The 60,948-nt window shown below is 40.5% G+C and overlaps 1 protein-coding gene across 1 annotated transcript; it reads left to right on the forward strand.

Annotated features, from left to right (window-relative positions):
- Nucleotides 1–906: 906 nt before the first annotated feature.
- On the forward strand, nt 907–60,530 carry MYO15B (myosin XVB). The gene is made up of 42 exons (XM_087885158.1): nt 907–915; nt 1,923–1,997; nt 3,555–3,612; nt 7,635–7,765; nt 8,306–8,401; nt 10,453–10,688; nt 11,450–11,628; nt 13,600–13,672; nt 14,329–14,526; nt 14,628–14,722; nt 15,294–15,391; nt 15,823–15,904; nt 17,036–17,122; nt 17,524–17,618; nt 18,917–19,444; nt 20,797–20,893; nt 22,025–22,126; nt 23,184–23,337; nt 23,694–23,778; nt 24,401–24,590; nt 24,702–24,817; nt 26,524–26,583; nt 27,104–27,179; nt 28,979–29,097; nt 30,559–30,677; nt 32,296–32,437; nt 33,010–33,121; nt 33,899–34,103; nt 39,124–39,187; nt 40,585–40,657; nt 42,199–42,275; nt 43,148–43,224; nt 44,742–44,872; nt 45,156–45,250; nt 47,247–47,324; nt 48,213–48,309; nt 50,445–50,593; nt 51,272–51,393; nt 53,711–53,841; nt 55,426–55,559; nt 58,319–58,459; nt 60,079–60,530. The coding sequence occupies exons 2-42, from the start codon at nt 1,995–1,997 to the stop codon at nt 60,136–60,138; spliced, it is 4,965 nt and encodes a 1,654-aa protein (XP_087741284.1). The 5' UTR covers nt 907–915; nt 1,923–1,994; the 3' UTR covers nt 60,139–60,530.
- Nucleotides 60,531–60,948: the final 418 nt, after the last annotated feature.

Here is a 60,948-nt window from a genome sequence, read left to right on the forward strand (position 1 = left end):
CATTAAACTAGACATACCCAGTTCCAGCAACCATTCTTCATATGTTTTAGCCTCCATTCCCCTAATCATCTTTGTTGCTCTTCTCTGCACTCTTTCTAGAATCTCCACATCAGAGGTGGGTTTCAGCAGGTTCTGACCAGTTCTGGAGAACCAGTAGCGGAAATTTTGAGTAGTTCGGAGAACCGGTAGTAAAAATTCTGACTGGCCCCACCCCCATCTATTCTCTGCCTCCCAAGTCCCAGCTGATCAGGAGGAAATGGGGATTTTGCAGTAACCTTCCCCTGGATTGGGGAGGGAATGGAGGTTTTACAGTATCCTTCTCCTGCCACGCCCACCATGCCACACCCACCAAGCCATGCCACGCCCACCAAGCCACACCCACAGAATCGGTAGTAAAAAAGTTTGAAACCCACCACTGCTCCACATCTTTTTTACATCGTGGCAACCAAAACTGCTTTTTTAAATTTTATAATTAAATAAAATCCAATAATTTACCCGAGAAAGTACCAGGAAAATGTCCACTGCAGGCCCAGCTTGTTATGGATTTCTAACTCCTGTTCCTAGCTTAGGTGTGTGTCCTGCACATATTCTTCCTTCTTATACTGGCTCCCTGTGATTCTGTGTTAGGAACAAAGCAAGGTTATACCTTTGCTTCATCAGCCCTGCTCTCTGTGTTTAGTGTATGACATGGGAGATTTTATGGGAGGCTTACCACAATAAAAGGTCTCAAAGTTCACTATCAGAGTTGCAGATCCTCCCTGTTCTTTTTCCTCCTGTCAGTACTATGTTGGAAGGACTTTAGCACTCTTTTAGTCTTAACTAGGCAGCTAGTTGTATCTGTTAACTGCCACTGAAAAACCGGGCTGTGGGGAAGAAGAGGAAAAATACCCAATATATCACTTAACAGCAAAACTGGTAAGTACCTTTGGGGAAGATTGGTTTATAGACAGAAAAGACAAAGCCAGGGAGGAGCTGGTTATTGTAGTTCAATCTGTCACACTTTGGAGGAAAAAGAAACGTGATGCGTCTTTTCCAGAACTAGTTAAAATATTTTCAGTTACCCTCTTCAGGGGTTTGAATATTAAGAGGAGGAAGGTGAAATGAATACCTTTTCTGAGTCAAACTGGCAGTTGCAATTACACACTTCATATATAATATTATGTTAATTCACTTACTAGTTAATAAACAGAGCTTGGGATTGAATGGGAGTGAGCAAAATATTCTCTTTCTCTCTCTCTCTCTCTCTCTCCCTCCCTCCCTCTCCCTCTCCCTCTCCCTCTCCCTCCCTCCCTCTCTCTCCCTCTCTCTCCCTCTCTCTCTGAATGTATATATATACCGGTATAGATTTATTTCTATTTTGAGCATTTAAAACTTCTGGGAGTTTCATATTCTATAGCTAATGGTATCTCATATTCCTATTACACTTTCCCTCTGCCCTCTTTCCTTGAGGAAGAAATCAAAATCTTTTTTAAACTGGGTGCGTGCTTTTAATGGATAAAGATGTTGCTATGAACATTTATTTGCATGGTAACTAACATTCTGTGGATAATGGGTGGTGGATATACGGTATATATATAGCATCGTCACAACAGTACTAAAGTACAGTGCACACATTGTTAATTGTGAAAGTAAAAATTTGGAAGACAAGCCAGAGGTGAGGGAAGAGAGAAAACATAACTTTCCATAAAGTGTATGGAAAGTCTATGGGATTTCCATAAGGTCATTTTGTTTATTTTTTCTATTGCTTCTTCACGTAAGATGGAAATTGGAGTAAATGTATATGCTGCAATATAAATCTATATAATTTACAAGAAACAAAGAATTTAGTTCTCTTTTTCACAGTGCTAAGATTTTTTTTTTTGAAAGAATCTAGCTTGATCATGCATACTGTTTTGTTTTGTTTTTAACTATCCTTGTTCCAGAGGTCTGAGGACCGAAAACAGAGAAACAAGTCACTGGTCAAAGGTACTGAAGATAGCAGGAGTTGCCTGGAAATGGTAGGTTAAATTGATAAAGTACTGGGTGTCGTCCAGCAACACCCAAAACTGTACATGCATACATTTATTATTGTGCATTGCTGGATCATGTGTGGAAGTGGGAACATTTTCTCTCTCTCTCTCTGTATGTGAATTTTGAATTTCCAAGTATGATGGCATAGTATGCAAAGACATTTATTTATTTGACTTGTATGGCCATCCATTAAAAATACAATTCAAGGTGGCTCATAACAATTATTCAATTGTTATGAGGGTCTTCTAGTCCAACCCCCTGCTCAAGCAGGAAACCCTATACCATTTCAGACAAACCGTTGTCCAATCTCTTCTCTAAAAAACTCCAGTTTTGGAGCACCCACAACTTCTGGAGGTAAATCATTCCACCAAGTAATTATACAGGAAGTTTCTCCTTAGTTCTAGGTTGGTTCTCTCACTGATTGGTTTCCATCCATTGCTTCTTGTCCTGCCTTCAGGTGCTTTGATCTATAAGGCATTATCTTCTGTTTGCATCCTTTCTGTGTTCTCCCATTGCTTATTCCACTTTTCCTTCCCATTTAGAAAACAGTATAATAGCTGCACAGATATTAACTGATAGCTCCATGAGCCCCTCCAGCTAGAAGATCTTCCAATCCCAGGAACAAAAATGAAGAACAGGAAGCGTTCATAGAACCAGTATCTAGCATTGCAATTAAGGGATTAATCACAGAATTCACATACATCCTGGTTTGACTGCAATTTGACCTGATCTTGGGCTCCACTGTGGCTGGCCTTTGTGACCTGATAGACACAGACAGACAGACAGACAGACAGACAGACAGACAGACAAATATAGATCAGTGGTGGGTTGCTTCATGCGCACCCGCGAGTGAACCGGTAGCGACGGGATTTGAATCCCACTACTGATATAGATAGATACAGAAATAGAGACAAAAACATCATTAACACATAATCCGGTGGAGACAGCTCAGATCTATCTCTGCTTACACTGCTTCAATTTAGAACTGATCATTTTATCATTTGAGTCTACAACCCCTGGGGCTAGATTATAATAGGAACTGGTTCTCTCAACATCTGATATGATACCGAATGTTGCAACCGTCAACATCATGGCTTGGAAATCTAAAAATAACATTAAATATCTAAAAAAAAAATATGAGCCATGAATCCAAAATATATGGAAAATTCAGTAAGTAACCAGGAAAAAAAAAGTTATTAGATGAACCTAAATTGACTGAAGCTTAACAAGGTGCTTTTTCTGGGACATTTGACCACCTACAAAAATAAACTCTTTAAGGCAGGTGCCTTTTGACTCCTTTCTTTAGAATGTATATACAATTCTATGCAATTCTATACTATGTTTCTCAAATTGCCCGGTTGATGACTTTTAAAATTATTGTTAATGTTTTCCTCATAAATCGGATTCATGATTTATTTGTATAGGCTTATTATGAAAGTGAGGGTTTTAGTATTATTTTTTTTATTTAATCAAATAAACTGCATTTTACATGAGGAGAGGAATTAAACCAACATAGTACCTTTACTTCTATTTCTTCTTCTTAGGATGTCCGACGGCTCGAAATTCCTGCTGAGCTTGCAGCTCTCCTCCACTTGGCTCAGGGTGAGTAGAGTGCCTTGGGCTTGCATTGGAATTAAGACGGCATCCTTGACCTGCTAAATGTTTTCAGTTCACTTCCAAAGAACAGGTTTAAAGATAAACCTAAAGATCATCTTAAAAATTAGGATTCCCCCCCCCACGAGTATTTTCCTGCTGTTCTCCATCTGCTTGAATATTTTCTAAGTATTTCGGATCCAAGGGAGGTTGTTTTTATCTGATAAAATGACTTCCCATTTTAAATGTGAAATTTAGAAAAAGTATTTAAAGGTTGAACTTAATTTGATAATCCCCAAGGTACATGTATATTCAATGTGTAACCGGTTGTAAATGAGAGCTGGTTGCCAAGTGCCCAAATTGCAGTCACATGACCATGAGGGTGTTGTGATAGTGATAAGCAAGTACAGGTTGTAAATCACTTATTTCAAGGCTGTGATAAATTTGAACTCTCATTAACAGCAATAAGTCAAGGACTACCTGTACAGTAGTGGACTTAGAATTGATTATGAAGGTGTTAAACTGATTGTTTCGATTTTATTGGTTCAAGAATAAAGACAGAGAGCCTACTAAAGAAATAAGAAGGAACTTAATCTTATAGAAGACAGTGACAAACATAGAAAAGGACATGAAGGACGTCTTAATGGAATTATTAAAGCAATGGTATTTCTGGTAATAATAGGTGGATCGTAAAATCTCTACAGTGAGAAAGGATGAGAGAAAGAAAATAAACATCTTCAAATTACAAATGTGGAGATGATAATTAAGTACACTGTGGATCGCAAGGAGAACCATCAATCCATTCTGGATCAAAAAAGGAATGGATGCTTTTGTGATCAACAAGCACACATGTCTTATTTTAGGGTCAAAATCAGGTGTGATTCACTTTATACGTTACAATTGCCTTGCATATAAGTGAAATATTGTCAGCAGATCACTAGAAAAAATTATTGTGCAATGGAAAGAAGATAGAAACAGAAGAACAGATATGATGTCAAACAGATCATTGGAATGTCTTTGGAGGGGCTATGAATTGAGGGGGTCCTTGGTGCTCTCTGAGCTTGCTTGTTTTCATCAGTACTGATGATATTACCTAGTTTGAGTAATAAAATGTTTGCAAGAAAACAAGCAAGCTCAGAGAGCACCAGGGACCCTCATTTCAAACCTGAGCTACAAATATTCTGCTTTATTGGAGCTATTAATTATTTCTAGAGGCAGGTTAGAACAGTGAGCATTTGTCCATAAAGTCACCACACTAAAAGTCAAGGGTGACTCAATGACACCTAACCAACATGTATACAGTGATGGCTTGTTTAATGCAATATCTGTTCTTTTAAAAGTGTTTGTTTTACATTCAAATTCCTCAGACTAAAAACAGGTTACTTAATATCCTAAGTCTCTCTGTCTCAACACACCTTGTTTGAGCTTGGGAAATAAGCAGGAGAATTCCAAAGCTATAGGCTAAACTGGGATGTTAAAAAACATCCTGGAATAAGATAATAACAAACTGCTTCTGCATTGCTGCCAAAACTGTATTGCTACATATCCTATGAATATGTTAATTTAATTTAATTTAAATTTTATTTGTATTTTTATTATCATTTTATTGTGGGGGGGTTAGTGTGTGTGTGATTTATTTTGATATTGTAAGCCCCCCAGAGTTGCCTTGCAATGACATAGGCATAAACAAATTAACAAACAAGCAAACAAACAAACAATGTAGATACTGGGAAGTAAGCTTGACTTAAAGGAAATGTTAACTTTTTCAAAAGAAGTCTTCCATACTTCATTTCTAATGCTGAAATTATACTTGGATATACTGCTTGCTCTTCTTAAGATTATACATATCAAGACATGTATATGCACATAAGTCATGCAAAGAGAATCACAGTTGGGGCATCTAGTTTTTCATTCTCATGTTGGTGGTGTGCTTGAATAGGCATGCCTTCGTTATATTGAAAGGACAATATTTTGTCCTATACAAAATATTGTCTCCGGTCCACACCGATCCTGAACTGGCGAAAAGGATCTGTGGCACAATCATCAGACTTTTTGGAGATAACATCTCAAGCATTTTCTCTAAGGATAATTCCTTGATACACTAAACTCCTTTGGCAGTTCCCATGATTACTGTTGTAAAGCATTATTAAGCCCTTGGAATAAAGCATTATTAATGCCTGGGAAGCATTAAAGGGGAGAAGGAAGAATACCTGAGAGTAATGCGCCCTTCATAGATCCATTCCTTTCACAAAGATGAGGAGGATCTGGCAACCAATAGCTCACCTCAGCTTCTGCTCCAGAGGGTGTGGTCCAAAGACAATTTTACAGCATCCCCTCTGGAGATACATAATGGTGGTTTTCCACTGGGGGGCAGTATTGCCTCATCCTTTCTCCTTGCTCCATCAAGTTCTCACTTGAAGCCAAAGCTGTAGCATCTTCTTCCCTTCTTCCTATTGCTCTCAGGAATAGTTTTATTTTTCTTCAGCATTGTGGCTGGTTGTCCTCTCCCACTGTAAAATGGACATGTGAAAGAAGAGTAAAAACAGAGGCAAAGGGCCAGCTGACTAACGCTTCCTATGTCCTATGTTTAAATAGTAAACTTTTGCAGATTCACAAATAGAAGAAATGGATAGAGCAACTTCTTAAAGAAAATCATAAAAGGAAACATCCAGCATTTTTATAGGACACATCTTTCTCTCTAGGGAGCCGAAATATTATTTGCCATATCACTGCAATAGGTTACAACGAAATAGTAACAATCACAGTAGATAGTCCTCAACTTATTACCACAATTGGAAATGGAATTTCCCTCTCCAAGCAAGGCAGTTTTAAAGTGAATCACACCTGATTTTATAACCCTTTTGGTCACATTTGTTAAGTGAATCACTGCAGTTAAGTGAACAATATGGTTGTTAAATGAATCCATTTCATCCCTTTAACTTTGCTTGTTTGAAGTCATCTGGAAAGGTTGCACATAGTGATTACATGACCCTCCCAATACTGCATAAATACCGTGTTTCCCCGAAAATAAGACCGGGTCTTATATTAATTTTTGCTCCAAAAGACACATTAAGTCTTATTTTCCGGTTAGGTCTTATTTTGAGGGAAATACGGTACTAAATGCATCCATCTGGGTGACAATCTTAACTGGGGTTTATTTTGTGGGTAGGGCTTATATTATGAACATCCTGAAAAATCATGCTAGGACTTATTTTCTGATTGGGTGAAAGAGGGTACATGCCAAGTGCCCAAATTTTGATCACTTGACCATATAAATGTTGTAATGGTCGTAAGTATGATGTCCAATCGTATGCCATTTTTTCAGTGAAGTTGTAACAAATGGTTTTGAACAGTCACTAAATAAATGGTTGCAAGTCAAGGACTTTCTGTAATCACATGGAAACCTTGTTCACCAAAATATCACTGAGTGTGTTGAGCAGCCTTTTCATATTTCGTAGTGGCCATCTATAAAGCCCATATAATTTGGACTTCAGCTACTGCTGGATTGGGGAAAAATAATTCCATGGTCAAAGTCAGTGGGCAAGATTCCTTGGCTGAAAAAAAAATTCTCTGAAATAACTAGCATCTATTCTATAAGCATGTCCCACTAGCTAGAATTCTTATTGTAGCTCAGCCAGATAACATTTTGACAACCTAAAAGGAATTAAAAATATATCACAGTCAATGTAATACAACCTTCCTCAGCTTTGTCTCCTTTATATTGATGGATTTACCATTCCTTAAATTCTCTGCAACGGTCATGCTGCTAATGAATTCCAGGAATTGAAGAGGGCCCCCCGGATTGGGATGGCCAATCTGCTCATTCCTGGAGCTTGTTGACTGCAACATGCTATGTTCATACATGTAAACACTGGCCATTGCAGCATGGGAGATTTATATTACATTGCTGCCAGGAAAAATACATGGGCATATCCCTAAACTGAAAATAACTTTTCATTTCATGGGTTAATTTACACTCGCTTTTCACATGGGGAAGAGCTTTAACTTAGTCCCTTTTCCATCTTTTTTAGATCACAATCATGCTCAAAGTAATCAAGTCACTGAGGTGTCCCTTCCAGAAGTCAAAGCAAAGGCTACCTTCTCTCTCCCTCATGATATTAACAACTTTCCCTTCTCTACATTTATCAAAACTCACTTCCAGGTAAGACTGCAGAGTCAGTAAACAAGTTTCTCCTGATTTCTTTATGGCCAGAATGGTCTCTAGGCTCCTTTTTCCTGTTTCTTGTCTGTTGGATGGACAAGGTAGATCTTGTGAGCGAGGTGGGCTGCAGCCTTGTCATCTCATCTTCCAGCCTACTGGGCATCTAAACTGGCTTTGGCTGCCATTACATATGTGAAAAAGGTTCTTTGGCTTATGCTTGCCTACCTGTCAACAAATGCTAGCAAGCAGGAGACTGAGTTCAAGTCCTGCCTTAGCCATGAAAGCCAACTCGGTGGTCATTGGCCAGTCACACTGTCTTAGTTCAACCCACTTCACAAGGTTGTTGTTGTGAGAAAAATAAGAGGAGGAAGGTGTGTTGGATATGATCACCGCCCTGAGTTATTTGTAAAGATAATAAAAGTGGGCTACAAATAAATGCATAAATAAAATAGATGCATGTGGGAAAAAAATGTGACCTAAATGCTTGTAGTGCCATGCTTCCCCCCCCCCCCTCATCTGTCTGTCTTTGGTCCTTTGTAGATTGTGAGTTTTCCAGCCCTTGGACAGCCCTTGCAAGAGCCTTTGACCCAACTCCAGACTGAGCACAGACAAAATGCTCTACAGCTCAACAAGCTGGTAAGAAGAAACAATGAAGCAACTGAACCTGCAACCTGAAACTACTTCCCGGGTTTGATAAAAAAATTAAATCAAATCCAGTTTAAATCCAGTACGTGATTTAAATAAAGACACAGATTTAACGAACTAAACTTATGAAGACTCTTGAGGATCGTATGCTATTTCAGGTTAGAGGGAGCTTCCAGGAGCTTCAAGGTCTTACTCAGACTTTTACTCCTGTTCTGTAATAGAAGGATTTCAAGGAGCTTCCAAGGAAGGGATGACTCGACCAGGCCCAACGTCTTCTAGATGCATTTGTAGTTCAATGGCTTATAATGGAATTTAGAAAAAGTGGGTTTCAGCAGTTAAGAATAACAAGAAAGGTTTGTGCTTGTGCCTAAACTGGATCCTGTACAAGTGTCAGCCCCATCTTCTCCTTTCAGAAATGACTTCAGAGATCAGATGGGAGAATGGGTATATCTTTAGTAAGACATCTTCTCATTTGCCAGTCTTCCCTTCTTCCTACTGCTCAGTGCAGCATGGAGCTATTGGTGAAAAGAATGGGACAGAAGGAACTGGGGGAGCAATTTTGAAAACTCAATTTTGAGTTTCTTCTGCCCTATGGAGCTTCTCTGGCTATTCCCAACAAAATCTTGCCTCTCGATTGTTTTCACAATTTCCTCCCTATTATGTAGAATTTTTTTGTCCTGAGACCACAGGATTTCTTGGGATCTGTTATCTAAATTGTGTTTAGAATTGTGCCTAAAGGCTCAGACAACCTTTCTGTGGGTCAAGTATGACTGGGAAGCTATCATAATAGACCTTTGGTAAGTGACTTTGTCCAGAAACTTCATATGGCCTTTTAAAACTTATTGAGTAGTCCTTATCTGTCCTCAGGTTTCTGTTCTTATCTAGTGGGCCTATACAGAAAGTGGCTCATTACTTGGGTGTGATGACATTCAAGAGGCAACTGATAAGATAAGAATGCCAGGAACAATTTAATTAATATATTACCTTTATCATGTGTTTATGTTATGTAGCTAGATATGTCATAATTTTATGATCTTGGAAGAAGAAAACTTGCTTTTTAATCATTGTTAATTATACTATTTCCTTTTAAACATTTTAATTGGAATTTTTTCTTATAAAAAGAAGGAAAACCACATTTTACTGTTGCTGATACCTAGATATATTACAGATAGTACTCTGATAGAAACAGAAAAGAAAGAATAGGAATAACATACTAATTCTAAATTCCTAACAATCAATATATCTGCTTACCTCCTGCTACATTTCTTGGTCAGCTGCAGAGGTGGGTTTCAGCAGGTTCTGACTATTTCTGGAGAACCGGTAGCAGAAATTTTGAGTAGTTCAGAGAACCGGTAGTAAAAATTCTGACTGGCCCCGTCCCCATCTATTCTCTGCCTCCTGAGTCCCAGCTAATCGGGAGGAAATGGGGATTTTGCAGTAATCTTCCCCTGGAGTGGGGAGGGGATGGAGATTTTACAGTTTCCTTCCCCTTCCACGCCCACTAAGTCACACCCCAGAACGGGTAGTAAAAATTTTTGAATCCCACCGCCGGTCAGCTGCAATAAGAAAAATAAGCCTACTTCGCTAACATGGATAGAAAAGGAAAACAATCTCCAGAACTTATAGGTTACTGGCAGAACTCACATTTTAGTGTGTAGAAAGTCTCAGGTTCAATTCCTGGCATCTCCAGTTTAAGTTTAGTGATAGAGAGGAAGAATTATATTTTCAAGAAAAGCTGAAGTTTTGGGACATTTTCAGAATTACAGCCTGCCAAAATAGAACTATAAATTGATTCTGTGCTTGCATTCTATCCAATGTGTAGGTTCCATAATGTAATCCTAATTTCTATACAATAGATGGGGTATGTGCACTAAATCTTTCTTTTAAAAAGTCCCAGGCTCTTGTGCCCTGGGGATAACCTAGCCCTGACTTCTTACAAGGATGGTAAGAAGGGGTCAGAGATGAGGTTACTCTGATTTTTCCTTCTATATCCGACATCAATGCCCCTTGTTTTTATTGTACATCCCCTCCTCTTCCTGCAGGTTTTGCGATTCATCAATGACCAGGATTTGCAGGGCATCCACGAACAGCTTCTAGGCAACTACATAGCAAGCCGGGGACTGGCCAGCCTCCCACTACGCAATGAGCTGCTGAGCCAAGTGGCCACCCAGCTGTGGAAAAACCCAGATCTGGAGCAATGCCAACGAGGCTGGGTGTTGATGGCTACCCTCCTGAGTGCCTTCGCGCCTTCACCAGCTCTGGAGAAGCCTCTGCTGAAGTAAGAAGTGGGTTTTTTTCCTCCCTGGGTTTCGGGAAGCATTGAAATAGCAGCAGTGGTTACTGAAGGCTCTTCAGGACCGGAACGCCTTGCGCACAGTCACTCACGCCTTTGTCACCTCCTGGCTGGACTATTGTAATGCTCTCTACATGGGGCTCCCCTTGAAGAGCACTCGGAGGCTCCAACTGGTCCAGAATGCGGCCGCACGGGTGGTTATGGGCGCAACTCGTTGTGCCCACGTGACACCCCTCCTGCGCGAGCTGCACTGGCTCCCAGTGGTCTTCCAACCACCTTTAAAGCGCTCCATGGCATAGGACCTGGGTACCTTCGAGACTGACTTCTGCCACCAATAGCCTCCCACCGGCCAGTTCGCTCCCACAGAGAGGGTCTCCTCAGGGTGCCATCGGCCAAGTTATGTCAGCTGGTGACACCCAGGGGGAGGGCCTTCTCTGTGGGAGCCCCAGCCCTGTGGAATGAACTGCCCCCGGAAGTGCGTAAGATCTCCGACCTCCGGGTATTTCGCTGTGCACTCAAGACCCTGTTGTTCCGCCAAGCTGGGCTATCCACATAATAATTTTAAATTGGTGTTTTAAATTTCTGGGGTTTTAAATTGAGCCGAATTATTTAATAATTTTAAATAATTTTAATTGATGTTTGTTTTGTGCTTTTAATAAGCTGCACACTGCCCTGAGTCCTTCAGGAGAAGGGCGGTATAGAAATAAAATTATTCTTATTCTTATTCTTCATTTGCTGGGATGTAGGTTTGTGTCAGATCATGGTCTGGAGGGCTACAACGGAATGTGCCAGCGCAAACTCTTAACCTCCATGAAGCAGATGGAGAGTTACTCGGAGCTGTCCCGCAGTTTCCCCCCCACCCGCCTGGAGTGGACTGCCAACCAGAGGAAAGGCAAGATGGTGCTGGAAGTCTACACTTATGAAGGTAATTGTTGCTTTCCTATTCAGCACTCACTCAGTCAATCAGAGTAGAGCTGGAAGGGACCTTGGAGGTCTTCTAGTCCAACCACCTGCTCAAGCAGGAGACCCTACACCATTGCAGACAAGTGGCTGTCCAATCTCTTCTTAAAAACCTCCAGTGACAAAAGCACCCACAACTTCTGAAGACAAGCTGTTCCATGGGTTAATTGTTCTCACTGTTAGAAAGTTTCTCCTTAATTCCAGGTTGCTTCTCTCCTTGATTATTTTCCATCCATTGTTTCTTGTCTCACTTTAAAATGCGGGAATAGCATTTTTTTAAAAAAAGGGAACTGTGGAACAGTATGTGGAATGTACTGAAGTTCTCCATTCCAAAGGTTTTAGTCTAATTAGCAAGATAACTACTACAACAAGCCTTCATACAAAATGTTCTATTGTTTTCCTTTGGTCTACCAAGAGACAAGGGTTTCCTGTCCCACTGCAATTTATAATGCAATGTTAGCATGAGAGCAAAATCAGAAATCCAGGTGATGAGAACAGACTGGGCCATTACAGTAGCAAAATACAGGAATCATCCCGTTGTATCACCATGAAATCCGTGTCTCTCTGTCCTCTATGAGAGACAGGTTGGAGAAAGAGACATAACAGTTGAACCTCAGTCTGCTCTATGTTTTAAAATTGAGGGTATAGGAGGGAGTAAAAACATAGTGGTATGGAATACCTAAGCAGAGCTTACAATATTTCTGAGTAAATATATAACAGTAAGCGGTCAATCTTGCTTTGTCCCTACAGTGAGCTGCTCACACTGTAACCTGATATGCCCATTCACTTTTGGCAGTCCTTTCAATTATCAGGATGGCATCCTGTGTACCTACAAGAGAGGTGCCCAGAAGAATCCAACATATAGAATTAAACATATATATGAAACAATATATTTTGAGGAGCGGGGAGAATAGGAAAGAAATATGACTAGCTGGTGCGCACTATACAGTATAGCAAGATTTTCTTGTACGGTATTTTCCGGTGTATAAGACAACTTTTTAACACATGAAAATCTTCTCAAAAGTCGGGGGTCGTTTTATACGCCGGGTGTCGTTCTCCTGTAACCAGGCAGACCAGCCCAAAAGGCTCTGACGAGCCTTAAATGGCTCTGGTGATCCAAGCTCTGACGATCCCAGTTGAGTTGCCTGCTAATCAGGCAACTCAGCTGGGATCGCCAGAGCCATGTAAAAGGAAAAAAGTTTTCCCCCTCCAGCTTGCTTACCTTAGCTGCTAGTCGCAACGCTTGCCTTGCTTCGCTTGCCTGAATCCATTCCATCAGCAAGCAAGCAGGCAGGGAGTTGTGGACTTCAACTTCCAGAATTCCTCAGCCAGCAAAACAAAGCTGCTGAGGAATTCTGGGAGTTGAAGTCTATAAGTCTTAAAGTTGTCAAGGTTGGAGAGCCCTGTTCTATTGGGTAAGTTTTTTTCCCCTTTGGGAACTTTAAAAAAAATAGTTAATTGGGTTTTTTTTAGTTGTTCTTTTTTAGACCTAGCCATTTTAGGAAGTTTTAAATTTAGCTTTCATATAAAAGTAAAAATAAAATAAAATAAAATAATATTTGTGCAGCTTTCTGAGATTTAGTGTGTTTCTGTAGTGTTTCACTCTAACTACACAAACACACAAAATCTCACAAAGCTGTATGTGGAATTTTGTGTGTGTAAAGTGTGAAAGTTGTTTTTTTGGGCTTTTTGTGGCTGTGTGAGGTTCCTGCTTGTTGCAGGGGCCATTTTGGGTCTAGCACAGCTGCTTTTACATTGTGGGTGAGCCAGTTGATGTTTTTTAATTTTTATTTGGTGTGCGTTGGAAAGGGGTAGTCTTATACGGCGAGTATAGCCCCAACCCTATATTTTAACAGGAAAAGTCGGGGGTCGTTTTATACGCCAGAAAATACCGTAGATTATATTCATTGGTTTTTAAACTCTTTCTTTGGTTTAGAGGAGAGGATTTCAGCAGAAGTAGAATCTTGGACCACAGGAGAGCAATATGCAGGCTGGATCCTGAACTCAAGGTAATCTAAAGGCAAAGAGAAATTGGGATTTGCCTCTTTTTTTTTTTTAAACAGTTAGTTGTTTTTAGATGTCCACCAGAGCTAAAAGACTATATTCTTTGATAGTCTCCAACAGAGATCTCCTGTTCCTTTAAAGACTCATCCAAATGATCTACAAAACTATCCTTTATTACTTTGTAGGCTTTGCAAGGGAACTCAAAAGCTTGGGGAAAGCAGAATTTTGAAGGAAAATGATAAAGTGTGTTTCATTTACTCTTGAAACCATCATCTGAATTCAATGGCCCTTACTAATTATTCAGTGGCGACTCTTCTGCAGTGAAAGATTTTATATTAATGGACTATCCATCCACTGGATATTAATTAATTAATAATTAATTTAATTTGGACTTTAATTAATTTTCAAAAGCCCAACTCCATCTCAGTTGCATAGGCCCTATGATAACTTGAAATCTGTTAGCTTTTCTGGGGCACTTTAACATATTGTTTATGTGAGATGTTAACTAGCGCATAAGAAATGTTGTGCAGAAGCTGGAGGAGGAACATATGGTTTTCCTCCCAATCTCCAACTCATACCATCTTCCTGGTCCTTTTCACTGCTTCATAGCATCCTCTGCTACCTCCTGTGACACTGTGTCTCCTCACTTTGTTGATCTCAGGGGTTTGGATACAGTCCCTCGTGGATGGTCCATATCAATGTTCACCGGCAACAAATGGCAGGATTTAGCAGGCTGTGACTTTGTGTTGGATCTCCTTGGTGAAATGGAGGATGTAAATTGCCCTTCTCAGTCCTCCTCTAATTATCCTATTATCCCTGAGAGGGATGTGAGCTACTCTCAGAAAAACTCTCCAAATAGGTAAGTGACTGCCTCATTATCTCCTGTCCCCAGCAACCTCTCTCTTGTATCCCCAGAAATCTCTGCTTTTGAGACCCTCGCTTTTATTTCTTTTTTGATAGGATGTCCTTGGATATCCCTCCTGCACCAAACTTTAAGGCCCCTTCTTTCCCTCCACCTCCCCTGCCTCCCATGCTTGACAAGGCAGTCCATCCAGGTGAGTCTCCATCTCAGGTCAGGAGTTCAAAGACATCTGAGAATGATGGGGAGGGAATTTGACCTTTGCATCCTAAAGCCATAAAAGCTCCCCATATGGGTGGGATGGGGAGATACTCAACCAATGCATTGAGGATAGGTGGAGAAAAGAGCCTTTATAAAGAGCCTTGGTGGCGCAGCAGACTAAAGTGCAGTTAAGTAACACCAGTTGCCTGCAATTACTGCAAGTTCAAATCTCACCAGGCTGGTTGACTCAGCCTTCCATCCTTTCGAGGTAGGTAAAATGAGGACAAGGATTGTGGGGGCAATAAGCTGACTTTGAATTAAAAAAAAACAACACCACTTAGGGGGGGCCGAAAGCCCTACTAAGCAGGTATATACAAAAGTATGAAGGCTATTGCTTAACGCATTGTAAGCCGCCCTGAGTCTCCGGAGAAGGGCGGCATATAAATCGAACCAATAAATAAATAAATAAATAAAATGAGCAAGGGGTGGTAATGAAGAATGACAGGAGTTTTATTTCTTTGATTAACAATGATTTTATCCCTTACTCCTCCCCCTTTCCGAATTAGACATCATGGATAGTCCAACTCCCCATAGAGAATTGGATCACTATGTGGATGGCCTCTTTAAACCTCTGTTACATGCTGGCTCCAGACCTCATATGTCAGTAAGTCTAATCTTATCTAAGTTTTTTTGCTGTTCCTCATACATCACTTTCTGATACCGGTGGGTGGGCACAGGGGTGGTATTCACTTACCTTCGCTACCGGTTCACAAATGTGAGGGCATGTGTGCGTGTGCTCACTTCGCTCATGCGCAACACCTCTGCATGCGCAGGATGTTCTGAGCATCAGAACGCAGAGCATCAAAAACAGGACGTGATGACATCCGGGTGGGTGGGCGGAGCCTCCCACAGCCACCGCTACCAGTTTGCCCGAACTGGATAGAACCGGCTGAATGCCACCACTGGGTGGGCACTGAGAACAGAACTGTGATGGTGGTTATGATCACTGCCTCTTTGCCACGCATATATGATCTCCAGGAGTAGCTAGAGTTGAAACTAAGTGTTGATATCACTTTTTTCCCTGCCTCTCTGCAGGCTATGGAAAGTGAGGCAAACCTGACTGGTCGTATGAAAGGAGGTGGGAAAATTGGACCTATGAATCAAGGAGTCTATTCAGGTGAGAGTTTGAATGCGGGGAGGAGAGCAACAGGGACTTACTTGATACGATAGATCAAGGGTGTCAAACTCACATCATCACTGTGGCGTCACGTGATGTATTGGGACTTTCCCCCTCTACCCTAAACCGGGCATGGGGGTGGGCAGCACATGACGCATCCGGACCATGGGCCAAGTGTTTGACAGCTCTGGGATAGATGGTAGCTTCTGTGACTGTTCTTTTTTTTTTTTTTAAAGCAATTCTGGAATCGAGGCTTATTATTCACACTGCTGGGATGAGGATTATTGGCTTAAATATTTCTCCTTGCACCTAAGAAGGTTAAAAAAAAAAAAAAGGAAGGGGAGAAAAATCACTGTACAAGGACAGCATGAACAATCTCTAAAAAGTGTTGTATAGAATTCTGTATACTTCAGATACAGTAATTCCTTTATAGGGGGGAATGTAAAAAATGTTATAATGCTCATATTATTAAATGCATTTATAATTGCAGATATCTTTTACAAAGGTAAAACATATGTGCCCATACGTAACAATAAGGCCAAAGGGTGGGGGCCAGTGGGTGGGTGGGGCTACATTCGGTGTATAAGACGCACCTAAATTTTCACCCCCTTTTTGGGGGGGGGGAAAGATGCGTCTTATACTCTGAAAAATACGGTACTTGTATTTATGACGGTTGCAGTGTCCCAGGGTCATATGATCCCCTTTTGCGACCTTCTGACAAGCAAAGTCAATGGGGAAGCCAGATTCATTTAACAACTGTGTTACTAACTTAACAATCATTCACTTAACAACTGTGGCAGGGAAGGTCATAAAACAGGGCAAAATTCATTTAATAAATGTCTGACTTAGCAAAAGAAATTTTGAGCTCAATTGCATGCCCCTTACTACACTAGTTAAAATGTACCATTAATTGAAAACCGGAGGATTTTTCCAATCACGGATTTGAACAGAACCTCAAGTGAATTTTATTTAGGGCCATCATATCTGGGCTGCAAAACTCCAGACAAATGCAAGGATAGCATATTGTTGCAATCTAGCGGTCATCCAGGTTTGCGCAACCCAAAATAGGGAGCCATAACCGGTTGTTAGTTTCATGGGAATAAGCCAGGCTCTCTTCTCTCAATCCATCAGGTTACCCTGGAATGATGACCATGCCAACTTTTCCATCTATGCCAGTTATGGGAGGAATGATGCCAGCCACCATGCCAGGAATGCCAGGTAACAAGAACACAATGACTTGAGGGCTCAGATCAGTGGTGAAATCCTGTCGGTTCTGTCTGGCTCATGCGAGGCGGTAGCGCCAGTGGCATGTGGTTCAGCAAACTGGTAGCGGTGGCAGCGCGAGGCTCCACCCACCCGCCTGGACATCATTACTTCCTGGTTTTAATCCTCTCCGCATGCGCAAAACCTTCTGCATGTGCGCAGAGGGTCAAAAATCAGACGTGACAATGGCACTCGCACTTCCAAACCGGTAGGGAAGGTAAGTAGATTTCATCCCTGGCTCAGATGGGATGAAGCTTGTGTAGTTTACACAAAAATTGCTGTGCATTTAACAACGTGTGGGGACATATGCATTGTGATTCTATGTGACCTCCTCTCTCTTTTGCTTTTGCTTTCAGCTATGATGATGACTCAGCCCATGATGCCATCATTGGATCCTAACCAGGCAGCAGCACAGCAACAATCTGCCATCAACCAACAAGCCCTGTTTCTGGTATGTGACAGGGTTAGAGTGAAAGAGTACGCAAGACAGTGAATTGTCTTGGCTGGGAGTCTTGCCTAGTTTGTCAGTTCCCACAACAATCTGAAGAAATCATTTCTTGTGCAATGCGAGGCATCAAAGGGCCAAGTTATGATTGAGCATCTAATACAGGTAGTCCTCAACTTACGACCACAATTGAGCCCAAAATTTATGTTGCTAAACGAGAAATGTGTTAAGTGAGTTTTGTCTCATTTTACAACTTCCCATGCCACATTTGTTAAGTGCAGTTGTTAAATTAGTCACAGGGTTGTTAAGTGAATCTGGTTTCCCCCTTGACTTTGCTTGTCAGAAGGTCACAAAATGTGATCATGTGCCCACAGGACACTGCAACCCAAAAAAATGAGTCAATTGTCAAGCATCCGAAAGTAAGTCATCTGACAATGGGGATGCTGCAACAGTCATGAGTGTGAAAAATGGTTATAAGTCACTTTTTTCAGTGCCGTTGTAACTTCAATCGGTCACTAAGCGAATTCTTGTAAGTTGAAGTCTACCTGTACTAGGGAATGGGTTTAATAGAGGGGGAAATTGCCTCATGGGAAGGGGTTTTCTTTTGCCAAATTTGTGTATGATTGAAATATACAAATCAGTGAATTCCTGAATTAAAGATACACCAGTGGTACTATATTTACAGGTAGTCCTTGATTTACAACAGTTCATTTAGTGACCGATCAAAGTTACAATGGTACTGAAAAATGTGAGTTATGACTGTTTTTCAAAGTTATGACCTTTGCAGCATCCCCATGATCATGTGATCAACATTCAGATGCTTGGCAACTGGTCCATATTTATGACCTTTGCTGTGTCCCAAGATCGTGTGATCCCCCTTTGAGGCCTTCTGACAAGTAAAGTCAATGGGAAAGCCAGATTCACTTAACAACCGGGTTTCTAACGTATCATGTGCAATGATTCATTTAACAACTGTGACAAGAAAGGTCGTAAAATGGGGCAAAACTCACTTAACAAATGTCTCATTTAGCAACAGAAATTTTGGCCTCAATTGTGGTCATAAATCGAGGACTGCTGTATTGATTGTGTTTGTGTTAAGCTTTATTTAAGAGCAAGGCGGGAGATATTAGAGAATAATAGATGTAGAAGAGAAACATGAAGAGAACAAGAAAAAGAAAAATTTAAAACATGAAAAGTGAAATCATAGTTCAGTTATGATTAAAAGTAATCTGAGATCTGAATGTTGGTGGATATAAATCTGCAAAGTAAATAAGAAGCAACAAAATATGAATTTGATTTTGTAGGCTCAGCAGATGACACTTCAAGCCATGAAAATTTCAGAACAGGATCAGCAGCGGCAACAGAAGTATAGATCTCGTGAGCATTCACACCCAAACCAATTATCTTCACATAGATCACATGAATATTCAAGGCAAAGACAACCCTCACCATCCAGTTCACCTACATTGTCAAGGCCAAGACGAGCATCACCAAAGAGGAGGACATCTGAACATTTAAGACGAAGGCCATCATCATCAGAAAGCTCACCTGAATCTTTAAGATCAAGACGAGTATCACCAAGGAAGCGATCACCTGAAGCTTCGAGGCCAAGACAAGTATCACCAAGGAAGCGATCAACTGAACCTTCAAGCCCAAGACGAGTGTCACCAAAGAGCAGGTCACCTGAACCTTCAAGCCCAAAGGAAACATTACTCCTCAAGAGGTCTCCTGAACTTTCAAGATCAAAGAAGATGTCAGTAAAGGAAGAGCCTTCTGAATCTTCAAGACCAATACAAGATTCTTCTTCTCCTCCACCTCCACCACGATCACCGGTACTGAGTATTCCTTATAGAATTTTTTTTTTCTGGATAATACTCCACTGAGCCTGCATGATGGAACAGAGGGAGAGAATCCTATTACTTCATTTTATGGAGTATAGAACACGACATCCCCCAGATACATATTTGTTGTATCTGAATTCCAAAAAGCTCAGAATACATAGATAAGGTCATCTCATTTTAGTTATCTGCTAATATGTTTTATATCTGATCATGGATTTGAAAATTAGTGTGTTAATCCTACAGTTGACCCTGTAGGATCAACTATATTCAGCTATTTAAATTTCTGGCTGTTTATAGTTAGGCAGCTGATAAATTTAAATCAAATAAATAAAATGAAGTTCAAGCTTTCTGCCATTTTATTTGCTCTTAATTTAAAAGACTTGGCCCCAAATCTTACAAACGTCAGGTGACAAGGTAAATCCATTTTCTGTTGTAAAAAGAAGCCCGCATTAAGTTCTTCCATTTAATCTTTGAGCTAACGTAAGTACACTAAAATGTGCAAATAGATAAAATGTACCACAAAATGAACCGAGAAAAGGCTAGAATAGAATCATTTCCTCCAACATCTTGTTTTAATTCATATTGTTCTGAAGTGAATTGAAGGAAGAAGTTTCTTGGATGAGAAGCAAAAAAATATTCAAGGAAAAACAAAGTCCAGTTGCCTTTTGAAAAAGCACCTTCGGGTCAAGTGCTTGTCCCGAAGGTGCTTTGTTTTATGTTCTGAGGGATTTTACTTAATAGATCATTTTGTTACTTCTAATATTTTTTAAAAATATTAATATTTATATATTAATATTAATATTTGTAAAAAAAATAGGCTTGGTTTTTGGTAGGTGATAGAATTGCCACGAAAAGCATCCATCTGCTTGGAGAAAGTTGCTCAGGAATGTCTCCCTTGGAGTTTAAGATTCTTCTGAGGATGAAATGGTAGTAATGTGGAAAAACCGAGTCCTCAAAGATGGATTAATGAAATCTCTGTCAGGATTAGAACATATTAGGGAAGATAGCCTCTTTTTTTTTTCCTTCAAGGATGCTAATATGTTTTGATCAAATGCTTTCCATGAATATTTTTATTACTCATCTGGGATTGGGAAAAGTGGATCTAGAACAGGACTGTCAAACTCCCGGCCCACAGGCTGGATGCGTCATGCACTGACCACACCCACGCCCAGTTTAGCGAAGGGGGAAAAAGCCCTGATATGTTACATGACACCGCTGTGACGACGTGAGTTTGACACTCCTGATCTAGAAGTATATTTGAATTCTACAGTTTAGCAATATCACTAAAGAAGAAATCAAGGACATGATCCAAATTGTAACCCACCTTCTGGTATATATCCTAGATCCACATTTTGGAAGACGAGGTGCCTGTGGACATCAGGTTAGATTCCCTCTCTAGGGGGACTTTTCAAAAGAAAGTCGAGTTCTTCCAGAGAATGGGTGAGTTGTAAGCCAGTGTCCTTCCCAGATTGTCATATCTTCATTTTTTTAATACTAATGCAACAAGATCTTTATTGCAGCCTTCTCATACTTACTTCCAAGTAAAGTGCTTTTTGTAAGAATACGAATGAATTCTTGGGATGTGATTAGTCTTTTCGGTTCTCCAGATAAAAATTAATATTGATAACAGGAGTAGGATGAGGACTTCTAATGACAAACCAGCTTTATGCTTCCATTGTCCGACTATTAGGATTCCGGAGAAAAAAAAATATTTCCAGTCATATTCCCTGATACATTTACATGGTTTAGAATAATCAAAATCTTTGATTTGCTAAATTTGCCACCTCTGTCATAGCGGCATCTAAGTCTTAATGTAGTTCTTTCCCCCTATGTACAGGTAGTCCTACAACAATTCATTTAGTGACTATTTGAAGTTACAACGGCACTGAAAAAAGTGACTTGTGATCATTACCGCATCTCGGTTGCCACTTCTCCGTTGCAGCATTTCCATGGTCACATGATCAAAATTCAGAGTCACGTGATTTCCTTTTGCCACCTTCTGACAAGCAAAGTCAATGGCGGAAGCCAGATTCACTTAACGACCATGTTACTAACTGAACAACTGTAGTGATTCATTTAACAAATGTGGCAAGAAAGGTCATTAAATGGGGCAAAATTCACTTAACAAATGTCTCACTTAGCAACAGAAATTTTGGGCTCGATTGTGTTTGTATGTCAAGAACTAGCTGAGTAGTCTACTTCTCACTGTCCATAATCCATAAACTTTTAAAAAGTAAAATTTAGCTGTATCAGTCTCTAAGTCCTTTGCAACCCCTGTTAGTCTGGTTTCTTGAAGGTTTTGCTTACTCTGATGCCAGGGGTTCTATTCTATTTACCTTTACTACCAGTTTGCAATGGGATTGTGTGTGCACGTGCACGAGCGAAGCAAGCGTGCATGCCTTGCTTTTGCGCGTGTGCAGATCGCCAATGATTACATCCAGAACGGTGGGCAGAGCCTCCTGCCAGTTTTACTACCGGTTCTTGCGAACCGGTCCAAGCCGGGGGCAACCCACCACTGTCTGATGCTAGAACAAAACGTAGATCAATGCCTGAACCTCTTCTTTTATATAGGACTTGAAACAATTCCATTGAAGAAAGTCATTTCCTCTTCAAAAAGTCATAGAATAAAAGAAAAGTCAGAGGACCCAAGTGCCAACCAAGAATCAAATTCAGGTAAGCTGTGAACACTTCTGATCAGCATCTGAATACTGTAAAAAGCTCGTGCAAGAGGCTTGCAACAGCGTGATTCTTAATGGCGTTGCAAGAGGAGTCAAAGTGCTGCCATACCCGTTTTGGGAATGATCTGTTTGTTGCAGCAGATATTTTTGTAGATAATAGCTGATTTTGAAGGGGTCCTTAGTGCTCACTGAACTTGGTTGTTTTCTTGCAGACATTTCATTATCCAAGCTAGGTAACATCATCAGTGTTAGTGAGGAGTGGGGTTTGCCCTTAGTTTATATTTTAGTGGTTTGCCCTGTCAGTGTTGGTGGAAGGGGTCTTGGAGATTCATTGGTTGGACTGTTTACTATTAGCTTATTTGGCAGTTCCTTGGTTGGAGTATTGTTTACTTCTTGATTGTTGGTCTGATATTAATCTTGGAAATTTTATCAGATATGATAAAGTTTTAACTTGATATTATCAGATATAATAAAGAAATAATGCCAAAACATTAATGCATGGAACAAGAAATCAACTAAATGTTGGCCACTCTTCAATCTGAGCAAACTGCAGGACAGTCCATGAGTTTTTATATTAATCTTCTATAGATCAGTTTTTCTATTTGCCTTTCACATTACAGCATGTTCTTGAGAAGTTCCAAAACATGTTGTAATAGCATTTGTGGGTGAGAGTATGATTCAAATAGCTTCCTTCATATTAATCTCTGCAGAAGGATTATGATTTGGGCACAGAATAAAGAGACAGTGACATATTCATTCGTTCACTCACTCACTCACTCACCAAATCTGAGTTTGCTTTTCTATCCTGTTCCTTCAACTTTTCTATTCTGAAACAGTTGCTTTTGCTGTTTGTCTTACTGTCCATTCTTGTTTCTTAAATATGCACACAGGATGAAAACAGCAAGATATTTGTGTAAGAAATTGGAAAGTAGCTGTTTAAAAAGTATTGGAAAATACCAAAACAGTTTATGTGGGAGGGGGGAGGTTTAGGGTTGTAATTAAAAAAGAAAAAAAAAAGGAAAGGAAAATATACTCTTAATTCTTTACTTCAGATTTGCCACCTCCTATGCAACTGGGAAATTATCAGGAGAGGAAATTCCAGAATACGAATCCTGAACAGCCTGAACCAAGCCAGGAGATACGGAACATTATTAAAACCCATAAGACTCGTCCAGTCCCACCACCAAAACCCATCATGCCTGTTAGGTAAAGAAATATGCCAAGTTGATCAAAGATCTCCCTTGGTGGTTGAAGTTGCAGAAAGAAAAGATTCAGGCTACCCCTAGAACTTCTCAGTTTGAGGGAAGGAGGAAAGTCTGTTAATGTGTGAGTTGGTCATTGACAAAATATTTGTCTCCAAATACTGGACATTTCTTGCATAAATGACTAACCATCTTGTCACAGGATTCCCTTCCTACAGTAGGAACAGCCATGGATCTTTTGTATCTACATATGTAAGAGAACTTCTATAAACAAAGTCTCTAAGGTTAGGTCTTTTGTTGTGCACCATCCATGGCGGTCCACACAACAGGTCATCTTAGCTGGTTTTTGTTTAATTGCAGAGACATCTCTAAACCTCTTACAAAATGTGAGCCAAAGGAGGAAGCTCTAGCAAAACTGGAGGCTCTGGGGTTGGATCATTCATCGGTGAGTGTTTGACGAGCTAACTTCAATCTAGTCTGTAGAAGGAAATGTCCTATCAAAATCTGCAGGCTTAAATTTCCAGTCAGCTCATAGTACTCACTGGGAAGTTTTGAATAATTCTCCTTTTCTTTGCCCAGCCTGTGGATAAAAATCAGATAAACCTATATCTGCCCCTGAAGGGAAAATAGAGCTTATTTTCATAATGTATGAAAATAAGACATAACTATATGGCTGTTGTTATTACCACTCAGCCAATGTCTTTGGAAATATTCTGTCTGTTCTCTGGATGGAACTCAATCTTCTGAAAATAATTTTCATAGCCTGAACCAAGAGACACCATGATTTGACTTAGAGATAAGGCACCGCTAACTCTATTTAGATGCTGTTAAAAGCTACTACTAATAAACTGTTATAGCATTTATAATGTTTGCTCCATTTAAATCATCCTAATGGGTCCCATCTATAGAACTCTATCAAATGAAATGAACAAATTAAATGGCAATTGTTTTCAGTAACTTAACTTGCTAGCTGTGTGATGTGAATGAGTTGCTAATCATATGTGAGTAACATACGGCCATGGCTGAACTGAGCCCTTGCTCTTCCTTTCTGCTCCCAGGTCTCCCAGGTCTCCTCTGAAAAACTTAAGTCATCACCACCTTTACCACCCATCAAACCCTCCAATACCATCAAAGAAAAACAACTGGCACTCACAGGTGTTTTTGGTCCTGGCTGCTCGGTGCCTCCTCCTCCCCCTCCTGGCTCACCCCCTTCTTTTCCTCCAGATTCTGTCACAGATGAAACAACTGGCACGAAAGGTAAGCAAACCCTTTCTGATCCTGTAGATTTTGTTTGGCACCTCTGTTGTTGATTAAGTTAGGAAGCAGCCATCGTTACAGGTGGAGTGTTTCTGTTTCTTTCACACTTAGATTCGGCTAAGACACTGTTGGAAGACACTAATGTCAAAACCCAGCTCTTCAATCTTTCTGCTAGTGTCGGCTTCTCCTATGCTAACCCTACCTGGAAACTCTTCCTGCGGAAAGAGGTGTGTCATGATCCCACCTCCTTGCATTGTTTTTCTGGTCATGTTTAGCTACTAAAATTAGCATCTCTGACTTCATCATGTCTCTCTGTAGTGACAGCATCTCCCACAGTTTGGACACTTGGTGGCTAATCCTCTTGCAGCTCTCATTCTGCAAAATGTGTTTGGGTAATTTCAAGCCTACAATGTCCTGTATGCTTATTCTGGATGGTAGTCTTAGGGTTATTATGAACTCTGGGATGGTTGATGTGGGTTAAGAGCTGTGGTAGCGCAGTGGTTAGAATGCAGTACTACAGGCTACTTCTGCTGACTGCTGGCTGCCTGCAATTTGGCAGTTCGAATCTCACCAGGCTCAAGGTTGACTCAGCCTTTCATCCTTCCGAGGTGGATAAAGTGAGGACCCAGATGGTTGGGGGCAATATGCTGACTCTGTAAACCGCTTAGAGAAGGTTGTAAAGCAGGGGTGAAATGCTCCCGGTTCAGACCGGATTGCCTGATCTGGTAGCGATGGAGGCGGGTGGTTCGGAGAACTGGTAGCAAAAATCCCTGCCCCCCCCATTGCGCAGCTGAGCCGCGCAATCATCAGAGGCTTTTTTAATTATTTTTAAAAGCATTTTTTCTACAACCTCTTTAGCCGAAAAAATGCTTTTAAAAGTTTTTTTTAAAAGCCTCTGATGATTGCGTGGTTCAGCTGGGATTATCAGAGTCTTTTAAAAGCATTTTTTTTACAACCTCTTCGGCCGAAGAGGTTATAGAAAAAATGTTTTTAAAAGGAAAAAAAGCCTCTGCCGATCAGGCAAGTCAGCTGGGATCGTCAGAGGCTTTTCAGCCGAAGAGATTGTAGAAAAAATGGTTTTAAAAGTAAAAAAAAAAAAGTTGGCCATGCCTACTCAGTCATATTACCACCCCCCACCAAGCCACGCCCACAAAACCGGTAGTAACAAATTTTACATTTCACCACTGCTGTAAAGCACTGTGAAAGCGGTATATAAGTCTAAGTGCTATTGCTGTTGCTATTGTATCATTGGTAGTAATCAATTGTGCAGAGTTGGGATGGGCCTAGTGGTTAAGGCTCTGAGCTAAAAACCAGGAGACTCTGAGTTCTACTCCTACTTTGGGGGTAAAAGAGGGTTGGGTGACCTGGGGCCACTCACTCTCTCTCAGCCCAACTCATCTCAGAGGACTGTGGTTGTGAGGAAAATAGGAGGAGGAAGGAGTATTAGGTATGCTTGCCACCCTCAATTATTTATAACAACAATAAAAATGGGATTTTATAAAAAAGAAATCTTTAAAAATGGGGTCAGGACAATGGCTCTGTGGAAAGATGGGTGGCCAATAAACTTGGTAAATAAAAATAATAAATAATAAAAAGTGGTAAGCCTTTTTAATTACAGTGTGAAAGCATGTAATAATCCACTCACTGTGATGGAGATTAGTACAGACTGGTTAGAAGCAACATGTCTGATTGTATGACGGGCTGGAGAAGAATAGCATTCAAAAGAATAGGATGAGTTTAATTACTTTTCCTATGCCAGGATAGAGTTTTGTGTCAATAAGCCACTACTTCTCCTGCAAAATGAAATATATGTTATCTTCACTCAATGAATTGTGTTTGAATATATTAATGTACACAATCATTTGCTATTTTGAGTTATGATTTTATTTTGCATATGTGAAAACAACTTTGTGTTGGATCTCTTCCTCAATAGGTTTTTTATCCCAGGGAAAATTTCAGTCAACCTTACTGCTTGAATCTGTTATGTGACCAGGTAAGGATTTGTGTGTGTGTGTGTGTGTGTGTGTGTGTGTGTGTGTGTGTGTGTGTGAGAGAGAGAGAGAGAGAGAGAGAGAGAGAGAGAGAGAGAGAGAGAGAGAGAGAGAGAGAGAGAGAGAGGGGGACAGACAGAGTGACAGAGAGAGACAGACAGAGTGACAGAGAGAGACAGACAGAGAGAGATAGAGAGACAGAGAGACAGAGAGACAGAGAGAGAGAGAGAGAGACAGACAGAGACAGAAAGAAAGAGAGACAGAGAGACAGAGACAAAGAGAGACAGACAGAGACAGACAGAAACAGAGAGACAGAGAGAATGTGTGTCTAAAAGATAAGAGAGACTCACATTTCTTTTTGTCATCAGCCTCTCTATCACAAGACTCCATATTTTATTTACTTTTTGTACATTAAGTTTTGTCTCTTTCAAAGAATATACTTGTTTTATTCCATATGCTCTGTTTCAAAGCTTGACATTTGCAATATGAGTTGAATTTAAATCCATTTTTGTTCCTTCCCAGATCTTGAGAGATACTTACTCCAAGTCATGCATTCGAATTTCCAAAGAGGAGAGGCGCAAAATGAAAGACTTGTTAAGTAAGAAAGCCATGAGTCCTTCCTTGTCTTCAAGTACAGTAGAACCTCTGGTCATGACCATCATTCATTCCATAACTTTGGTCACAACCAGATTTGGACCTGAACCTAACCAAAATTAATGCAAAATTAATGCAGCGACCACATGAGGTCACTGTTATTTGGTGCTTACAAAAAACATGGCACAGAAGAGAAAATCGGCCACGGCTGTATTTGATCGCCACCCGAGTATGTGTTCGTGACCAGATTCAAAAATTTTGTGAATTTTTTGGTCGGAACCCGATTTGGTCATGGTCAGAAGCATTCGTGACCAGAGATTCTACTGTATCATGGAGGCATGAACTTTCCATCTAAAACTGAAGAATTGTTTTCCATTCTTTTATTCATTAGAGTTATGGGAACTGCTATATGTTTAACCATCTTCTGCCTTCATAATCTGTTACTGAACCCACTTAAGACTCTCCTGCTAAGACAAATAACCCACTTCTAAATGTTCCTCACTCAGTGATAAATGTATTTAGGGACTGAAATAATTAGCTGCATTGTGTCAGATGAATTTCTGCTCAGTCCCAAGGTCCAGATGTTCAGGGCTCTCAATCCATTCAATAACACGAGCCAACCCAGCTTCTCCCTTCCTTTGGAAGACAGAACTGCCAATGGCACATAGCTTATTCTCCACCCAGGAGCCAGCCTCTTGTTTTGGGTACCTTGGAGGGCATTATTGCTCTGCATCACTTCCATCAAAAGAAGATTCAGCTGCCAGTCTAGCTGCTTTCTGGGCATGGAATGGCAACATGGCATTATGTTTTTCTTCCATTTGGGCAGTAAAATCTCTTTCCTGGAAATCATTCTTCAGCTTCCCCACTCCAGAGAGGGTGGGAAGAGGTAGCACTGCTGTGCATAACCCAAAGAGATCCTGATCCAGAAGTATAAAAATCCAGGGTGCTTCCTGCTAGCCATTTTACATGCACATGTCCCAAATTTACTTGATCCATCCTAATCTCACTGCAGTTATATAAGATAAAGCAGTGGTGAAATCCGTGGCAGGGGCCAGCCAGAGGTGGTATTTGCCGATTCTCCAAACTACTCAAAATTTTCGCTACCAGTTCTCTAGACCCTGTCAGAACCTGCTGGATTTCAACCCTGAGATAAAGCCTTGTTATATATTCCTATTTTTTTCAAAAGAAAAAAAATGTCTCAAAGCAGTGCCATTGGGATTTGTTTCTTTGAGGTGAATTTGCATTAGTTTTGAAATGTCTGTTTGCTTTATTTGCAAAGATAAGAGGAAGCAAACAAGCACTTCTAAAAGGCAGGAAACAGTATGGGTAGCCCTCTGAAGTTGCACCCACAGTTTCACTTAGAAACTTGCATTTCTTTCTTCTCCCTTCGGCCACAAAATTGCTTTCTTTCACACACGCAAGTACTAGCATGTTTCCTTCTGCTAGCCCTATTCCAGATTCTGATTGTTTCTCATTCAAAAAGGAGGAGAGATTCTCAAACCCCATATAGAATCCCCAAAATCCCACAAATTCCCATTAATAAAATATAACCAAAAGCTTTAGATTATTAAAGCAACCTATTTAATGCAAATTAATGGTCTGTTACCAGCGCCAATAGAAGGCTCTCTAATGCTGGCTGCAGAACACCAGATCCCTGCTTGCAAACTGTCCTTGGAAACAGTGCACTCTTTGATGTGCTTCCTAAGTGTGCTAAAGTCATCTCTGTAGCTTGCTTCCATCAGGGGAACTGATCCATAAACTGAGCCTGCTGATTAAACTTTTCCTTTGTTTTGTTGCCTTCAGCCGAATTCCATGTGGGCATGGATGTCAGCTCCATCACAGAAGAAGGGATCAAGAAAAGAATTGTGGTGGCTGCTCGTGATAACTGGGCCAGCTATTTCTCTCGCCTTTTCCCAGTAAAAGTAAGTTTGCCTACCTCAGCCTTCCATAACGCGACAATCCTGTTATGTCTTTCCACTAAGATTCAGGGGCTACTTTCCCCTCAGGGCTTCAGCTATTATAGGCAAATCAATAACAGGGCAGCCCTCTGGACCAGGCTCTCTGCTACATAAAGGTTGCCTGTGCAATGAAGGCTGATATTGTTGAAAACTGACCATGAGTAGGTAGACTGTATGAGCAGATAGGTAGGTAGGTAGGTAGACCACACCAGGAGTACGTAGACCACACCAGGAAGATTTCAGCCATCATGTTTAAGTCAGTCTCCAGAACATATTACTGTTTGTTTGTTTGTTATCCTCTCTATTTTTTATCATCTCAAGGCAGCATTCATACCTAATAATCCCACCTCTTAATTTCCTCACAACTTTGTGAAGTGGGTCAGACTGAGAGAGAATGACTGGCCCAAAGGCACCCCACCTCCCTTCCTTGCTTAAGGGAGAACTAGATTTCAAGGTCTCTAACCCAGCACTTTAGCCACTACACCACACTGGCTGTCATTTTTATTATTTAATTGTATTTACTCCTTATGCTAAGCTCTACTTTATTTAAGTATACAGTAGTTTATAGACTAAAGGATTACTGGTTAGCGGTCTTCCAATATTTGAGGGCCCCCAGTATTGTCCCTCCCACATCTCTTGATTGAGTAGGGAGTTGGACGAGAAGACCTTCAAGGTGACCTGATAGCAGTGTTCCAATATTTGAGGGGCTGCCAAAAGGAAAAGGGGGCTCAACCTATTCTCCAAAGCACTTGAAGGCAAGACAAGAAGCAACAAGATGGAAACTAATCAACCTAGAACTAAGGAGAAATTTCCTGACAGTGAAAACAATCAACCAATGGAACAGAAGTTGCCTTCAGAAGTTGTGGGGGCTCCATCCCTGGAGGCTTTTAAGAAGAGATTGGACAGCCATTTGTCTGAGATGGTGTAGGGTCTCCTGCTTGAGCAGGGGGTTGGACTAGATGACCTACAAGGTCCCTTTCAACTCTGTTATTCTGACTTGTACTTGGGTTGGGTTTCCCTGTACTGCTGAGCCAAGCCAGATAGGCAATATTTTTTCTTCACCTAGAATTTTCTCTTGTCCCATCATCTCATTTAATCTGGATGGGTAAAATTGCAAAACTTAGAATGAAAATAGGTAAGGATTTTTGTTTGTGTGTGTGTGCTAAGGACAGTGTTCTCGGGAGAATAATTTGTCAAGGGTAGATCTGGCCTGCCTCTTTTGTGTTCCTCTTTCTTCTGGCCCAGGGGTCTTGAAACAGAGCCAAGAGGCTGCACTTTTCATCCATCAAACATTTAATCCAAAGACAATCGGCTCTTCCGATTGTCCACTAAAGTAACTGCTGTCCTTTTCACAAAAGTTTCCCAGCTGTCATGGAAACATTTTGTTAACTATTTTCTTCCTGCTGTCTGTTCCTTTCCTGATAGGGAGAAAATGGAAGTGATGTCCAGATACTGGGTATTTCTCACCGGGGTCTGCAGCTGTTGAAGAAATCCAAAGAAGCCAGTTTCAGTTCTGAATATCTGAAAATCCTTTGCAGCTTCAGGTGAGAGGCAACAAAATCCAGTATAGAACTGTTTTCTAAATTCATGAGGGAGGCCATTGCCTCCTTGGCAGTGGAATAAACTCGATCTAGCAAACCTGGCAAAGATATAGACAGACAAATGCTGAGTGTAGGTGCAGCAAATAATGCAGGTGAGTTGGCTGCATGTTGGAGAACATCAACTGACTCCACTTGATGAAAAACTCCGCTATAACCTGAGTTTGCACAGCAATTCCCAACAGACTTGCGAAAACATATGGCTTTTTATAGCTATACCGACGCATTTCATTTCTTCTTTTGACTTCTTTTTTTATTCCTTACCCTACTAGACTTCATGCTTGTGAGCAGGGCCTATTTTAGTCCTCTGCATTACTTAACTGTTTGATAAACTTTATATATTTTAGTTTGATAAACCAAAACAGCATACATACATAGAAATATATGTATTCAATTTTAAAAATTCAAATGTTCCCATATTCCCATTGAAACACAAATGCTTTGCTTTGATCTTCTCATTCAACTCATGTTTGATTCACTTGTCTGAATCATTTTGAGTTATTCAACCTACATTTTGTGTGTGTGCTTTAGAGCCACCTGGTCTAGACTGCATTGGGGCAAATTAGAGAGATCAGCAAGTACAGCAGGGGTGAAATGTAAAATTTGTTACTACCAGTTCTGTGGGCGTGGCTTGGTGGTGGTGGGGTAATGTGACTGGGTGGGCATGGCCAACTTTTTTTTTTTATTTTAACTTTTCAAAGCATTTTTTCTGCAAATGCAAAAAAATGCTTTGAAAAGCCTCTGCCAATCAGGAACACAGCTGGGATCGTCAGAGCCTTTTCAAAGCATTTTTTAAACTACCTCTTCCGCTGAAGAGGTTACAGAAAAAAATGCTTTAAAACTCTCTTTGACAATCCCAACTGAGTTGCCTGATCATTTTTAAAAATGCTTTGAAAAGTCTCTCTGACGATCAGGCAACTCAACTGGGATCGTCAGAGAGACTTTTAAAGCATTCTGCAACCTCTTCCGGGGAAGAGGTGGTTAAAAAAATGCTTTGAAAAGGCTCTGACGATCCCAGCTGTGTTGCCTGATCATCAGGGCCTTTTCAAAGCATTTTTTAACCACCTCTTCCCCGGAAGAGATTGTAGGAAAAAATGCTTTGAAAAGCCTCTGAGATCCCAGCTGAGCCGTGCGATCATCAGAAGCTTTTTTTTAACTTTTTCGGCAGAAGAAGTTGTAGAAAAAATGCTTTTCAAAGTAAAAGAAAAAAAGCCTCTGATGATCGCGCGGCTCAGCTGGGCATGTGGGGAGGGGGATTTTTGCTACCGGTTCTCCGAACCACCCGCCTCCATCGCTACCGGATCAGGCGATCCGGTCCAAACCGGGAGCATTTCTCCCCTGAAGTACAGGTTTCTAACTTGATAAAAGGGGAGAGCAGGAGACTTCTGCCTTGGTACTTTTTGTGCTAGTAGATTTCTTATAACTTCAGGTATATTTTTGAGAATTCAGAAGCCATGTCCTAACAAAAATTATCCCAATAGGCTTGGTAAAGTAGGTGGTAAAGAACTTAGTCAAGGATGAAAGCCAAACAAGTCAGAGAATTCATGTTCTTTGACTTTTTCAGTTATGCAGATGTCCTTTCTTTGGAGCTGATCAATCGGAATGTCCTTCAGTTCTCTCTGAAGAATGAGCAGCTCATCCTTCATTCTCAAAAAGCTCAGCAGATCAAGGCTACAGTGGAAATCTTCCTGAGAGAATTGAAACAGGTAAGAACAAGATCATGGTGCAAGCCATGAATCCTTATAGGTAGGCTGATTTTAGAAGTAACCCATCTAAGCACTGGGCGCAAAGGCAAACATTTAAACCTCAACCTATTTCCCCAAATACAGATAGTCTTCGACTTACGACCACAATTGAGCCCAACATTTCTGTTGTTAAATGAGACATTTGTTAAGTGAGTTTTGCCCCATTTTATGACCTTTATGACCATTCTTGCCACAGGTGTAAGTGAATCGTTGTAGTTGATAAGTTAGTAACATAGTTGTTAAGTGAATCTGGCCTCCCCATTGATTTTGCTTGTCAAAAGGTGGTAAAAGGTGATTGCATGACCTTGGGACACAGTAACGGTCATAAGTATGAACCAGTTGCCAAGCGTATGAATTTTGATCGCATGATCATAGGGATGCTGCAAAGGTTGTAAGTGTGAAAAATGGCTATGAGTCACTTTTTTCAGTGCCGTTGTAACTTTGAATGGTCGCTAAATGAACTGTTGTAAGTTGAGGACTACCTATAATTTCAAACCCTTACCTCTGATTTTCTTCTCCCGTCCTTCCAAAAGGATTCCAACTATGTCATTGCTATGCGTACCTATGTCACAGATGACAAGAGCCTTTTAAATTTCAAGAAAGGCGACTTCATTCGACTACTTCCCATGAAGGGACTGGAGCCAGGTGAGAAAAGTTCAATCCAATGTATCCTCTTTCAACCTCAAAATATTCCTTGTCGAGAGTGAAACAGCTGCTTCAAAGACTGCCAACTGCAGTACGTGGTTTTGCAGGGGTGGGTTCTACTTACCTTTACTACCGGTTCGCAATGGGATTGTGCGCACGCGCGAGCGAAGCACAGATCTGCAATGATGACATCTGGGCGGGGCCTCCCACCGTTTTTACTAGTGGTTCTTGCGAAATGGTCCAAACTGGGGGCAACCCACCATTGTGGTTTTGAGCATTTTAGAATTGTTTCATGCTCAAAACAGATCTCGTATCGCCTTCTGAGCTCACAAACACAATATATTCAAAAGACTGTCTCTTGCCCTGATGTCTCACATTCAAAACAAGACGTTTCAAACTCAAAACGGGATGTTTCAAATTCAAATATGGCTGCATTTGTTGAGAGTTCTTAAGACGTTACTGAATACTTAGTAATGTGTTTGTCTGTCAGGAACTCAATTCTGTGAAATCTGTGAAATCATCTGGCCACAAATAACTAAGAGTCTATAATGACAACATACACACACATACACTAATGCTTTCATCAGACAAGCACATCGATTAGCTAATTTTTGTGACACAGTCCTCAATAGCTATGCTGATTAAAGAATTCTGGGGAGTTTCAAACTCACAAATCAGTAGCCTATTCAGATTTCGAGAGGCTGCCCTGTGGCTAATACGTTGCAAAGACCATGTAAGTTAAAGTTGGCCAGCCTAATTTCAATCTTTTCTGTTCAGGTTGGCAGTTTGGCTCTATTGGTGGGCGCTCTGGCCTTTTCCCTGCTGGAATGGTGCAGGTGGTGGCAGCTCCCGATTACCTCAACCTCCATAGGAATCAACAGGAAGAAGTCCGAACAGGCTGGAAGAAAAACACAGAGGAGAAAATAGTTAACAAGGAGGTGAGGGCTCAAGCAGAGACCCAGGGGATTAGTCATGCAACAAAGTGAAGGGAGGAGACTACGGTGTTGCTGAAGAAATGCAAACCGTCCGCAGAGACTACAAAGTATGAAGACAATGCAAGAGATGGAATATGAATATCACAGGATAAATTTTTTTCAGTACCAAGAGTACCGGTTCTCTGATGACTGATTTTCTGTCTCTTCAGAACTCTGCCCCCAGCACTCTGACAGAGTCAGAAGTTACCAGGCCTAGCACACCTATAAATTCTCTTGATATTTGCCACTACCCTATGACGGAGTTTGCGATGGCACATTTCCGAGAAGCCCAATTCATGTAGGTATTCTGTAGCAAAAAGCCCTTTAAGCATACGCTATTGCAATCTACTGATTCAGTTTAATTGCTAGCTGTGGCCCGCTTTGTATTTCTTATGTTATGACTGGCATGGGAAAAGATTTTTTGTTTGATGGTTGTAACCTTGTTCATATGTGTTGTGTGAAAATATTCAGACATTATCTAGGTGATGTTAATTAATTTCTTGTGTTAATGAAAAAATGGTGTATAAATAGGTTAAACAAACCAGTAAATAATAGTCTGGGACTGTGTTTCCAATTCCTTTATCATTGCAGAGAGGATCTGCTCCTTGTGGAAAACCCTTTGTTTCCCACTGTCAAGTTTATTTGGGCATAGTTTTTTTTTCCTCCAAACTTTTTCCATGTATACACTTTTGAGGTCACTTATTTCTCCGAGTTTTAAGACGCATAGAAGTAGTTGAACCTTCAGTAATGCCTCAGACATTGACATTCCGAATTACATTTTCATTCATGATACACACTGTGGAAAAATAAAAAAGATATCAGACAGCTACGGTAAATAAAGAACATGTCAAAGAAAGAGTCCTTCTAGCAGCTTTATTCCTATCCAGATATCTTGAAGAAACTGAGTTGTTGTTATATTACTTGCAAATAAGGCATTTTTTTCATAACCAATTGGCAACTGAAATCTCACATCTTTTGGGACCTTCATGGGATCAACTACATTATCAACTACATAACCATATTATGAGCCTCGGTGGTGCAGTGGTTAGAGGGCAGTACTTCAGGCTACTTCTGCTGACTGCCAGCTGACTGCAATTTGGCAGATCGACTCTCACCAGGCTCAAGGTTGACTTAGCCTTCCATCCTTCTGAGGTGGGTAAAATGAGGACCCAAATTGTGGGGGGCAATATGCTGACACTGTAAACCACTTAGAGAGGGCTGTAAAAGCACTGTGAAGCGGTATATAAGTCTTAAGTGTTATTGGTATAGCTATCAAGGATAGATGTTCAGTCAGCCATATAAAAAAAGCCTTCTGATCCTCCTCCTGAAAAATATTTCTTATGTCAGAAATGGAGTGGGACCAGAGTTTTCAATGGCTCGTGATCTATTTGGAAGATATTGCTACGCTGTCAGTATGATCACAGAAGCTACATCGATTCTTAGCTACTCAGATATATTTCTCCCAAGACTCCTTCTGATTCATTAACTCTATTATACTATACAGGTTTAGGAGCATTGGAGCGCTAGATAAAAATCTTCTTTGCTTGACTTTTTGCTAATTTGCTGATTAGAAATAACTGGATGATTCTGGAAAATGTCCCAAAGAACTTCCATATTTTTACAACATATGGAAAATACTGGCTATGTACAAAATTGCTATCCATTACAGCCAGTAAGTAATTGTACTCCAAAGAAGCATCTCCTCCTCTCCTCTCCTCTCCTCTCCTCTCCTCTCCCCCATCATGATTTAATTATCTCCAAATAAATATTTTTATATTTCATTTATATGCACGCACCGACAGCAAACACACACCCATATGTATTCTCTGTAAATTATGATGCTTCATCCTGTTAAATTTCAACCAAATCCCAATCATTGTCTAAATTTAATTCTTTTCCCACCATTTTGTTTAGTGAAATCACTAAATTGATGTGTTGTAATCAATTCTTTTAGTGCATTTATTTAATCTGCAATGTTTAGTTTAATGTTTGATTTATTATAATCACCTTTGTATAATGGTCTTATACAGTATCTGCTTTTTATATATTTAAAATATGTGTCAATAAAGAATTAAATGTTGAAAAAAGTACGTGAACTTTTTAAATTAACAGTGCACTGAGGTTCATGGAGTTAAGAAACAGATTGCCAGTCTCAATTTGAGGAAACAGAATCACAATCTGGGGAAATACATGTGCTGATAAGAACAAATCCCAGACTATTGAGGAAAGCATATCTAAAGGGATGTCTTCATCTTTGATCCATGCAGAGATTTTGAATACCTATCATGATTAGTCACAGTATTTACTAGATATGATGCCCCTCAGAAGTGATCCTCAGTCTTTGAAATCTCGACGTGATATATCAAAGAGGATGTTTTAAGCCTTTTGGGATCTCAAAACACCCATGTTCCAATCAAAGCAGCTATTTTTGAATTTGAAGCAGGATGTTTCTTACTTGAAATGGGGCATTTTGAATTTCAGATGGCTTGATTCAACACATTTTGTGCATTCTTCTTCGCTTCCAGCACACCTGCTCTAGCTTTAAGGATGCTTTGAAGTCTTTTCTATTAATAGCTGCATCAATATCATAGCTTTCGACTTTGTTGCAGGTTTATAAAGTAAAAAATGATGCGATTTCCTCTGAAAGTGTACTTATTGCTCACTTCATTTTGTATTTTACTCCAGAAAGCTTAAGATACCTCACATAAAATGATCAAAATTGCATTTCCTCATTAACAGGTGGATAGAATTTCCCAAATTGGGACAAACCAAGATTTGATTTTCAGGTAAAAGAAACCATGTTTCCCGAGGCATGCTAAAGGATTTTAGATTGGTGTACCCCCTAGTTCACTTAACTTGTTTAGGGTTAGCTAATGCTGGTAGAACTATCACAGTTAAATAAGACCTGTTGTAGTATTTCTGAGTTCCAATTTAATTTAAATAATAAATAATTATTAATAATAATTAATTAATAATAATTAATTTAAGCGGCTCTTTACATTGGTCAGTAAGTTTGTGCTGTTAGAGAACAAGATGTTTCAGGGTCCCAAATTTTCATAAAAGTTCACAGAATTAGTCTTTTCGAGCATCTAGCAATATTAATAATTTTAGACTAGAGCCTTTTCATTCCACAAGGGTAGAATTAGGTGACTTGGATAAATGGAAAGATCGTGTGTCATAAAAGAAGTTGCACCTGAGAGACTTGTCAAGTAAATATTATTTAGCAAAGAAGGTTTGAGAATGATTGTACAATCTTAGTCATAAATCATACATTTATTTTGTCAAGCATATATAAGATAACAGGTAAAAGTATAAACATAATTTGAATACATGAAAAGAGTAAGTAAAAAGGAATATTAGGACAGGGACGGTAGGCACGCTGGTGCACTTATGCACACCCCTTACAGACCTCTTAGGAATGGGGTGAGGTCAACAGTAGACAGTTTAAGGTTAAAGTTTTGGGGGTTTGGGGAAGAAACTACAGAGTCAGGTAGTGCATTCCAGGCGTTGACCACTCTGTTACTGAAGTCATATTTTCTGCAATCGAGTTTGTAACAGTTTACCTTACGTTTGTATCTATTATTTGCTCATGTATTGTTGTGGTTGAAGCTGAAGTAGTCATTGACAGGAAGTACATTGTGGCAGATAATTTTATGTACTATGCTTAGGGGGTAGTTCTAAGTTGTCTAATCTTTTAATTTTAATCTCTTCTTAAAAACTTCTAGTGTTGGAGCATTCACAACTTCTGGAGGCAAGTTGTTCCACTGATAAATTATTCTGTCAGAAAATTTCTCCTTAGTTCTAGGTTGCTTCTCTCCTTGATTAGTTTCCACCCATTGTTTCTTGTCCAGGCCTTCAGGTGCTTTGCTTGACTCCTTCTTCTTTGTGGCAGCCCCTGAGATATTGGAACACTGCTGTCATGTCATCCCTAGTCCTTCTTTTCATCAGACTAGACATACCCAGTTCCAGCAACTGTTCTTTATATGTTTTAGCCTCCAGTCCCCTAATCATCTTTGTTGCTCTTCTCTGCACTCTTTCTAGAGTCTCAACATCTTTTTTACATCGTGGTGACCAAAACTGGATGCAGTGTGGCCTTACCAAAGTATTATAAAGTGGTACTGACACTTCACGTGATCTTGATTCTATCCCTCTGTTAATGATTGTGATTTAAACACTGAGCTTGCTCATAGATTCTTAATTGTTTAACAGTGAGCTTCATTTGCAAGAAGCTGAATGGGGTACAAAGTTTATTAAAACAATATGCAATATAATAAAAACACTGAAGCTGCATCATTAAAATAAAAATAGAGAAAGTAGCAAATACTGTACCTATGGTTACATAGGTACATGGCATAGATGGACTTCCATTGCCTCATTTTTTACATGCCCTATTTATTCTTTCAGCGTGGAGAAACACGTATTCAGCTGATCATTTCTATTGAGTATTTTAAACCAAATGTTAAAGTTTTTAATTTAAAGATCTTTGTGTCTTGAATCCAGTATTGGGAATTGCTTCAGTCCCTTAGCATAGATGTAAGTTATTGCCTTGCAAAATAGATGAGAGCTCATAAACCATAGTTTAAAAGTTATGAATACAGAAAACTGCTTTCCAGCATGTCAACTTACATATGATTGACACATATTCCTTATAAAGATATTTTTAGCATAGTTTGTTGTTTGAGTCTCTGCTAAGCAAAATGTGGCTAAGTGCAGTGTATGACTCCAGTTGTTATATTTGATTTTAGAAAGATCCCTCTTTTAATTTTAGAGTCTCTGCTAAAACCTGTTCACATTTGCTATCTGGTTGGGGTTGTTGTTTTGTTGTTGTTTTTTGGTAAAACACAAGTAACTAATCTGGAAAAGTGAGGGATAGATAGAACCTGAGACCTTCTGCAAATCATCGTACGCTTTCCCACTGAGCAAAGGTTGCATCTGGGACTGACCGCTTGCTAGAGATTGGAGCATCTCTTCTAGCTTCCCATGATTCATTTTGTAGGTAACCAAATCCCCATTTTGTGTTTCTGCTAGGCAAGGATGGCATGGCATGGGAGTTGAACAGATGGACCCCGCTCTCTTGGTTCAGCATACAAAGGTAAACCAGGAGGACTCCTTGTGTCTGGGTGCCTCCTCCTCTTTGTCATTTGGGATATGGAAAGAGGTCTTATTTTTTTTATACTTGTATTAAAAGTTCTAAAAAAGGAGATTAAAAACTAATACAAATTAATATAACATAAAAAAGTAAAAAGAAAATGAAATCAAAGAGAAAGTTAAAAATGCAAGAAAGGAAAAATCAAACTAGAAGAGAAAGAAAACAGACACAAAGAAGTAACCACGAATCTTCATTACAGCAGTTACAAGTACAATGATAAATTTAACCTCTTTCTCTAAAGTTACAGAAGTATTCTTTATATAATCTATCCTGTCTAATAATCAAAACTGTAAATCATCTTTTTCTGTGTTCTGCAAGAAGTCCATAAGGGGTTTGCAGTCGGCAATAAATGTAGACATTATCTTTTTTCTAATTGATAGAAGTTTTATTTTCAATACCTGAATATGCAACCTGACCCCAAGCCCTGGAAGCAACCCCTGGAGCTATAGCATGGCTCTGCCACCCCTCCAACAATTACTACTGAACTACACTTTGGCATGGGAAAGAGGAGGGAACATTATTCACATTACGTGGATTTTGTAATTACATGAAATAGGAACTAAAATGAAAGCTAGATTCAGTTGAATCAGGGGTGAAATCCAGCAGGTTCTGACAGGTTTTGGAGAACCGGTAGCGGAAATTTTGAGTAGTTCAGAGAGCCGGCAAATATCACCTCTGGCTGGCCCCAGAATGGGGTGGGAATGGAGATTTTGCAATATCCTTCCCCCAGGAGTGGGAGGGAATGGGGATTTGGCAGCATCCTTCCCCTGTCACGCCCACCAAGCCACGCCCACAGAACCGGTAGTAAAAAAAATTGGATTTCACCACTGAGTTGAATTTAGTTTTTGTTCTGATCTTACTCACAGAGACCTACTTTGTGTAGAATGTTCCAACGTGCCATGTAAGGACCAAGTTCCTCCCTCTTTCAATTAGGCATGACTACCCTAAAACCACATACTGCCCTTGACTAAATATGCAGATCTTTTCCAAGGAACCAATCCAAATGTTTTGTATGTGTGATCCTTCCACTATATGAGTCTGTTCTGTTTGGAAGAAAGGCGAAATAAAGGGAAGGTAAGATAGAGGAGGAAAATAGATGAGATGAAAAGAAAAGCAAGTTGGGGGCCTTTACCCATTTTTGGCTCTGCATTACAGCTTCATTACAGCATTAGCTGTAAAATGTGGCTTCCCAATGAATTATTCTTGTGCAAATTGACCAAAAACAGTGTTGCTTTGTCACATACTAAGTTTCATTGGGGAAAGAGGACATGCCCATCATTTTCTGCGCAACTTTTTAGAATCCACTGCCTTTGTTGAATCTCTGCCTTCTGCCTTTGTAGGTACCAATCCAGGAATCTCTCCTGTTTCATTCTGATGATGAGTTGAATGACTTGGCTACAAAAAATTTTTTGAGTATGTAATGGTCCGTTAATGAATCAATGAGAAGTGATGGGTAGTCTAAGAGTCGTGGTTAGGATGCTAATTCTGCTGACTGTCGGCTGCCGGCAATTTGATTCTCACCAGCTCAAGGCTGATTCAGCTTTCCATCAAGGGTGGGTTCTACTTACCTTACTACCGGTTCACAATGCATGCGCAGAAGCGTTCTGATAACATCAGGGTCGGTGGGCGGAGCCTCCCGCCGGTTTTACTACCGGTTCTATAAAACTGGTGCGAACCAGGGGCAACCCACCACTGCTTTCCATCCTTCCAAGGTCAGTAAAATGAGGACCCAGATTGTTGGGGAAAATATGCTGACCCTGTAAACCACTTAGAGAGGCCTGTAGAGCCCTGTGAAACAGTATATATGTCTAAGTGATATTGCTATGGCTAGTGCTATTGACACAGCACTGATTAAACTTTTATTTATTTAGCTATGGATTCAGGAAAGGTACTGAGAATATTTCTACTTTTACTAGTTCTCTGAAAATCAACTATCAGGACTATATTTTTGCTAGGACAACTCCATATTTGTTGCTTTTGAATTTTTCAAAACTTTTCCAGTTGACAATGTGATAAATAAAAGAAGAATGATGGGGACAGGAGCAGAGGTGGGTTTCAGCAGGTTCTGACCAGTTCTGGAGAACCGGTAGTGGACATTTTGAGTAGTTTGGAGAACCGGTAGTAAAAATTCTGACTGGCCCCGCCCCCATCTATTCTCTGCTTCCCAAATCCCAGCTGATCGGGAGGAAATGGGGATTTTGCAGTAACCTTCCCCTGGATTGGGGAGGGAATGGTGATTTTACAGTATCCTTCCCCTGCCATGCCCACCAAGCCACGCCCACCAAGCCACACCACACCCACCAAGCCATGCCCACAAAACCGGTAGTAAAATAATTTGAAACCCACCATTGGGCAGGAGAGAATGGATTAGTAGTTAGTCATCATCTTAAAATGAAATGTGAGAACCGGATGCAATCAAATACTTATTTTAGACACTCAACCTGTAAAAAAGGGTTTGGTTATGCATAGACATTTTAAACGCTGTTGGAATGAGAAACCTTTTTTAAATGCAATGCTTGATCCCCTCCCCACTTAAAAATATTTGCATATTCTTTAGCAAGAATCAGGAATATTTTAGACCCCAGGCAGCACTGCAAGTTCTTATGAGATGGTGCTTATGCAAGAACTTGTACAAGAACAGTAAAATCACACTGCATTTGGGTCGATAGTTTTATTGTATTGTATTGTATATAATTGGGGATCAACAGATGTTCACAAAAGTTATATTGCTAATTCTTATTCTGAATCATCCTCTTTAGAAAAATCACACAAATTCACTGGCAGTTTCTCTTTCCTAAGTGGAAGATAAATTTAGATATATTGTACTGTTTGTGTTTGAGGTGATGATAATACTGATCAAAACAGAGGCCCCTGAATCTTCTCTTAGGAATCAATGCCATAACTCTATATTTTACTTTTCCAGCTAAGATTAATGCTGATTTCTTATTTTGAAGCTCTGATGAGGTTCATGGGAGACCAGCCAGGCCTCAAAAAACAAGATAAAATGGATTATATCTATGATATCCTTCAGGTATGTAGCTCTTGTGGTGGATTTGTGTAGATAACAGTGACTTAATGAGACCTGGAAGGTCATCAGATTTCTACTGAAGGGGCATTGATGGCCTTGAAAGGAGATTGATTTTGAGATGCTTATTTTCCCTTTCTATTCCCCTTAGATAACTCTATGAACTCTTACCTTACCTTAAATTAAATTATGCACAGTTTGAGAATTTGCAAAATACCAGTCATAGATCAAAGATATCAAAAGGGAGCAAGACATTACAGCTGACAATCAAAATAAAGTAGGGAATGGGAAGAGGGAAAGGAAGCAAAAATGTTAGGAAAGGAAAGACCGCAAGTTCTCAGAGTCATTTCAAAATATGAGCTCTTATCACTAATGGGTTGATATATATTTTGCACTAATGGGTTGATATGTAGTTTGGTTTATTCCAAACTATGGTAAACTAATCCTGTTGCCTTGGGACCTTTTTGTTAAACTTTTGAGAAGATCTGAGTTCAGCAGTAAATTCATTCCTGATTTCTTTTCTGTGGTACACATAACTTGCCTTTTTGGCCTCCAAATTCTGCTTGCTAGAGCTGTAATGGCTAAGTGGAATAAGAAATCCCAGTTTCTGGGTTCTTCATCAGAATCAAATCTCATATACTCCTATCAACCACAATGCAGATTATCATGAGATACTGACCTCAATCTGACCTCAGAGTCCAATGAAAGTGTCAGATAACACTCCAACCTTGGGAGTTCAGGATCGCAAAGTACAATTGGGGATCATTGCAGAAAAATGTATATTCCAGTGTTTCTCAGATCAGAGGTAATCCTAGTGCCTCCCATGTGGCCTGCAAGAGAAGAGGAAAATAATTTTTTTTCCCCCTGGGTTTTTACAGCGGTGCAAAGATAAGAAGACTGTGCATGATGAGGTTTACTGCCAGGTTATCAAGCAGATCACCGGGAATCCTAATATGTAAGCACCAAAGAATATAACACTGATTCTTCACATCTTGCATGGGTTGCTGCTTGGTTCCTGACAAATGTTTAAAGTGTTGGTTTTAATTTATAAAAACCCTGTATCATGTGGCATATGGTCACTTGCAGGAGTATCTCCTCCTATTGCTATTAGCCAGGGGTGGGATTCTACCAGTTCGGACCGGTTCGGGTGAATAGGTAGCTCCAACAATCAGCTGGGAATGAACCTGTTCACTCTGACGTTCAGCTGGGCCCATCCACCCGCCCGTGCTATTTTCTGACCTTTATCTTCTCAGCTGATTCACGCGGTAGAGCAGATTACTGTGAGAATCAGCTGTGTTACTCTTCCGAAGAAACCAGAAGTGAAGATTTCTTGAAACTGTGCATGCACACGCAGCAATCACCAAACTGATTGTTAAACTGGGAGGATCCTACCACTGCTATCATCCCAAAGTACTGGTTCATTTAATAAGAAACTCCTCACTGCCCCACACTACCAAGTGGCCACGGGAACAAAAATCATGGTGGTACCAGTGCTCTCAGACTCCAAAGAGATGTCAGACTAGCCCTTCTTGTTGGCTCTGAAAAAAAAAGTTAAAAAGACAACAGTTATCAGAGAATGTATTAACTGAGTTTATGCACCAGGCCATTTTCTATTCCATGTATTTATTTTTGTGGTATTTTGTTTTGGCAATGTAGGGCCTTTGGGTTTGGGTTTGGTTTAGGTTTTAATTAGTGTGATTTTATTAGTACATTTTTAATCATAACATGGTATTTTTAATATGTTGTCTATACTGTAAGTGATGTAAGCTGTGGAGAGCTGTTGGATTCCAATGGGATATAAAGGCAATAAACAAACAAACAAACAAACAAGGAAAGGAAAAGAAAGAAAAAAAGCGAAGATAGGAGCAGTGACACATTGGTTTGATGGACTCTGTTTTGGGAATTGACAGATAATTTATTTTTCTGTTACGTTGTTATATTTTTAGTTCACATTTTCTTTTATTCTTACAAAGTTCTTACAAAGTTCTACAGAGGACACTAGGCTAAACAGTGATAGGATAAAAATGGATTAAATATGGGTTGTCCTAGTTTTAACTTCAAGAACACAATTAGGGTATATTATCTCATAGGTTTCTTTTTAAAGATACCACACCGGCCCTGATCTTGGGTTTATGTTTTTATTTAGTGCCACCAAAGATCATCAATCTTTTGATGATCATATTCTCATTTCATTATTTATTTATTTTTTTGGAGGGCAGGGTGTTATGTAGTGGTGGGGTTCATTGGTATTTTTAAAATTGTGATGTGGCTATTTGGAGACTTACACAGCTGTTTTCATATTTCCTACTTCAGAATTCCATTTTTGTACTTCTTCATTTCCCACCTTCTTCTCATTTATTTCTCCTCAGTGTTTTATCTTTTTTCTTTTCCCCTTTTAGTCAATAGGAAATCTTTTCATTTGTGATCTCTGAGACGTGCTCAAAGTCTGTCACAGTTCTTTCTTTGTTCCAGGGACAGTTGTCACCATGGCTGGCAGCTCCTCAGCCTTTTGACTGGATACTTCCTCCCATCCAGTACCTTGAGGCCTTACGTCACTGAGTTTTTGCAGCAGATCTGCTGTGATAGTAACCATCCCTGCTCAGGTACATGACCTGTCTCCTCCTATTCATTAGTTGTGAAGAATCTGTGGTGGGATTTTCCAGGCTCACAGTCTATCCACCATCACCTTCATTTCTGTATGTTCCTTAGAGTCCTTTTAATAGTCACAAGTCAACAGCCAACCCTCAGTCGTATGAGGGGAAGGTAGGTGGGGAACTCATGCATGAGTTCCACCACGTAATTCTATTTTAGCAGAAGTCTTTTTAAATGTCAGTCACACTTCCTACATCGCATGCTGAACCTTGTGTATGTTTTTTTAATCCCCAGAAATAGCCAAGGATTGCCAGAGCAACCTGAGGAAACTGATTGCGTATGGAGGTCGTCAACACTTGCCATTTTTGGCGGAGATGAGGGCATTTTTGGTAAATGAGAAGCAGATATGGGTCAGGGTGGGAGTGTCTCCCACTTGGGTGTTGAAACAAATCTTCCAGGCAGAAAAGCGCCTAGCTGAGGAAGACGGTAAAACAAAGTAAATACTGGAAATAGAACAGCTTTTTTATGTGCATCTTGAGGTTGAATCATCTGCATGAACATGATTTATGAAGGTCATGATTGAAGGCAAGTTGATGTGTGAGAAAAACAGGCTTTTTTTGAGCAAAGGTTTATTTGTGCTGCTTAGTATTACATCTTTAGGGAGCCCTGATGTCCAAAATTATGCCAAATCATTCAAATGTTTTAGAATTTAATATTTTGAACACCTTCATCTTCTGGCAGCATCACCTTAAAGAGCATAACTACCCCAAGGTTCATTATTCTTATGCACAATTTTCCTATATTTTTAAGTAACTATTTGAAAAAAGGAGACTTTGGGGTGGAAAATTTTTAGAAGCAAATTGTGGATTTATGTGATGACAAAACCTGTTTTGACAGGTCGCATCATTTGCACACATATTTATAGTAAATTTCGCGTATATCCTTGGTGTTCATTAAGAAGTTTTGAAGAAGTAAACCCGAAAAATACGTTGGTCAAACGAATTCTTTGAGATGATTACAAGCAGTTATAAGGGAAGACATCCAAGATAGAACATGTATTATGTGGAACAATGTATCTGGAATAATAGATGTTGTAATATTTGAAGGAAAACAAGATCCATACCTGCTATATTGTATCAATCATAGTCATATGTGTGATTACAATGACCCAGAAATCAATTTTTTTACTTATTAACTTATTACTTATTAATGCTAAGGACACAACCAGTAAGACTGGCTCAGGTAGCTCACATATATATTTGCTTTCATCAAAATTATCTTTTTAATCAAAAATTAAACTAAAACATAGCTTCCATTGATTTGAAGGATAAAAATACAGGTAGTCCTCCACTTATGATAACAATAGGGACCAGAATTTCTGTTGCTAAGCGAAGTGGTTGTTAATTGAACAATGCCAGATTTTACAGATTTTTTTTTTGCCATGGTTGTTAAGTGAATCACTACAGTTGCTAAGCAAACCACTGGTCATTAAGCGAAAATGGCTTCCCCATTGACTTTGCTTGATGAAAACTGGCTGGGAAAGTTGCAAATAGTGACTAGATGAATCCAGGATATTGCAACCATTGTAAACACATGCAAAGTAGCTGAATATTGATCCCCTGACTGTGGGGAAGCTGTGACCGTCGTCAGGTGAGGATCTGTTGTAAATCAGTTTTTTTTCAATGCCGTTGTTACTTTGAATAGTTGCTAAATGAATCAATGTAAGTTGAGGACTACCCGTACTCAAATGCTTACCATATTTTTTAGAATGTAAGACACACCGGAGTATAATGTTGTTACCCAAAAGTTGGGAATTTTGGCGATCAATTCTGACCTCTTCTGGAAAAATGGTTGGCGGAGTTTGTTGTATTTCCTTAGTCTTTGGGGAGGAAAATAGGAAAAAAAAATTCTGCCTACCAGGTATTCATCTGGCTTGTCCTTAGCCTGGTCAGCTTCAGCACATTAGTTCACTCACTGGTTTTGTGGTTGGGGCTGGTTGGGGCTAAAAAAACAGCTTCAAAACACAGCTGATTGTTGGAGGGAGCAGCAATTAGAAAAGCAGGCAAAGCACGGAAGATCTTCACTCACGTTGGGGCTGAAAAAGCTTCAAAAGCACAGCTGATCCTCGGAGGGTGCTCCAGTGACTAACGGCATGAGAAGGCAGCACTGTTCTGGGTAGCCATTTTGGGCACCACGTGTGGGGTTACATTCCAAGTATAAGACGCACCCAAATTTTCAGCCTCCTTTAGGAGGGAAAAAAGTGTGTCTTATAGTCTGAAAAATACAGTAATTCTATTTCTCAAGTGCTCAATTTTGCCAGGAATTAGCTTTCAATTAGAAACAAAAATGCCTATACTGTACTGATTCTTGCTTTCCCGTTGTCAGAAGGGCCACTGTTTGCGCCGGATATCAATCATCTTACCTGGAGGTCTGCAATATAACGCAAAGTTTAAGACTTTCACTGTAAGTTCCTGTTTAGTCCATTAAAAAGGATATTGTGGTGCTCCACATATCCATGATAATGAGTATTTTCTTTTCTTTTTTCAATTAATGTTAATGTTGCCTTACTGAGAGGACACTTGAAAAACAGTTTTGATGCAGACATCTAAGAGGCCAGTCTGCATTTTGGGTTACTCAGTTATGCTCTTTTCTTTTGAAGTTCTTGTGTCTTATTACCTGAACTATACCTGTAATACTTTTTTCTTGTCTTTTGCGGAGGGGGAAGGGAAGATTGAGGGAGCTTGGCAACAGCGTTTTGCATCCCTGGATTAAAAAGAAACAGATAACTATTGATGAGAACAACCTAAACTTGGAGTCACAACAGATAATAAATACTTGGACGGCCTGACTTAACTTCCTTCTGTTCCTTCCTTTGAAACATTAATGGGTACATTAGGAATCCCTCCAAATTTTTACCTTCATTTTTTTTTTAATTTGGGAAAAGCTTTGTAACCTGTTTGCTGAGAGGTGTAGACACTATCACACTCTGGATTAAAACCCATGATAAGAATGCTAAATTCTCTCTTGCTTGTTGTTAAAATCCAAAACGAACCAGATCATCTTTCTGAAAACTGAGAGGGCTTGTTTCTCAACTTGCCTTTTCTTCTTTGAATGTGTGATTGTTCCCATACCAACCTATTTTTTTTTAAAAAAAAGTACTGGAATTAAACAAATATTAAATCTCACTTGTCTATCTCTCTTACACCTTCTGATTTTTAAAATGAAAGACGCCGAGTTCAAGATTGCCTTTGAAGGCCTCATAGCTTCCAGACTGTTTTTGGCCGGCTACATTTGTCCAGATGAAGCAATTTGCACACACTTACATAAACTATTTTTTTCCCCTGATGGTAGGTTACAGCAGATGTGTTAAAGGAAATCTGTGAGCACATAGGAGTTACCGAGTTGGAGGAGATCAAAGAATTTGCCATCCTAGCCAACAAAGACAAAGGCAAGTGCACTGGGGCTAACGGTCAACTTCAATACAGTGAAATCTGCTAAATATGGCGACTCACTCTGGTGCAGCTTTCTCCTTCCCACTGACTTCTACTGCCAGGGTCCTAGTTTTTTGGGGTCACGTGAAAAAAGAAAGTAAACTTTCTTCGAGTTCAATGGTTTTACGTATCATTCAGGACAGACCAGTAGTAAAAATCATCTGGTCCTTAGCAGTTCTTAAAAGTAGGTAAATACAACCTTAGAGGAACAACAACAACATACGACATGGCTTTTCCATTTTGGTTTTCTTTTTGTAAAATAAATGATGACATGGTGTAATATGTCATGTCTTGTTCATCTGAGGGTGTATTCTAAGCACCGCTAAGGACCACCTGAGTTTTACTGATGCGTAAAATCATAGAACTCAAAGAGAGTATGTATTTTTTTTCCACATTTTCCCACACTGTAATTTCTCTAAGCTTATATGTGAAGAATGTATTTATAATGATAGCCTTGATATTGATTTTAGGGCCATATGCATGTGATAGAGCAGTGATGGCTAACCTTTTCCAGATTGAGTGCCCAAAGCACACGGTCGAACCCCCAAAATGCAATTGGCACACGGCCCCGCCGCACACCCCTGCTCCCCGCGCATGCTTGCGCCCCTCCCACACACACCACACCCCCACACATGCATGTGTACCCTCCACATGCACCCCACCCCCTGTGCCTGTGTGTGTGGTCCCCCTGCATGCTCCCCACCCCTGTGCATGCACAGCAGAGACCCGATGACCAGCTGGCCAGTGGGAGGCATGCGTGCATGCGTGGTGGAACTGAACTGGGGTGACAGCTCATGTGCGCATAGAGAGGGCATTGCGTGCCACCTGTGGCACCGCATGTCATAGGTTCGCCATCACAGTGATAGAGAATCTTGCCCTTATTTATTCAAATTGTGCCTTTGTGGTGGTTTGCTCCTGTTAAAGGAGAAGATTTGCCAGTACACCTGGATCTGGGGCAGTTTACATATTTTCAAGTAGCAACGGAGGATCTTTTTTCCTTTTTTGCATCAATAGCACGTTTATAATCCTTTCTAGAAATCACATCCTGTTAATTGCCATACTTGATCATGGCAATGTACAGTATTAAGAGAATATATTATAGGTGGTGCTGAGATTGGCTTGCCATCATGATCACCAACGTCCGATGACAGATATGGCACAAGAAGAAAAAGACTCAGGGTGCTCCCAGAGTAACTTTGTTTTTGTTGAGCAATCTTTTGTCTCATTCGTGAAATTTGATGGAGGGTCCAAATACCATCACCTTTCTCCCCCCCCTCCCACATTTGCCTCACCCATTGTTCTCTTTCTCTCTATAGAAAATTCATTGCGGTAGGGAATATGAAAAAGCTATCAATGCCTTTTGTTTGCTGATACTAAGAGGCATCTCTTTGAATGTAGTCATCACTGTATTAGCATTTCTAATGTTAAAATCTCATTGCTTGCTAAGGCCCATATCTTCGTTGGCAGCTCTTTTATTGCTTTTTTAAAAATAACATTTAAATTGCATCTGCTCCTTTTAAGTGTAGCTGTAGATGTCATGTTTTGCTTTCAAATCATGCCAAATATATATTTCTCCTTCTGTCATGACCATATTTTTTGGGGGGGCTTCTGTATGAAATAACTAAATTTGAAAGGAAGTTTAACTAAAAGTTTTATGAAGATAGAAAGATGTAGACCACGGGTGTCAAACTCGTGACGACACGTTGCCATCACATGACATATCGCAACATTTTTCTCAGCATGGAGCTGGGGTGTGCGTGGCCCGCGCATGAAGCATCCAGCCCGCAGGCCGCCAGGTTGACACCCCTGAAAGAGAAGAAAATGTTACCATCTTGGTGAAGCATGATAAGTGATAACATTGTTCAGTGAAAATTGACAGACAAGCTGGATGAGATTAATAGGTGGAACTGTATATATATTTGCTACATTTTGCTATCAGCTTGAAGACTGTAAAATTACCACATAGTAAAGTTAAAGTAAAGGGGATAAGGTTGCCTTATATTTGGGGAAATAGGTTGTCCTTAAAATATTTGCCTTTGAGCTCAGTATTTTGGATGGGGATGGTATGACCATCCTTCTTTATCCTATGCAGGCAAGATGATAAGGCCTTTGCACCAGGAGGAATATGTCCATGACTATTTATTAGAAGAAAGTTCAATAGGACTACATTTCTGCAGGATCACTTGGAAGATCCCATTGCACTTTGATAATGCGGGCTACATCAATGTCCATTATAACCAGGTATGAAAGGGAAAGTCTTGCACTGTTACCTATAAGACTGTAAAGAGCTCTTATGAGATTATGGTTAAGGCCAGAGGTGGGTTCTACTTACCTTTACTACCGGTTCGCAATGGGATCATGCGTGCGTGCTCGCTTCGCTTGGACACGCGCCTTGCTTCTGCGCATGTGCAGATCGCCAATGACGACATCCGTGGTGGTGGGTGGGGCCTCCCGCCAATTTTACTACCGGTTCTTGTGAACTGGTCTGAACCGGGGGCAACCCACCACTGGTTAAGGCCTGGACTATGACTTAGCCCTAAAAACACAGTGGGATTGAGTGTGTGACAGTGATAGTTGGTTGTTGTGGGGATAAAATTAAGACCGATCTCCATATATTTGCCTTCTTGAACTCCTGGAGAAGATGTGATATGATGATGATGATAATGATGCAAAGGATGGCTGTATAATTCTTATGGAATACATGACTCATGTATTGGCTAAGAATACACGATAAATTCCTATTCCCACTTTGCTGAATTTGCTGTATTTACTTATTTATTAAATATTTTTTGTTATCACAGGTTAATGTTAGGAGTTGCAATATCTGCCCAATTAAAATGTTCCTTCAATGATGCCCGCTTTAAAAATCTACTACGGAGAAGTACAAAGCAAACTCTCTTCTGGCTTATTTATTTCTAGGTCTTGCAGAATTATATGACAGGAACAATGCTGTTGCAGCACACCACCAAACTTGGGCAGCAGGTGGGCATCTTGGCTTTGCTTCAGCACTGGGCCGGGGGCTCTCCATCGGTCCCTACAAGGTGAGTCTTTCTGCAGTATTTGAATGGAGAAGTGGTGGGTTGCCCCCAGTTCTGTCCGGTTCTTGAGAACTGGTAGTAAAAATGGCAGGAGGCTTCGCCCACCCGCCCTAACGTCATATTTGGTGATCTGCGCATGTGCATTAGTGCACGTGCGAGCCAAGCAAGTGCGCATGCACCCTCCCATTGCAAACTAGTAGTAAAAGTAAGTAGAACCCACCCCTGGAATGGAGGTAGGCATATCAACTCAGAATAGGTTGTAGACTAGGTTATTTATTTATTTATACAATCTAAGAAGTGCTCCAAAAGAGAAAATTGTGTGCTTAGACTCCAAATATTTTAAGGAAATGAGTCACTGCCATGATCCTCTCTGTGTTTCCCATTAAAGCAATTCCTTACTGAAGATGAAACCTCTGTTAGCATACTCAACAGACACTTGCAACTCCCCAAATTTTGTTGCATAATTTATCTTTCCCTCCAAAACCTAGATAGCTTTCTATTAATCCATTTTCAAAAAAGTATACATAAAATGAACAATGTACAATACACAGAAACAAGAACTTCAGACACGAATAGGTGTATGTATAATTTAAAAACGGCCCATCTCCCTCAGAGTGACTCTAAACAGCAGCCAGTTAAACTTCCCTACCTCTGCGGAGGACTGGCACTACCGGATTGGGAATTATATTATAAAGCATCAACACTAATTTGGATCAAAGAATGGATGGAACTCAAAAATAAAAGATTACTGAATTTGGAAGGATTTGACCTAAAATGAGGATGGCATGCATTCCTATGGGAGGGCACTGATAGACGACATGGATATTTCCAGAGGCACATGATTAGACACGCACTATATCAGATTTGACAGGGCATCAAAAAAATACACTACAATAAAATTCCGGAATGGTTGTCAACCATGGAAGCTCAGATCTACCCAAACGCCATGGACAACACCAAAATGAAAACTTACAAAGACTTGCTAAACAATCAGGGGGAACTAAGAACGAGACAAGAATTGAAGGATATGGGTACAGACATTGACTGGTGGCCATACTTACAAATAAAATCGAGGTATAAGAAAGATTTGGCACAATTTGGATTCCAAAAAGGCCAATACGAATTAGATAAAATTTTACAAGGATCACAAGACAAATTGATTAAAAAAAGTTTATAATTATTTACGAGGATATAAATTAGAAGAAGAGGTGGTTAAGGAAAACATGATAATTTGGGCAAAGAATTTCGGCTACAACATTGAATTAGACAATTGGGAAAAATTATGGACAATAAATTATAAATTAACAATGTCTGTACCCTATAAAGAAAATCTATACAAAATGTTTTATAGGTGGTACCTTCCACCGGCCAGACTGGCAAGAATGTTCCCCAACACTCCCCCAACATGCTGGAAATGTAAACTTCATAAAGGAACTTATTACCATATGTGGTGGACCTGCCCAGTGGCAAAACAATATTGGCTAACGATCAGAAAACAAATAGAAGAAATAACCCAACAAAGAATAGAAATGAGGCCAGAAACCTTTCTATTAGGTATAATAAATGGACAATATGAAAAGGAAATCAAATACTTAATCATTCACATAACAACAGCAGCACGAATAATTTTTGCACAAAATTGGAAAAGTAGTGACATACCAATGAAGATAGAGTAATTAGCAAAATCATGGAATGTGCAGAAATGGACAGACTCACAAAGGAATTACAAAATAGAGAAGAACACGATTATTATCTAGTATGGGAAAAGTGGTACACCTGGTTGGAAGGCAGAAAAGGGAAAAATTAGGAAGTAAGTGGAGTGACCTAATACAGAAATAGGAATATAAACTACGAACACAGGTTAACAATGAACCACCAAGATAGACATAAGAGATAGACTAAATAATGAGGAGTCAAAAGCACAAATAAGAACATACAGTACAGTTACGATAAACTTGATATATATTTGAATTTTTGTTTATATGTTTACATGTTTTGTATGTTTTGTCGTGATTTGTTTTGTTTAATTTGTACTTTCAAAAAAAAAAAAAAAAAAAAAACCTTCCCTACCTCTGCATAGGATCCTGATTCTCCATCCAGATCAGTCCTCCCATACCTACCGTATTTACTCATAGAGTTGCAAATTGCACACTAACAGTTAGCATTCATGTCGTTGGCTGTGTGTTTTTCTTTCTAGCTCAACTTGACAGTAATGTCAAGAAGTCCTGTGTAATTTCTTCCCCACACATGGAAGGGTTTTTCTGAATACTGTCTAATTTCAGTTCATGGTCAAGTCCATATTTTTTATTTGTCTAAATAGAGAGGAACTGAAGAATTACATCCCTGTTTCAAACATCCACATCAGCCTAGACATTGTTGAAATTGCCATGGCTTATCAACTGGAGACAATAGAACCACTTCAGCCACTGCAGGCACAAATACGTTTTATTGGTGAGTTCAACAGCTGCATTTGATCGACATCTTAGCGTTGGTTCTGGTTTTATGCTGCTACCTGAAATATTTTGAATGTGGTAGCGTGGGATTTGAAGGGAATGTTTTTTTATACCTACGGTACTTTCCTCCAAAGTTGTATGAACATTTTATATCTACATGCATTTTATAATTATCCTCAATAGGCAAAATTTTGGCATGGCTTTATTGCTATATCCATCTTATTACTATATGCATATAAATTGTATATTGTTGCCAAAGCTGAGTATGCGTAGATGAACTCTAAGGATGATTTCAGTTTGCAAGTGCTGTGTTTCTCCCACTCATTACAGGTAGTCCTTGACTTATAACAGTTCATTTAGTGACCATTCAAAGTTACAACAGCACTGAAAAAAGTGATTTATGTCCATTTTTCACACTTATGACCATTGCAGCATCCCCATGGTCACAGGATCAAAATTCAGACGCTTAGCAACTGATTCCTATTTATGACGGTTGCAGTGTCCCATGGTCCTGTGATCCCCTTTTGTGACCTTTTGACAGGCAAAGTCAATGGAGAAGTCAGATTCATTTAACAACCTTGTTACTAACTTAACAATTGCAGTGATTCACTTAACAACTATGGCAAGAAAGGTCGTAAAATAGGGCAAAACTCACTTAAATGTTTCGCTTAGCAACAGAAATTTTGGGCTCAGTTGTGGTCATAAGTTGAGGACTTACCTCTATATGGGGCAAGTTGTGGGTAGTTCTCTATTTTAAATCTATTCAAGACATTATTACATAAGCTTTCCACATCTACTTGCACAGCCAACCAACGTGAGTAAACCCATTTTCTCCAAGCATATAGCAACAATTGTGGTCTGTTTAGTCTGTGAAGGGGCCCTTCACAATGTATAAATATTCATTTTTATATATAGGCCAGAGGCAAGGACTATGTGGATCAACAGGAGAGTAAGGAAAAATGCTTTGACAGAAATATGCAAGCTCCATTGCCATGGCAACAAGAGGGTAAAAAATGTTTTAAGTTCAGAACAGCCAGATAACATTTAGAAGCAGTTCACAGACCTCTTCCTAAGTCATTGAACTATAAGAAGAGAAGTGGTACATCACAGGCTTACAAGCTTCTGTTACAATCTCGAACAAAGTCATTTTGGCCCTTTGGTGGAGTCAATATCTTGATTTGGTACACCTAATGGAGCTAACAAAAGCACAGAAATGGTCCCTCAGAACGAAATGCAAACGTCCTTAGCATCATGAAAAACAGATGCGGTCTCTCCTGTTGCTCTCGTGTAAATAGAACCTTTCCCAACTGTGCTGTAATTACCCGGTTGGGATGATTTGCAGGCAGGGAATCGTATGGCAATAGCTGTCCAGCCGCAACTGCAAGCATTGTTGGGTATGCAAAGGGTTTGGGTCTGGAGGTTTGGGCAGCTTTGAGAGTGCCACGGCTTCAATGGCTTGGCTTCGAGCCACATTCTTGCTTTAGCAGAGGTGGCAACTTGCCCTGGAAAACATGCACAGCTGGTGTGGGTTTTGCCTATGAGTCTGACATATTACACTCCTATCTTGTTTCTCTTCTTGCAGAACATGTGATTCAGCTGCCGCTCTTTGGCTATAATGTTTTCTCTGTGGAGTGGATCAGTGCCCCAGATATCCCTTCACCTTGCATTGTAGGAGTGAACCAGAAGGAGATTGTTGCAACGAGCAGGGAAACCCAGGTAGAAATATCATTTATTTATTTATTTATTTATTATTCAAATTTGTATACCGCCCTTCTCCTTTCGGACTCAGGGCGGTGAACAGCCAAGATAAAAACATCGATACAAACATCACAATTAAAATAAAGTTAAAATAATTTATAAATTTGGCCCATAATTTAAAACTTGTCAATTAAAATCAATATTAAAATTTTAAAACTAACCCTAAAATCAAGACAGACCGGCTAACTGGAAAAAATAAGTTTTTAGGGCCCGACGAAAAATCCGAAGGTCGGAGATCACTCGTATCTCTGGGGGTAGATTGTTCCATAGGGTAGGTGCCACCACAGAGAAGGCTCTCCTCCTGGGGGTCGTCAGCCGGCATTGTCTGGCCGACGGCACCCTGAGGAGGCCCTCTCTGTGGGAGCGAACCGGCCGGTGGGAGGCTATTGGTGGCAGAAGGCGGTCCCGTAAGTACCCTGGCCCTAAGCCATGGAGCGCTTTAAAGGTGATCACCAACACCTTGAAGCGTACCCGGAAGTCCACCGGAAGCCAATGCAGCTCGCGCAGGAGAGGAGTCACATGGGAGCGCACCGTCGCTCCCATAACCCCCCGTGCAGCCGCATTCTGCACCAGTTGGAGCCTCCGGGTATACCCCAAGGGGAGCCCCATGTAGAGAGCGTTACAATAGTCCAGACGAGAAGTGACGAGTGCTTGAGTGACCGTGCGTAGGGAGTCCCGGTCCAGAAAGGGGCGCAACTGGCGTATCAGGCGAACCTGACAAAAAGCCCCCCTGGCCACGGCTGTCATATGCCCCTCTAAAGACAGCCGCGCATCCAGGAGGACACCCAAGTTGCGGGCCCTCTCCGTGGGGGCCAATGATTCGCCCCCAATAACCAGCGATGGCGTCAGCTGGCTATACCGGGACGCCGGCAGCCACAGCCACTCGGTCTTGGAAGGGTTGAGTCGAAGCCTGTTTCTCCCCATCCAGACCCGCACGGCCTCCAGACACTGGGACATCACTTCCAAGGCATCGTTGGGGTGGTCTGGGGTGGAAATGTACAGCTGAGTATCATCAGCGTACTGATGGAACTCCACCCCAAAACCACGGATGATCTCACCCAGCGGCTTCACATAAATGTTGAACAGGAGAGGCGAGAGGACCGACCCTTGCGGCACCCCACAAACAAGGCGCCTTGGGGTCGACCGCTGCCCCCCTGTCAACACGGATTGCGACCGGTCAGAGAGATAGGAGGAGAACCACCGCAAAACGGTGCCCCCCACTCCCAATCCCTCCAGCCGGCGCAACATGATACCATGGTCGATGGTATCAAAAGCCGCTGAGAGGTCTAATAGGACCAGAATAGAGGAAGAACCCCTATCCCGGGCCCTCCAGAGATCATCCACCAACGCGACAGAAATAACAGAAATATCACAATGGATGTCTATGGAGATTCTCAGTCATCCAGGTCATGGTTGTCCCAAAGGGGCTTTTTTTCAAGAGGCAACTGGGCTTTCTGGTTTTGCTTCTCATCCAAGAAGCTTCTTCAGCTCTTAGTGGATGGTTGGGAATGGAAGGATTTATACCGGGGTGAAATCCAGGAGGTTCTGACAGGTTCCGGAGAACCGGTAGCAGAATTTTTGAGTAGTTTGGAGAACCAGCAAATACCACCTCGGGCTGGCCCCAGAGTGGGGAGGGAATGGGGATTTTGCAGTATCCTTCCCCTGACATGCCCACCAAGCCACATCACATCCACCAAGCCACACCCACAGATTCGGTAGTAAAAAAAAATTGGATTTCACCACTGATTTATACTCCTTGCAGACAGCTGGTCATTTTCATTTTTTTATCGAGTCGTTAAAGTCACCTGGAGGTTTATCTGTGTCATGTCTGCAAGGAGTATAAATCCTTCCCTTCCCCACCATCCAGTCAGAGCTGAAGAAGCTTCTTGGATGAGAAGCGAAACGTCTTCAAAGAAAAACCAGAAAGTCCAATTGCCTCTTGAAAAAAAAAGCATCTTTGGGACTGTCACAATGGATGAAACACAGGAACTTAGATAAATAAGTTCCTGACCATTCAGGTCAGGACATGGCCTCCCAGCTCTTTCAAGGATACCAATCTTTCCTTGGCCTGTAATTTGTCAGAAGATAATTTTATTCTTTTGCTGAAACACATTCCCCACAAAATTTGGTTAGTACCCAGCCATGCTGAGATTTTGAAAGCCAATAGCTATTTCACGAAGTTTTGCTGGTTGACAAGGTGGATCTCTTTAAGGTGGATCTCTTTAATGTGGATCTCTTTTAAGTGTATGTTAATGCTGCCTGGTACGTGAAGAAGATACTGTATTGTTGGCATAATGGTTTGTTCTTTTTGTCTTAAACTTGTTTGTATGCTAGCCACTCAGGGCTGGTAACAACTGGAGCAGCTTATGAGCCTAATAAAACCACTTATAGTTTTAGAGCAAATCTTTCATACCAACATTGCCAAAACACAACTCTAATCTGTAGCATTCTGTGTTCACAGTATTTGAATGCTGTTGGTCACTTTCAATGGAACTTTATGCATTTTAATCCACACACATACAGAACTGGGCAACTAACATGCCTGGGATTTACTTTTAAAAATCATTCACAAAATTTCTTATTGACATGTAACGATGGCCTTTGTTGAGAACATTGCCCCTTAATGGGAGCCAATCGAAAGTGAAATGGAATACTAAAGTATGGAAAAGCTGACTGATTCTGCCATGTCCACCATACCTGTCTTTCCTCATGTGCAGAGCAATCAGATCATCATTCCACTGAACCAGATACTACGGATGAAATCCTTACGTCCAGCCAGTGCTGCTGGCCTTCCAGGCATAGAAATCAACTATGGCACAATAGAAAATCCCAAGACTATCTGCTTTGAATTAAAACAGGTATGTTACTGTGCCATGTCTTGATGGAAATATTCTGAATGTTTATTGCACTATCATCTTTTCTTGTTTTTAACCAAAGATAGCCAAAGCTATAGCCAAAGTTAGCAGAGCATTGATCAATACAGGTAGCAATTGTGGCTTTGCAGTGTAAAAATAAACCAACCTTGTGTCAGGTCTCCAAGTAACAGATCCAATGCAATCAAAACTCCGAGGCCAAGGTGCTCCTTGAAGTCTAAATTTATTAGGCATGTCATATTGGCACATTTGGTGGAAACCAGACTCTGAAGGCTCCGAGGTTTTCACTACCCAAATTAAAATCAAAGTTCTTTCTCTCAGTACACATGTCCATCACATGGTCCAACCAAGGGGTGAAATCCAGCTGGTTCTATCTGGCTGGGGCAAACTGGTAGTGGCGGCTGTGGGAGGCTCCGCCCATCCATGCGGATGTCATGACATCACTTTTTTGTGACATTTTAAGCCTCTGCACATGTGCAGAAGAGTTTTTGAATGCATAGAGGACGGCGCGCGTGAGTGCACATTGGCGAACCGGTAAGGAAGGCAAGTAAATTTCACCCCTGGTCCAACCAGGTCACAGTCCTAACTCCAGTTGGTTTCAGTCCACGCCTTCCCCCACCTAATGAGAACATCCTTGGTTCCAAGGAGAAAGAATTTTATTTTGGCTACAAGACCGCAGCTATCTCTATTCCCCCCTCCCATTCCCACAGCTCCAACTGGCTTTGGTGTGGCAGCCCTGAAGACGCTCCAAAATGGCTTCAGAGTTGACACCCTGGTTTGCAACATCAGCTTTCAGTGTATATGTTTGGGGGAAATGGGGTTATTCTAGCTTTAAGAAAAAGGGAGAATACCTTGCCTACCAATAGCCTTTTTTGTTTGTTTGTTTGCTTGTTTGCCTCAATGATTTGTGGCAGTGGTGAAATCCATTTTTTTTTACTACCGGTTCTGTGGGCGTGGCTTGGTGGGTGTGGTATGGCTTGGTGGGCGTGGCAGGGGAAGGATACTGCAAAATCCCCATTCCCACCCCATTCTGGGGCCAGCCAGAGGCGGTATTTGCCAGTTCTCCGAACTGCTCAAAATTTCCGCTACCAGTTCTCTGAACTGCTCAAAATTTCTGCTACCGGTTCTCCAGAACCTGTTAGAACCTAATGGATTTCACCCGATTTGTGGTCTAGACCAAGCAAAAAGCAGATGATGGACTTAGGAGAGTAGATAAACATATAGGATCCTGTTAAATTTAATTGACCATTTGTTCTCCTTTTTTGTACATGTTTTGTTGTTATAGTTGCTAGGTTTGATTGTATGTTTCTGTTTTGTTTCATTTTGTTTGTTTTCCTGTTTTATATTTTATTTTCTCTAATAAAACAATAAATCTCTCTTTAAAAAAAAGTAGATAAAATTATGGCTCTAAAGCACTCAAATGACTTCTTTATGAAGAAAGAACATTATGTTATCCTAAAAGTTATATGCTGTGTTTGTACTTGCACAAAGAGAGTTATATGGAAGGTTTGATAGGAGTTATTTTTGAGAGTTTCCTTTGGAAGGAGAAAGTGCACATCTGAAAGGGAAAAAAAACCATTTCACACTGCTTTCTCTTTTGACAGGCTAAAACATTATACCATTTAATTACAATCATCGGTGGGGAATCAGATACCCAGGCTTAGTGACGACCAAGAGAAGTTGGCTGCAATATCTTTTCCCGGTACTTGAAAAATACTCATACTCTTTTGATGTGTCTACTTGCCAAGTGTTTTCTCCCAAGTCAATGTGAGCTATGGAAACATTATTCTTTTGAACCACCGTTCACTATTCTATCATCGTTCCTGCATCACTTCCAGTCCTTAAACTTGCAGACAGCAAAAGGAGCTTCTTGACTTCAAGCCATACAAAAATATGCCATAGCTATTTTGGAGTATCTTTGGGTGGATCACCTTACACAGGGGTGTCAAACTCCAGGCCCGGGGACCGGATCCGGCCCATGGGGTGCTTAGATCTGGCCCGTAGGCCGGCCTGGAAACAGAGAAGGATCAGCCTGCGGTGCCTCTGCCAGCGAAAATGGAGCTTGGGAGGGCCACGTGCAGCCTGTTTTTGGCCTGGATGGCCTCCTGCAGCCTTCTGCCACCAAAAATGGAGTTTGGTGGGAGCCGTGCACAGCCTCCCTGGGCTCTGTTTTCACTGGCAGAGGGCTGCAGGAGACCATCTAGGTTGAAAATGGGGCCCAGGGGGGTGCATCTGCCCCCCCCAGCCCCATTTTTGCTGGCAGAGGTCTAGCAAAACAAACTAAAAGCAAAACAAAACAAAAGGAGAAATGTTTCGCCCTTTGCATTTGCGCATCCAAGAAGGGACAGGAAAGGAGAAAGGGAAAGACGAAAGGCAAAGAAAAAGAAAGGAAGATGGGAAGAGAGCAAGGAAGGAAAAAGAAGGAAAGAGGGTAAAGTAGGACGTAAAGTGAAATTTGGATAGAAGAGTGAAAT

The sequence above is a fragment of the Pantherophis guttatus genome, chromosome 2 (genome assembly GCF_059756535.1).
Source record: "Pantherophis guttatus breed Tessera chromosome 2, ASM5975653v1, whole genome shotgun sequence".
Lineage (NCBI taxonomy): Eukaryota > Metazoa > Chordata > Lepidosauria > Squamata > Colubridae > Pantherophis > Pantherophis guttatus.

What these genes read in the sequence shown, in the direction of transcription:
- MYO15B (XM_087885158.1), top strand. An exon ending in GGCACAAATACGTTTTATTG is followed by an intron (nt 53,842 to 55,425) that starts GTGAGTTCAACA and finishes CTCTTCTTGCAG; the next exon opens with AACATGTGATTCAGCTGCCG. An exon ending in TCTGCTTTGAATTAAAACAG is followed by an intron (nt 58,460 to 60,078) that starts GTATGTTACTGT and finishes CTCTTTTGACAG; the next exon opens with GCTAAAACATTATACCATTT.